The sequence below is a fragment of the Stylophora pistillata genome, chromosome 2, assembly GCF_964205215.1.
Source record: "Stylophora pistillata chromosome 2, jaStyPist1.2, whole genome shotgun sequence".
In the NCBI taxonomy this organism is placed as follows: Eukaryota; Metazoa; Cnidaria; class Anthozoa; order Scleractinia; family Pocilloporidae; genus Stylophora; species Stylophora pistillata.
The window spans coordinates 11,912,000-11,967,200 of NC_142520.1; the positions used below are offsets into that span (position 1 = coordinate 11,912,000).

Genomic DNA, 55,201 nt, shown 5'->3' on the forward strand with positions numbered 1-55,201 from the left:
TATATTGACACGGGTAAATTAACTTTAATCTCTTGTATCTGTGTGGTATGTACTTAAACATTTATTCACCTCATTGTCGCTCAAAGGGGTGGGTATTTAGGGCTCAGATTAAAACTTACATTTATATATGATGTCTATAAGAAACATGAGCAAGCAATTGTAGACCTTGAAAAAACTCTTGAATTAAAACGCGATTAAGTAAAAATATCAACAAGGCAAGGTAATTTCAATTTGGCCCCACGATCTCTACAATATTTTAAATTTTATAAGGTCATTGGGTGGCGAACACTTGCACTGTCTTGTTATCTCAAAAATTGACCAAAATTTTTAGGAAAAAACTAAAAAAGAATTTAAATGCAGCCTCATTAACCCTTACCCTAGCCTTAAGAAAATTCAATAGATTAAAATGAGATAAATTGTCATAGGGCTCCATTCTTTCTTTACTGGTGCGCGCTCTCATTGGTTAGTTTTGAGGTCACATGACATCTAATATGAAATGGTTTCCGTCAAAAGTTTTCGAGCGGGCATTATTGTGAAAATCTATGACGATTTAAGACTAACAGTCCAATTTTATCCGTGAATGTTGACCTAAACCTACCTTTGCACGTGAACAGATCGTGATTTCGGGTGACATAAGAATAGCACGAGATTATTCTGACAGTATTTTGCTCTCTTATAAGGTTACATATAAATCAACCTCGAGTTTCAATTGTTTGTTTGTTTGTTATTTTTTTGTTTTTTACGATATAACCTTGCCTTTCCTGGTTGTGCTATACAGCAAATTACTCAACGGCTCTTTATTCAAGAAACAGTTGAATATTCCCCTTGGGTCCAACCTGGGAAAAAGACAGTTTCCCTCGGGATCAACCTTTTAAAGACATCAAAGTGCGTATGCTCAAAATACACTAACACTAATTTTTACATTCAAAACCGCGTTATGACAGTATGTCCAATATTATTATTGGATTCGATAATAATAGCAAACTCTACTGTTCGACCTATTTAATCAGTCAGCGCTGAGAGTTTTTCGATCTCCGTAAAAGTTTTTTTTGTTTGTTTTTAAATTTGGTTATGATCACCTGACCATGGTCAAATGATCGATAGCAACATTCATTATGTTGATTTTTACCAGCATTGTAAGATCCTCCGTCGCCTCCACAGGAATCAGCTATATTATCTCCACTGCCTCCTCCAGAGTACCCCCCCTCCTCCTCCACCGCCTGCCCCTTTCCAAAAACTCCTCCACCTCCGCCAAATCCACCCACAATATTTTTAAACAGAGCTCTACCTCCCACTCCTCCCTGAAGAAATCCTTTACCACCCTCACCACTACTTCCTATGGTACTACCAAACTTCACTGAGCTTCTGCCGCTGGAGTAGAAACCTCCTCCGCCGCCACCTATCGGTGATAATGACAATAAGTAGTTGTATGCAGTTGATTCGTAATCTTTAAATTTAGGTTTAGCAATAAGTGAAATACTTCATTCTACTACTGATGAGACTAGAAGTTCCTTTCGTGCGATAGAGATTAACGGAGATTGATGATACGGTAGTTACTCATTTATTAAAGAAAGGTCAATTTCAGACTAATGTCGTAACAACTGAATCAGTGTTTATTTAAAGGAAAAATGGGGTAAGAATTTGAAAAATAGCGATGCCTACGGGCCAAAATTAAAAGATGAAATTAAAATGTAAATGGTTTTAAGATAAAACACATCTTCAAGGAGAGCAAGAAGAATCCAAGAAATCGTCCTGTTTTAGTTTCCTTTTAGAAGAGTTCAATTCTCAAGGTACAAAAAAAAAAACAAAACAAAACAAAACAAACAAAAGCAAAACGAAAACGTTTTTAAGCATTTAGCGATGATAAATACCTAACCTTTCTGCCTTTCAGTCCCACGTCAAATTCATTCATTTTGATTTCAATAATTTGTACCTTTTACGTTTTTCCTGACAATTGGTTGATATGTGGATAGGAGACATGGGGTTTTTGTTTCGAAAACAGACGGTGACATATCAAAACAACCGACTTACCGGAACCGACAGTGTCAGCGATCTGTGCACCATATCCATTGCTCCCCGCTGACCATGATTTGTACCCAGGATTTCCCGATGAATTAGAACTAGCATCACATCCTGAATGCCTTGACTTTAATTTCTGTATACCTCCTGCGCGCCCGGCTATGATCAAAGATTTGTTGGCTCCTCTCACTACAAATGTACCTCCACCACCGCCAGAAGAATAATTAACCTTGTTAATTCCTCCTTCTTGACCGATAAGTATCTGAATGACTTCACTCTTGTTTAAACTGAATGTTCCAATCATTCGTGCTCCTCTTCTTCGATACAGAGCACTGTTGTTGAGTTTATCGTATCCTCCTGCTGCTCCTATTGCTTCTATTCTGTATTCGCCAGAGTACGGCACAGTCCACTGTTCAATACCGCTGGACAGTGTAACTTGCCCGTCATAATCCTGACCTGTGTAGTGACTGCTTAGCGTTGTCGGACCAAATCTTCCACTGGCGTTGAGATTTGTAAAAACGGCATTGAATACTGAAAGGGAATAGTTAAGCTATCTCTATCAATATAAACATAAACGTTTTCCTTTTATTGGCGGTACATTGCATTTACAAAAAGAGATGTTGAAAATTGGTTAACAAGTAAATTGATCCTTAAAGTTACTTATGCACTAATTTGAGCATTAAATTATTTATTTAACAAATGGTGAACGCCATAGCGTGTACTGTTGAGTTATGGATGCACGCGGGAGGTTGCTAAGCACGAAACAAGCGTAAGAGTCGCACTCGGCTGTCGCCTCGTGCGACTCTATCTTCTTGAGTGCTTAGCAAACATCCCAAGTGTATCCATAACTCAATAGCGCACGCTATGGCGTTCACCATTTGTTTTATAACATAACATTGAGACATTGGAAGAACAGAATTTCTTTTATTGAGAAATATCAACAAAGTTGAAATGGTAAATTAGCCACCGTAATGATTACAAAAGCTGACGTTTCGAGCGTTAGCCCTTCGTCGGAGCTAATAGAGGAATTGTGGGTTGTGTGAACTTTTAAAGGCAGAAAATGGAGCTACGTTATTGGTGGGAGGCATGGCAATCTGCGGTCTTTCCTTGCACTTAGGTGGCACGGAAAGCCGTAAAAATCTTGAACAAAAGCTCATCTTTCAAACGGTAGTCTAAATCCCACAGGGATCAACAACGCTTTTCATTCCACGAATTTATTTATGTTTTTCTCGTTGCCATCCTCCCACCAATAACGTAGCTCCATTTGCTGCCTTTAAAAGCACACACAACCCACAATTCCTCTATTCGCTCCGACGAAGGGCTAACGCTCGAAACGTCAGCTTTTGTAATCATTACGGTGGCTAATTTACCATTTCAACTTTGTTGATATATCCAAATTAATTCGTTACTCCCACCGACGCAGCCCCAAACAGTTTCTTTCGAAACTATCAGCCTTTATTCTTTAATTGAGCTACATCGCAAAAAAAATGTTCGTGTAGTCTTACATGACAAGAGAAAACAAGCGCGCGAAAATTCATTCATAACAACCGACTGCACACCAGCAACTCGATAAAGCTTAATCACCCTTCCTGAAATACCGACCAAAATCCTCTTTATAAGTTCTTTATTTCTTCAATAAATGATGAAATTCCAATGTCGTCTAACTGTTTTTCTTCCTTTGCTTTATTTAATAAGATTGGATCAATATTGGACATCAATTCCAACTCTTTATCGTTAGAAGGATAATTTGAATTTTTCACCATATTTGTTTGTAACCTCAATCCAAGTAGTCGCTTGCGAAATGCAAGAAAACCTGTCTTGAGCGTTATTTGTATTCTAAGAAGCACAGTTGGATAATAAATGACTCGTAAGTAATCAGAACACATGTCGAAGCATACGAGACCATGGTAAAATGGATGCAAAAAAGAAGCATAATTGTAGTAGCTAACATGATTATTAGAACGCACGTGCAAAGTAACTCTTGCCTTTTTCACAGTGGTCTCCCGTGTAACCAGGTGGACACACACACTTGTATCCCTTGTCAGTAAATCCAACTAAGCAAGTTGCATTGTTGTAGCACATGTTGAAACTACACTTGTTCTAATGGGGAAAAATATTGAGCCTTATTTTTTCATAAAATAACGGAGATGCTATTCATGCGAGCGATTTATACTTTCTATCCATAAGGGGCATGCCTGGAGTTTTTCACTTTTTGTGTAACAAATAAAAAAAGCCTCGACTTTGCTCTGTTCTGTTGTAAAGGACGACGTAAGCGGCTAGAGAACAAAAGAAGTGAAGGGGGAGAAACTTCTTGATACTCTGATAAGACATGCTGTCTCAACCAATCAGAACGCGGGTTATACAGGAACTTTATTCTTAAAATGCATTCATCTTTTTTTTTTTATTTTTAGCCGGTTTAGGTGTTCTCAGGCTTCACTCAAAAAGGTTTTGAGATAAAATTTCCTCATCTGAGTTGCTGAAGACTCACGGAAGACCAAGGAAACTCTATTAAACGGTACACGAGACTTACGAAGAGCAGCAAACTCATAAACAAAAAAAAAAACAAAACAAAACAAAAACAAAAGTCTTACCTCCATGCCCCTATACACAAAATCTGCCATCGGTTTCAAATCATTTGGGTGTTGTAAGTGGTCCGAGTCACTTAGTTGACACAAAAATTTATCTTTTTCTCCTGCGGGTCCCATGTTGATCGATTTACATCTTTCTTCCATAGTACACCAATTTCTGCAGTGACTATACATATGCATTCCGACTGGTAATAAAATGTTTTTAAAGACGTGGCCCACTTATCCATATCCATCTTTCTGTTGTTAGGCCTCAAAAACGTCTCGCGTAGGTTGGCGAAAAACAAAAGTCTCAAAAAGGCACAGGAGTAGAATAGAATATAATTGAGTAATGTTCAATAAAACCAGTATTTAGAGAAAACCGTGTGGTCTTAGGGATTTGACAATTTTCATGGATATCAATTCATGAGCTAAAACTTCTATCCACTCGGATTTTGAAATCCATCTGCTCAAGAAATTGGATAGCTTATCGTATCCTCTTCCTGTGGTTAGCTTTCGGTCGAAATATACTAAACCACTTAGGGGCCAGACTATTTATTTTGTAACCCTTCTGTAATATTCTTTTTCCTTTAACACCAGCCAAATAGAATTGTGACAATTCCGCAATGTGCCGGCACAAGAGGTTATATATATATATATATATTTTTTTTTTTTTGGGGGGGGGGGATTTAAAGAAACGTTTGCAATTTTTTATTTCATTTCCGTTTTCATATGCGCTTTCATGCTTTCTTTTAGCGGATTAAAAGTTTCAAAACGTAAAACGTTTTCAAGCAAAAACGAATTTGAGTTGATGTGATTCAGGAAAAAGAAGATAAAAAAAAGACCTTGCAGAGGCTAAACAATCATTTATCTTTCTAATTTAAAACTTTTATAATTGCTATTGTTTTCACCGCAAATTATAAAAGTAGAATGTTTCGAAAACGAATCTGGGTGGTAGGGCACAGATAAAATAGTGGAGAAGAAAAAGCTTTCGACAAGCTAAGCTGAGGGAGCTTTTTAAAATTTTGCTAGTACCCCGAAATGGTATCTTAATTTCTGTGAATATTTCACCATGTACTTTAATTAATTTTGAAATGGTCAAAATCTGAATTTTGCTACAAAGATAGTGAATAATGTATGATGTTATGCCCCAAAATATGCTTACTTTGATGGTCTCTGAAACTGTATTCCAAGTTGAAAACCAAAACAATAAATGTAAACAATAATGTCAAGGTACATGGAAGTTTAGAAAATCATCTCTTTTTGCGCTACTTATGACCACATACCCCATTCATTGTAACCTTCCTCAACTAGATTTGAACAAAGGAAAAATGTGTGAGAAATTCTTTCCCAATTTGAATCTTTCTTTACAATTTTTTTTTCTTGCAAACGAAAGTTAAACAGCCACAGAAAACAGCCTGTATTTGCTGAATAAAACCATTTGTGACAAACGTAACCCTAGTCATTTTACTGACTTGAGCTAAAGTGCTGGTGACAAGCTTATTGAAAGATAAAAAACAAGCAATATTAATTCCCATTTTCTTGATATTGAACGATTTTTCCAACTTCAAACAGACCCAGGTCGAAAGATGTTAGCTCTTGGAGAGAAAGATAAGTTCATAGGAATATTAGGTACTGAGCTTTACTTAAACTGGCGGCAATTTCGCAATCTAATTGACCACTTTGTCGTTGTTGATAAGCGGTACAGACAACGCTGCTCTCGTCAACGGGTCAAGGAAAGTTTCGGTCATCGAACGAATCCACGACATTTTTGGCACTGTGATGACGACTATCGTTGTCACGGTAAGAGAAGAGACCACGTTAAACTACTGTCGATTTGTTAATTTTATTCTAATGGATCATTTATCGCTCACTTTTCGGCTTACTAAACAAAACTGCTTCTGTGGTACCCGCACTGAGTAAATCATTCATGACCCATTGTTCAAAACTTCTTTATTTTATTTGTTATATACAGATATTTAAAGCATAACAAAGAATAATTCCAGATCGACTATAAATCCTTTGTTTCCCTGCTTAGTCTCCCTTACAGGCTAATTCAGTTCAAGAAATGTTGGAATGTTCTGTTCGTAAGGTATTGCATAGATTCCACGTAAGGGTCCTCTGCTCCATGAGAACTTATCGAACAGAGGACGAAAAGGCAATTTTTCTATTATTTTCTTGATATTCCGAGGGTATAAACATTATTCAGATGGCATTAACTGAGGAAGAAAGAAATATTAGAAATTTCCACCCATTTTTACTAGGTGTCTGCTTAAAACTAGTCAAAAAATCATAAATAATCGATGGGTTTTTCCATCGACGTTATTAGGAAATGTTGGGTTTTTTCTCTATGAAAAACATATGTCTCTGAAAAAAAGAATTGAGTGGATGAGATTCTTGCAATTATTGTAATGGAATCACGTGGACGTACAAGAAATACAGACGTAAAACTCTTGCTGCTAAAAGTGTTTTCGTTACAAGGAAGAAACTATGTTTTGGTTGAAATTAATTATAACCTTCCTTTAACGACTTTTTTCTTTTTCCCTTTTTATTTCAAATTCCGCACATCTTATGTTCTTGACTTCCTATCTAAATGTGGTGAATTACTTTCAAATGAGTCACTGTATGCTGAGTTAGTTTAGGCATTTTTTTTTTCTTTTTTTTTCGACCGCTCACGGGCTTACCTAACCCTGCAGGAGTTCTTTTGTTTCCGTAGGCACGCTAAGTAGTTAATAGCATATCAACATGGTGCGTCTAAGTTTTCGCAATACCACCCAGGGGGCATAATACGGGGACAAACGTCTCTACAATACAACTGATTAAGTTTCTGTTTGCAATATAATTTTTCGCTGTGGACTAAATCCCATTTTAAAATTTTCAATGTATAGTCTGTTCGAAACAGGTGCCTGAAGTTTCAGCAAGCAAAGATATTGCTTAGATATAGGGTATTTCTCAAATGAAGGGAACGATAACGGAGAAAAAAGAAGTTTTATACTCGCTTGATGATGACCTCGTTTTCTCGAAAGTTGAAGATCCAAGCGTAAATGAAGGAAGATATTACTAGTGGTTTTGCTCATTGATCAAAAATCATGCGAGGTTGTTTCTATTAAAAACCATGAGAATCGAGACGTGTTTCCTTATTTTCCGCATTTTTAGATATATCTTTGTTTCTTCTTCACAAAATGATTTGAATGAATGCTCTGTTATTTTGATGCATAGAGAAAGAGCTGAATTCAAACGCTCTCAAACCATCTATAGTAAGTTAAAAGCTACGACGATATGAAGGGCTTCTCAAAGTTTTCATACTCATTACGTTTGCTATAGCTAACACCTTGATTCATTTTTACTAATCTAATGGGTTTAGAGACTTTAATAGAAATTGCAAAATATAACTATTGAGCAACAAAAACCTTTTAAACAAAATTCCTCCATTTGATTTTCTCTCATCAAGTTACAAAGGTCTGAGTTTCTCCTATTCATTGCCATCCATTATTGCAAAAGTATTTCTTTCCCTTCCAAAAGATAGCTTTTACTACGTATTTATGATTGTTTAACGATGAAATTGATCTGAATAAATTCTTGTAAAAATTTGAAACTTAGGAAACGCCGCCGAAACGTTAGAACCAAAATGCCCCGAATGAAGTTCACACACACACCATCGATTATGTTACAACTGGTCAAAAAAGTTTTTAAACTTTTAAGCACTTTGTGAAATCGTCACCGTAGTTTCCTTCTTCCTCATTTTGAATTAGCTGCTCTTGTTGACAAAATACTAAATTTTTTTACCCTGAAGCTTTTCCGAGATGGTCATGTCAGTTTTTACTTCAGAGCCCTCTCGATGTGGTAAATTAGGATTTTCAAACCCTCGAAAAGTGCATAATTTTCGGTCCTTATTCTTCGGGCCCTTGCTTTCCTGTAACTCCAGGTTAGTATTACTTCAGGAGTTGCCACAGTCTACATTTTCATCCAACCCACACAAAAGAATTTAAAGTTAACTTACCATGGTTTGCAACTGTTAAGGTATAGCACCAGCCTCCAACCAAAAAAAAAGGAATAAATATGAAAGAGAGCATCGGGCAGCGACGGCGGGCCATCTTCAGATTCTTGACAAAAAATAAAGCGTTTTCAACCCACCATCAGAGTGGTTCGCTTTACAAAAATATTTTCAGTAAAGTGAGATAAATACACCAACCATCAGTTGCCCATCTCTGACAGTGCTAGGTTCTTGTAGAGCCAAAACGTCTAAGTTTTATTTCTACCGTCATTTATTATTAATTAAAATTGGACGGGATAATAAGTTCCTTAACTGCTCCTGTTTACTACTTTCTTCAAACGTCATTTGTGCATGAAAAATGTCCATTAAAAGCCTCTTGTTTTGTAGATTTTTGAAAGAGAAATTTCTCTGAAACAATAATCGAAACGAAATGAAAGAACGACGAAAACAGAGCAGAAGAAAATCTAGAGATACTTATTGTTATGATGATTATTTGTGCTATCACTCATTAACTTCCCTCGGGGAAGTAAAGTCCTAACCATAGGAGATTTTGACTAAAGTAAACCTTTTGTATTCTATGTCAAAACAATTCCATCATTTTACAAACTCCTTAAATAAAAACACATTAAATGACTACCGGGTTTTTTGTTTTCCCTTTCACTTGGCATTTGGGGGTGAAGACTGTTATTTCAGAATGATTATTTAAACATTCAATAAAGAAAAAGTTCTGAAACGTCACACAATGTGAACTAGGTGCCAAAAATGTTTTTTTTGGAACTTTTCCGAACTTTTTTTTATCGCCAATAAAGAAAAAAATTATATATTGATTTTAGAATATTCGGCTTTTAGAATATTCGTCACGAACGTTATAATAATGAAGTGTACACGAATTCATCAAAAGAAGCGTTTTCTTTTTTTTTGCTTCTTGAAACGACTCTTTCGCACGAAGTTACCACTTGCCATAGGCTGTTGCCTTTTAATTCACAGTTTTCTATTAAGTTCTTACGCAAGTTTGCAAGTTTTGTGGACAAATAAATCATTGGCTATGTGAAATAAGAACAACCTTGCATGCCAGAAGGCCATCAACTTAAGTTCACAAACGTTTCTTTCTAAATTACTTCATCTCGAATCACGGTTTGGATCAATATCCGTATCTGGGGATGGAAAACGATAAAAAAATAATAATAATGTATTAGAAGAGAAGAATTTCACAGCTGTATGATTCCGTTTAACGCCACTAGTGTTATAAAATACGATCCCATCCCGGTTGTATTATTTTTTCAAAGACAGTTTGAGGCACTTCTTGTAAATAATCAATGTAATCTCGCGACAATTTTCATCTTTCAACGCATGGCAAAAGTAATCACATTTTAATCCAACATCAGATGTTTTTAATGCAGTCAATAATAAACTAAAATTTAGCCCATTTTTTTGCGACGCAATATCCCAAGTCTGATTCAAGCTCGTGATAAGAACTTGTAGAAATAAGCGTAACGACATAGGTAATAAAAGGTGAGAAAAACTCCGTGACACACTATCCTCGGGAATTGATGGTATGCCCAACTTGGATTTAATGCTTCCGATAAATGAGTCAGCCATAGGCTTTGAAATCTTACCGTCATGGTAACTTACTTTTCCTCATTTGGAACTCCATACTAAGATTTCAATGTTTGAAATTTATTCCTGATACAACATTTGTGAAGCATTACAGTTCTTAGTTATTTTGTAATGGGCTTAGATTTCCACAGGGTAAAGTGTCTGTCTCGCTCATGTGCAAGTCATTTTCCACATCGTTGTTGTCATCACAAATGTATGTTTTAATTCTATAAACCCTCCCCCTACCGCCTCCCCCAACCTTTTCTCACAGACAAGGTTGGGTGGTAGGAGGGAAGAGATGAGTTGTAACTTAGCGAGGTGTCTCCAAATATAGGGAACCCCCTTCGCCCCCACCCTCCCATCTCCATGCAATTAAGTCTGTCATTTCGTCAAGGTTTGCTTCTTTGTTTGTCCCTTTGCTATTTTTCTTCCCTTACCGTGTTTTTAAATCTAAAACGCCACATTATTTGCCCGCATTTGTAAGGAAATTTGAGATATTCCATTACAAGATCATGAAATTCACAAACAATATGCTGGAGAACTTTTTTATTGATAACTTTGCACTAAGTTTCCAGTATTAACTACTACTAGCAACAGCTTTGAATGAAAGTTTACTTGGTAATATGGCGTAGTAACCTCATGTTTGTGTATTTAACAACATATTTCTTAATAGTGAATGCAAGTGATGTCAAACCATAGATAGACATGGCTGCCACTTCATGAAACCCTTGTTATACTTATAGTCCATTTCAAGATCTTTATAAGAAAAAGTTTCTTTTCCAAATGTTATTAGCTCACTGTAAGAGCCCGTGGTCTTTTTAAAATTACTTGATCGGCGACTAAAACAATTTAGAATTAAACGGAAAGATCATAGGTGGAACAGATACCTTTTTCGCCGATGGCAACGACATATTTCTGTTTATCACACGTACTTCTACCAAATACATAGCGTGTTTTTCTTAAATTAGAAATAAAGGGAATATATATATGTATATATATATATATATATATATATATATATATATATATATATATATATATATATATGTATATCTTATTAACCAAGCGCGGGGGCCGTACCGGGAGAATATCGGCCCGAGGTCTTGACAGTACGGACCGAGCTGCGCTCGGTCCGTATAAAAAAAGACCGAGGGCCGATATTCTTCCAATACGGTCCAGAACAAGCTTGGTTAATAAGAGATTTATTATACGACTGAAATTCAAAGGGACACAAGTGTGGTATCATTCGGGACCATTCGGAACAGTGCCCGGTCCAATACTGAGAGAATATTGACCGGCAATAGAGCATCTTGATTGGTTGATTTTAGTTATTGGCCCTCTGAATGCCCAAGTCGTGTAATAATGTTTTGTTATTCAAATGCTTAAGCAATATGTATTACTTATAGATGAAGAGGGACCAATTTTTGCAAGACTAGAAATACTTTTTACCAACTTTCGTTAAATGAAGTACTCGTGAATACTTCCTATTTAATCTGGTCCATAGTTTACAATTTCACACGTAAATTTACAAAGCTGCCGTGACAACTTCACTTGGTTATCCGGTTGTTATAACAATTTGTAAATGACTTCCTTTGCCAAAGGGCCCAGGAGGAATCTTAACTTTGACAAAACCGTGCGTGTCATTATCCCCTCGTGTTAGTCTTCATCATTTAACAACACATTCTCAATGTTAAGATTAGTGCTACGTTGGAAAAGCCATACTGATTCCAGAAGGTTACAGTGTAACAGGCGTCTTTACTGTTTGATCTCAAAATCTTCACTGATCTCACTGAACATCGGTAAAAGAAGGTCAGCGAAGATTCGTATCAAAGGATTGATATCAAAGAACGGGCAAAACTCAATCCTAAGCTTCCAGAAGATATAATCATATGGAATTGTCTCTCATCGTTTTAGGTTGCACAGTGTGTTGATTGGTCTGTGCGATATTGTGATCTTTCCTTAAGACCCTGGTGAAAAAGTATAACGAGTGAGACTCGATTTCTGAAAAAAAAGTTTCTTCATTATCTCAAGTTTTAGAACCCTACTTGACTTTTCAACTAAAAAAAAGCGCCGAGCCCAGTTAATGTAATAGATGACCAAAAGAAATGATGGCTTAACGTAAACCAAATGAAGAATAAAATGGGTAACTTATGTGTTACAGAGAAAGTTAAAAAACTAAATAGTTACATGTTATTTGGCATTTTAACTGAGTGCTGTCAGTCAATTAGAATGCCCATCAATGAAAGCTGAATTCTAAGTGCCATTATCGTATTAGATAAACGTCTTTTTACTTCAGGAACGTAATAGTCACTTGACCATGACCAGCGTTGTTGTAACAACATTCATTGTCCTGGTTGTTTCCATTGTTGTAAGAGCCTCCCCCACCCCCACAGCTATCAAGAATATCATTTCCGCTGCTTCCCCCGGAGTATCCTCCTCCTCCTCCTCCTCCTCCCTGCGGTCCATAAACTCCAGCGCCTCCACCGCCTCCACCAAACCCACCATCGACATCGTCAAACCTGGCTCTTCCACCCACCCCTCCCTGAATAAATCCCTTACCACCTTCTCCACCCTGTCCTTTGGTTCCATTAAATTTAGTTCCACTTCTTCCACTGGAGTAAAACCCGCCACCACCACCACCTGAAATACAATAAATATATTTTAAGATTTTCGTAAACAGAAGCGAAACTATATTTCAATGGGATGCTAACCCATTCGATTTTTAGATTTTTTTTGCGAGCATTGTAAAACGCTTGGGTAAACCAATATCAGTTCGGTCAAACCTTAGGTAATGCATTTTAATTGAGCCGCTATCCATGAGGTCTAATATTTGTATATAGCATCTGTAATACCTAGTTGTATAAACTGTTTTGTCTTACTTCCTCTGTCCAAGATACTATCAGTTGATTTAACGCGTTACCTAATGCTAAATTGCAGGTTTATGCCTGATGATAATTTGACCCGTACGGCCCCACGCGCGTAATCCTATTAAAAATCGTCAAAGTGAAAGCTGACGTGTGTAAGGTCGGACGAGTTAATGAACGGTGAGTTTCTTGTTCTGACACGAAAAAACAAAGGAAATTTTTTTCCTCTAGGATCTTTATTGTGATTGTTCAGCGTGCGCTCTTGCACCGCGTCCTACTTAGTTTGAAACCAAATTTTCGAAGTGGTCATATGATAAGATGCTTGTTAATCAAGGTTGGTCGGGCTGGACGGGAAAATATTTGGCTCTCGGTCACGAGGCACGGAACGAATAAAATCTGTGATAATCCCAAAAATACTTTTATGTAAGTCCTTTAACTTCTATCCGCAAGTAACACTGGTTAGCGACAGAGCTGACTTCCGGTTTGGAAACACTTCCGGTGTCGTAAAACGTTGGTAAGTTATCAATAAAAGGTGTCATAAATGAACAGTTCTTTACAAACGCGTCATCATGAAAATCTACAGCCAAATTCGCGTTTAGTTCTTTTTCTAAACGACACTCCAAAAAGTGTTATGCTCACAGTTGCTGAAGTGATGGAGGCTTTGTCGAATATTGATCCAAGTAAGGCCGGTGGACCAGATGACATCCCCGGTTCACTCCTAAAACATACTGCTGCTGAAATTGCCCCTTCATTCTACAGGCTCTTTAATATGTCGCTGTCTCCGGGGTCTTTTCCAGCAAATTGGAAGCGCACGAACATTGCACTCGTCTTTAAAAAGGGCGATCCTACCCTAACGGAGAATTACACGCCAATTTCTCTTTTATGCATTGTCTCCAGAGCTATGGAACGATGCGTGTTTAATCACTGCTACACTCATTTATCGTCTTTTGTTCACCAACTCCAGCATGGCTTCCAGCCAGGAAAATCCACAGAAACGCAACTACTTGAGGTGTATCACGATATTTTAGACGAACTAGCCAATGGCCATTAAGTGGACGTAACCCATTTTGACCTGTCAAAGGCAATTGATAAGGTTCCACACAGGCTACTCCTCTGGAAGCATCAGCTCCTTGGTATATCCGGTCCAGTTTTGTTGTGGTTCTCAAGCTATCCTTCTGACAGATACCAACGAGTTGTTGTTGACGGCATATCCTCAGACTGGCTCCCAGTCACATCAGGAGTACCCCAGGGCTCTATCCTGGGTCCGCTTTTATTTCTGGTCACGACATGTCGCGCTCCATTACCCACGGAAGTAAACTTGGCATCTTTGCGGACGATAGCAAGCTATATCGCCCCATTGTTTCCAATGGATGTCTCCCTGCTGCAAGCTGACTTGGACAACTCCAAAACTTGGTGTGACGACAACGGTATGTCTTTTAGCACAAACAAATGTAACGTTCTACACATGTCAAAGAGAACCTCGTGCCAAAGAGAGAAGTATACATAACATTTAGACGGCAGACCTTGGACTCGCCTCCTGATACCAAGGATTAAGGCGTGACTGTAACTACTCCATTACCATGGACGACGCACATCGAAGAGATATGTGCCAAGTGTAACAAAGTTCTTGGTTTTGTAAAGCAAGTATGCGGTAGAGACATCGTTAACGTATCAACTAGGAATATGATGTACACTGCGTTAGTTCGCCCAATCGTCGAGTACGTATCCTCTGTATGGTCTCCTTACACAGCAAAGCATCGTAGGCCAATCGAAAATATACAACGACGGGCTACTAAATACTAAACCATCCAGATAGGAAAACCAGCTACACTGCGAGACTGAAAACTCTTAGTCTACTGCCACTTGAATTTAGAAGAGAAGTCCATGATCTTGTCATTTTATACAAAATTAGTTCAGGTCTAATCAACGCTAGTTTTGACCATCTTCTGCTTCCTGCTAACCATACTTACGCAACCCGACGTCATCATCCTGCAAACATCCGCCCTTTATTTACTCATATTCAGCGGTATTTTACAAACTCTTTCTTTCCTCGCACAATTAAATTATGGAGCGGTTTACCGAGCAAAATTAAGCAAGCTAGCTATTTACATAACTTTAAAGCCTTGGTTAAGCGGTTTTATACAGAAAAGCTCGCGCTTTATACTCCTCCCTAACTAAGTGTCGCAGTTGGTCGGCAAATTATTTTATTCTATAGATAAAGTACATAAGTGCATATGTAACCCATATTTTTATATTCTTTGTATTTTGTAAGGGGACAAATGTCAATTCTGGCTCGCCCTGTAGTCCTGCTATTATATTTTTGTTTATTTATTGCGTGTCCCTGTTCATGTATCACTTGTAAATTGTATTTTTCAGTGGCAAATCTCAATAAACTAAACTAAACTAATTAACCACCAACCGTCAAATACTTATAGATCAGAGTGAATAGAGGGTACTGGTTATGAAAGTCGGCAGACTTCAAACGATGGAACTCTCGTTGGTTTATGGCATATCACGTGACCGCGAAGGTGCACAAAATATGAAGATGGCGACCAGTGTGCAGGCTTGCTTCGAGTTTATTGTTTTTTTACGGATGATCTAGAAATAATCTAACTGAAATATTATCTTAAGAGGATTTATAAGTGATGCCAGGGGTCAACTGCTCCGTCCTTGTCTGCGGATCGTGCAGACGATCGAGGAGAATAGGAATTTTAAGCTCCCTGTCGTGAAAGACGAGGCTCATAGAAAATGGCGCAACAACTGGCTCGGAGAAGTAATAAAAGCACTCAAAATCGACCAGGATTTCGGGGAGCAGATAAAAAACGACAAAGTACACGCTTGCGAGAAACACTTCAAACCCGAGGATATTGAAATATGTAAGTATCGCTTTATTTTCAGTCCGACATGTTAAAAGAAAGCTATTTCCAATTATTATTGATGCTTTTTTATTTGTTGACAGGTTTAGAAATAATAAAATGTGGCTGACAGGATCAGTGCACAGGCAGCTGGATTTTTTTTTTAAATGATAATCTATTACAAATATCTCCTTACTCAAATTATTCCAAGTCATATGTTATTAAGTCATCCATATTAATCATCAACATTTTGTTACAGGTTTCAGTTCTTCATCAGTTTGGTTACAATAGTAACACTATTAGAGTAGAGAGATCCATTTCATGTCAGAGTGGCAATACCAAAGGAAGGAAAGATAGGAAGAAATCTTGGGAACAGGTTACCAATGCCAAGTTGCCATGCCGAAAAAAAGTCAAACTGTAAAAAATGCTGTGTACTAGCATGATGGCCACAGAATTTTTAAATATCCTGGCTGTACTACTGTATTTAAGCGAAAAAGAATTTCAGATTGCTTGTTAGAAATTTCATTGCAATTCTAGGTTTGTCAGGGTCAACAAAAAAGTCAAGTTTGTGTGACTAAAACTAGAAACCTCGTTTGGGAGGTTTGAATTTTTTTTTTGCCCTATGTACTTCTATAAATATTATCCATACCTCCCCCACAGACGGGATTTTTCTTAAGACCCCCTCCCAACACTCTGGAAATTGCAATTAAGGTTTATACATTTCCTTGAAGTTTTTGGCCTTTGAGATCCCCCCATTCCCAAAAAAGTTCAACCCTTTCTTTAAGCGGAGTATAGACATTTTCTGGAACTACACAATGCCAATTAGGTTGTAGCCTTGCTTCTGCAGTCCTACAAATGTAAGATGACAGAAAGCATAGGGAGTGTTTTTTAATGTCAAATTGAGAAGAACATTGGCACGCCATCCACAAATGCCAGTATTAAATAACAGACCACTTTTTCACAATCAAACAGTGATTACCAGGATAACAGGTTTTTATAATTAAATAATTCATAAGTAGTTTTCCATAGTCCTCCCAATTCCATTCAAACAAGCTATGATTGTATTTACAAGAAGTTCCACATTCACATGGGAAAGTTTTAATTTGGCATTGTCACATTATTTGGAACTAAACATTAGAAACTAGGTTCTTTTAATAATGGTGTAAACAACTTTGCTATTTGTTGTTCACAAAAGTAAATTAAATATAAATGGAGAGCTTTAACTTTGCTTCCCTTGTTCATTTTATTAGCAACTCTGACTAATTTCCTTGGGAAGAGACTTCCCCTTAGTTTGCTTCATTTTGATCTTGTTTTTCTCACTCACATCCTTTGTGAAGGAGAATGAGCATATCCCTACATACAAAGTAATAATGCCATGCAATACATCCTTGATCAGTTATGATCAATCCATAGTTAGAAAGAACATCACTATCACTAGTAGCTCTGAGAGTTATTGTAACAATTTCAATTCCCAGTGAAACCAATTTTAGAGCTGGCTGGCGGAAGTAGTGTTCTGCTACTACAAAAATCTTCTGAGCTGGCTCTGTAATTGACCATAGCCCACCACGGTTTAAACTTGAAATCAGATTTTGCATGTTTTGAATCATTGATACAGTCAAGTTTGCCAGCCTTTAGTATTGCCATAACTTGCTGGCTCTCCACAGTAACGGTTCTTGCATGTTTCTTACACAAATTGTGCAGCACATAACCTTGGTATTGCAAGCCAGCCCTTTCCCTCTCAGATAATACTGTAGTGATGGGATAATTGTCACCAGAGTTCTTGCTTCTCTTACAGTATGCAATGAGGCAGTCGGCAACTTTAGTTGACAATAATGTGGCAGCATTCCTTGACAGTCCAGTGAAGAACTGTGTAGACTTCACAGGGATTGTTGCATAATATTTCTGAAAAACTTCACTAAGTCTCAACTCTTTAAAAACCCATCATACATTGATTTTATACTAGCGAATTCGAAACTTCTTTCTTCTGGCTGTTGAAAAGAATCCTTGCGTAGTTCATCCCTCTAGCTTTTGTAACAATTCAGTTTCATTTATTTTCCTGATTGCGTAAGCCACAACTTCAGCAAGTATGCTGACACTCAAAGGCTGAATAGATCCCTCGTGAGGACTGCTGTGTTTCAAACTTCTGTGTCGTTCATAACCTCCTTTGAATTATACTTTTTCCCACAGTCTTTGCAGATAGTTTCATGTTGCTGGACCTACAACGACCAACGAAAAATTACGATTCGTGCAACATATTCCTCAGCCAGCTAAAGTTCGATGTAATACTCTGAACTCAGAGCTGTTTCCAGCAAGTACTTCTCATATTAAACGAGACACTCAGTGTAAAACATATTCTTAGCTTCTACAGAAACACCGATCAGTCATTGCAGGTAGGACATGTATATCTAAGTAAAATTTTTGGGTGTAAATTTTTTTTCGGGTGACTCGAGTAACTTGCCATGCCACAAATATATAACCGAGCGAACGTTTTGGGTCGGTAGAAAGAAATTAGACACGTAAATTAGCACAATTGTAACCTACATTGTTAACTGTTGCTACAAACTGCTAATTGACTGTTTCATCACCTTCTAAAATGTCTAAAATAACTTCGAAATCGTCTCCCCATAGCAAGACATCGTCTACTCCATCCGCCATCTTGTTTTGAATGTGTGCACCTTCGCGATCACGGGACTTGTACCTTCAACCTCAGAGGGCTCCCATTGTTCTTATCATTTGAAGTTCTCCGGCTTTCATAACCAGTTCCCTCTTTTAACTCTGTTATAGATTGGATACTATGCCAGTGGTCATCACTCAGAGAGACACTCCTGCCAAACACCACGGCTAAGCCTATACAACGAGACCGCTGCTTGATTTTGAACACCAGACAATCGACCTCATCTACACCAAGTCAGTAAAGCCAGAAATGCGAGTTTGTTGTTCCAAAATTTTTATTTTACAAACAATTGAGCCCAACTAAAACAAAGAACCAGTTTAGAGCGGCTGTACACTCGAAGATCATTTAAATAAGAACGATATTGATGTTTGCGTCGCCTCCTAAACACACCTTGAGCCAGATAAACCTGAATCAATTGTCAACGTACCGATCTAAAACATATTCACACAGGACAGGAACTGGTCAAGAGTGGTTTTGAGGGAAAAAGGCGGAATTGCTGTTTATGTGAGAAGTAACCTAGATGCTTTTGATGTTTATAGATTACAACTACATAGTTTAATTTTTAGATATGATCTTTGATAAACATGCAGCAAGTTCTTTTTTTTTCACATATGTGTCATGGCGCGCGTATCCCCATTTAAAATCATAGTGAAAGCTGACGTGTGTAGGGTCGGACGGGTTAATGAACTGTGGGTTTCTTGTTCTGACACGAAAAAACAAAGAAAAAAGTTTTTCCTGCAGGATCTTTATAGTGATTGTTCAGTGTGCGCTCGTGCATCGCCTCCTTTTATTGTGAAACCAAAATTTTGAGCTGGTTAATCATGTTTGATCAGGCTAGAAGGGAAGATATTTGGCTTACGGTCACGAATCGTAGCACGGACCGCGGGGCATTCGGCCCGTGCGTCATGACCTCGACCCAAAAACGCAATATTTTTACCGTCAGCTACCAAATAAGCAAACCAATGTTGGCCGTCAAATATCTCAGATATCCTTAATTAAGAACTATGCGACTGCCTTAATTAGGGTCAAGTTATATCTTTTATAATAAAATTTTTGATATATCAAAAAAATACATTTATGGAAGTCCTTTAACTTCTATTCGCAAGTAAAACTGGTTAGCGACAGAACTGGTTTCCGGTTTGGAAACACTTCCGGTGTCGTAAAACGTTAGTCATTTATCAATAAAAGGTGTCATGAATTAACAGTTCTTTACAAACGCGTCATTATGAAAATTTACAGCCAAATACGTGCGTTTAGTTCGTTTGATAAAAAAATATTCCAAAAAATTAATCATCATCCGTCAAATGACTTAAAATTTAACCGTCAACCGTAAACATCACCTTTTCCGCCCCTACTGAGACCCTCCCAGACGACCCTCGATCACGAGCTCGAGCTTGCCGACCAAACTACGACACATTATATTTTCTGAAATCGCATGGCATTCTGAAAATCTCGAGAAACTGAGGAGGATAAAGACGCATTAATTCTAAAAGCACGAAAGCTCATGGGATACCAGTTGTAATCACTCAGAGACATCCAAACACCCCGGCTAAGCGTATACAGCGAGACTGCTGCCTTATTTTAAACACCAGACAATCGACCTCATCGACAAGTCAGCAAAGCCCGAAATGCGAGTTTGCTATTTCAAAAATGTTATTTACGAACATTTGTAGCACAACTAAAAAAGAGAACCGCTTTAGAGCGGCTGTACACTCAAGATCATTTAAAGAAGAACGATATTGATGTTTGGGTCGCCTCCGAAATACACCTTGAGCCAGATAAACCTGAATCTATTGTCAGCATACCTATCTAAAACATATTCAGACGAACAGGAACTGGTCAAGAGGGGTTTTAAAGGAAAAAGGCGGAATTGCTGTTTATATGTGAGAAGTAACCTAGATGTTGTTGATTGTTTATAGATTAAAACTACATAGTCTAATTTTTAGACATGATCTTTTATAAGTACGCAGCAAGTTCTATTTTTCACATATGCATATTTCAGGGCACCGCACATGTTTTTATTTATCTCGGGATATTCATATTTTATCCGAGATTTATTAAAGATTTATGTGCCTCCGATGCATATTTCGAGTTATGGTGCACGCGGAAAGTTTGGAGAGCACAAGAGAGGTTAGCTCAATGGATAGAGCGCTGGACTGTTGTGCGGGAGGTCGAGGGTTCGAGCCCCGGCCGGACCAACACTCAGGGTCTTAAAATAATTGAGAAGAATTTGCTGCCTTTCTATAACATTAAGAAATGGTTAGATATTCTAGTCTTCTCGGATAGGGACGAATAAATGGAGGTCCCGTCTCCTACAGGGTTGGGGTAAGAGACGTTAATTTCCCACACACGAGATAACTGTGTGATGGATGTCCTCCCCTGGGGTGGGATGGGTGGGATATTGGGCGTACTCAATTTGGAGCCTCGCTCTGTTGTGCGACCCTCACCTCACTCTGGTGAAAGTGATTAAATAAGAGGAGTTGCTCGAAGTGCAGCCGGAAGCGTTCGGAGTTATTAATGCAACACTAAAACTAATACCGGCCGTTCAGAAAACTAAGAGGAAATTTCCTAAATTTACGAGTCCCATGTGATAGATTTACCTCCTTGAATTGTTGGTTACTAGAATTGACGATCAGAAATTGCGGCGCTTTGTGTTGAACATCTCAAAAATTGTACGATTTCAAAGGAAAATCATCTATTGAACAACACTTTTGGTACATACATGCAGCAGCTCTTCAGAATAGCATTGACCCCAACCTCGCGAAGCCTCAGTCGAAGCAAAAAATGCTCAGTTTTGCGTTCACCCACATTCACGCATCGCGTTTGCCATATAAAGTATCGTCGACTCCAAAACTAAGAAGAGTTACCTGATGCTCATTGTTCTTAGAAACAATTACCATTTTAGCACATCTTCTTTTAAAATAGAGCTCCAAAAGGTTAAAGGGAAAACAATCTTGAAAGTTTTGAAACTTCGCGGGTAAACTCGATGGGAAATCTTCGCTAACAATGACGTCAGTCTGAGCCATCTCCATTTCTTTTTGATAAATTATATGCTAATTAGAGCGCACGTTATCATATGATTATGATATAACATTAAATGAAAAGCTGAGATGAAAGGAATCATCACGATATACCCTAACCTGACCATCCATCATCAGCAGTCTGTGCACCATGTCCATTGCTCCCCCCTGACCATGATTTGTATCCAGGATTCCCTGTTGTGTTTGTGCTGGCGTCACATCCTTCATGTCTTGACCAAGCATAATCTGTCCCTCCTCCGCCTCCAGCTATTATCAAAGGTGTCTTGGCTCCTCTCACCACAAACGTTCCTCCACCACCTCCAGAAGAGTAGTCGTGCGTGTTTATTCCTCCTTCTTGACCAACAAGTATCTGAATGACTTCACCCTTGTTTAAGCGGAACGTTCCAATCATTCTTGCTCCTCTTCCTCGGTAGTGAATACTGTTAGTGTGTCTATCGTAGCCTCCTGCAGCTGCTATTGCTTCTATTCTGTAGTCACCAGTGTACGGCAGAGTCCACTGTTGAACTCCGCTGGACAGTGTGACTTGCCCGTCATGATCATGTCCTGTGTAGTGACTGCCTAGCGTTGTTGGACCAATTCTTCCACTGGTGTTGAGGTTTGTAAAAACGGCCTTGAAAGCTGAAAGGGAAGAGCTAAGTTATCTACATCGTTATAACCATAATTGTTTTAGCTTTTTTCTTTTATTAGAGGAAAATTTGCATCTACAAAAAGGACATGGAACAGTTAAAATCTTGTAGATTGATCCTTAAAACTACTCACCATTATTGCAATTATTAAGTTATATTTAATATACAACTTTTTTTTTTTGATCAGTTATTCAATTCTTTGTCTCTCAATGGACTTGTACCCGCTAGTCACGAAAATATTTTTCCCCGAACGTTTATCAAGCATCGCATCTGATTTTGATTGAAATTTTGTGTCGATCTTCTTTGTTAAAACAGATCGCTTTTGAAATAGGCCTTCAACTAAAACTGTCCTTTCTTTTCCTCGTTTCAGAGGTGACTAATATACTTCTTTAAACTTTCCCTTCTTAAGTTTGAATTATAGATAAACCCATCCTCTAAAAAAGCCACTCTTGGATTTCTAAGTTATTTCTTCTTTAAAACGAGAAAGCGAGATATATCAATGCTACTGGGCTATTTTAAGCCCTTTCTCCCCTTCCTTTGGGCTTTTCCAGGCGCTATTGCATTAATTTACATTTTCCGCTTCAGTGCTGACGAGTAACTGATGATATCCAGCCATTCTGCGTGAAAAAACTCGAAAGTTGAGCAGACCGTAAAATTTTGATTTAGCGTCCGGGGCTATTGAACCAGGGGATTTAATTCTTGCTTTTCACGTGACGTCATCCAATTTAGAAATTAGGAGTTATCGATCTCTACGAGAATTCGGTTTGGTAAGTTAATAGAACAGTTGAATTCTTATCTTTTGAAAAATTTTCCGTTCGATCAGGTTTTTCTTTTAGTGATAAAGCAAGGTTAAATTTATAAGCTATTGCTTGACGTGATATTAACATACTGGTACGTAGGTTAAAGAAAATACTTGTAATATTGCCGTTCTGTTGTTGAGGCTGGGCACCCTGTGCCCTGCCCGCATTTTGCATGACCAGCGGTTTCACTTTATGGCTATTTATTATCGTGACCGCCATTTTTTATTTAGTCTTTAGTTAGGTTATAAGCGAGGTAAGGCCTATTAAAGGTTCGAACCCAACATCAAGGACGAGACAATCTTTTGGTTCAACAGTAACCTTTTATTCTGGGTCAGATGAACAACTTACATGACCTCTAGCGTACTCAAGTTGGTAATCAACGATGTAAACGACGATACATACATACATACAGACATACAGACAGACAGACAGACATACATACATACATACATACATACATACATACATACATACATACATAAACTTTATTTCCATTCGGATAAATGCTTAGCACCAGATGTGCTAGTATCTCCGAACATATAACTACAAAACAAATGACAATAAGTTTAAAATCGAAAGACTCATATAAAACCTCATATAAAAATGCTACTAATTATATACTAATCCCCACTACATATATAACTCCTAATGGTACGTCTAAAAGCGGCTAGAGTGTCCGACATTCTTAGTTCATCTGATAAGCTATTCCATGCAGAGGCAGCGAGATACCTGAAAGAGTGAAGTCCAAAAGTTGTGGTCTTCACCGCTGGTATCTGTAATTTCCTTTTACCCCTTAAATCATACGCACTTTGACTGCGCTCTTTGAGAAGTGATGTGATATACCCAGGAGCCATGTTGTAAAGGCCTTTGTAAACCATAGTCAATATGTCCTGGACTCTTTTATCTTTTAGTGATACCATACCAAGCCTGTTAAGTAAAGCTGAATACGAACTTTATCTGTCTCCGAGGACTATGCGAAGCACTCACTATAAACGTAACCATGTGGATCCAGAGATTCCAAAACGCCCAATGACCCTAGACTGGTTATTGACCCTATCGCATATATGGGATACATGCTTCCAAAAACTAAGTTTTGAATCAATGTTAATTCCTAGAAGATCTATATCATCATGCTGCTCGATTCTCATCCCATCAACTATAATTATGAATGAAAAATTACGATCAGTTTCTCCGAGTATGAGAAAATAGAAATTAATTGGATTGGCCATAAGACCGTTATTCCTAAACCAATCGACAACAATCGATAGTTCACTATTCATCCTATCATGCAGGGCAAGGTGATCCGTATCCTAGCTATATAATTGCTGATCATCAGCGTATGCATTAAGCTTAACCTTTGTAATACAATAGAAAATATCATTTAAGAATATGTTAAAAAGTAAGGGTCCTGGGACACTTCCCTGTGGTGCACCTCTGTAATTATGCTCCCACGTGGAAAACTCATCGCCAATTTTTACCCTCTGTTGCCTATGCTGAAAGTAGTCATTAAATAAAGCACAACCATGTGTATCTAAGCCGTACGCTCGCAATTTAGTAATGAGAAGATCGTGGGGGAGGCTATCAAAAGCCTTTGATAAGTCCATTATTACAACAGCTATAAGCTGCCCGCGATCTAGACATTCCTTCCAGTCTTCAACAAGGCGAAACAGCGTCGTATTGCAGCTATAAAACTCTCTGTAGGCTGCGAGAAAATCAGAGAGAAGGCCCTGGAAATGATGGAGTAACTGCGACGAAAGGAGCCTCTGATAGATGTTGCTTAAGGCTGGGAGAAAAGTGACAGGTCGAAAACACTGCTTATTCATATTCTCCTCAGTATTTTTTGGTGGCGGAGTGACTTGTCGCATTTTCCATACTGACGGACACTTACCCTAAAATTGTTTTGCAACAGACTGCAAAATGTCCGATCTCGCCGCATGCATTACATTTCTTGCCACGGACAGGACAAATCGGGTCGCGTGCCATATGGTCAGTGTAATTACAGCTAAAACAGCCTCTCACTTTTGTCTCCTGAGAGCCACCGGACGGTTTATCGGGCCTATATCCTCTGCCCCTACCTTGTGCTGCCCCTTTTCCTTTTCCTTTGCAATGAGATCGGCCGGAAACAGCATTTACCTGACCGGATGACTGATCCATAGCCTTCACCTGCATGTTCACCGCTTCCTGTACATGAGCCAAATCTTTTAAATCTTTCAGAGTAACATCTGCTTTCTCAAGGAACTTACGGCGAAGACTTGGATCCTTGCATTTCTCAATAAGCTGATCTCTTATCGCCTCGTCGACATTTTCAAACTCGCAGGAGATCTCTTTCTGCCTCAACCGACAAACAAACTGATCCACCGACTCTCCTGACGCCTGCTCCATTTGCCTAAACTGATGCCTTTTGAATGGAACATTCAACTGTGGTGCAAAATAGTTATCCAATAACTCCATACTCTCAGCGAACGGCTTGATATCCGCACCGGTCAATAACATGTAATAAAGCTCCTGTAAATTCAACCCTCCAGTATGCAACAGCAATGCAGTTTTCTGTTCGTCCTTCGTAATACTTTTTGCCACCAAATACAGATTAAACGAGCGTTTCTACAACTTCCAGCGAACTTCAAGTGTTTTCGGAACTTCCTTTGGATTGAATGGAGGAAGGCTGGCCACATCAAGAAGAGGAACAAACGCTGCAGCTGTCTAAGCCTGTAAACTTGAAGTTGCACTCGAACTGGTTCCACTGTCCATCATCTTCTGAGAAAATGGCAAGGCTTTCCACACAAATGACTTCGAAAAATATCCCCTACCTCACAAAACGAACCTACCTCACAAAACGAATTGAATCATCGTCGCCAATGTAACGATGTCACTTGGATGGCCGCACAGTAACCCAGATTAAACTATAAAACGAAACCAGTCTTTTTTCATCCACCATGACAACCGGAAAGCATGGCCCATACAAATATCCATAATCCCTTGCAATGTCTCAGAACTTCGGCTAGGACAACTTTCGGTAGGATTACAATCAGAACATTACACTGCTCACAGTCTGTGTTCTGTTTAACCATTTCATAGGAGTGGCGCAAGTCTCTTGAATTGAGTGAAAAAGTCACAAAGCCACTCTTTACCTCACAAGCGTAACCACTGACCACTCACGCATTGCTCCCTTGGCGCGGAAATTGAAATCGTATCGAGTATACAAAGTTAAAGTGAGTTCCTTTAGATCTCCCGAACTTGTACGTATCGCGTTTAAAATCAATTACAAGTAAAAGAAGAGGTCTTGAAATCTGCTAGATAAATTTTTGTTATGCTTTCTGGTCAGTTAAAGAATTTCGGTAGGTTTCCTACAAATGAATAGAAATGGTAGGTCACAGACTTAGATTTTCAGATAATTTACAATAACTGAAAATTTGAGTCTGTTTGTAGACCTTACGTCCTGCCATGGTAACCGATATGACATCACCACTACCCTTAAAGTATTGCCCAACAATATAGTTGCAAAGATGTTTATAATTTTCCCTCAAGATTAAAGCTCTTTTCTTGTAACCTTTCATGGTTTCACAAACACTACGACAACGAAACCATGGAGAAAATGTCCTAAGGAAAATTCCAGCCACTGATGGCCCCGTATCAAAACGTTGAGAAGTTGCAACGTCTAATGAAAAAGAAAAATGTCCCAAAACAGCCGAGATGTCTTATCGGTTGGCATGTGGTGTAATCGCTCCAAATGATCCGGACAAGCTGTACGAGGCACTGGTAACGGCAGCAGAGCAACGGAGTTCACACGACATACTTAAATTAACAACTGCATACAAAGAATATACCGACAAAGAATCTAAAACTTCAAATTATTAGCCTGTATGTTCTGAACTTGAAGAGCTAAGGAATCATCAAGAGCCTTTCGAGAAGCTAAGTTAACGGTAAATAAAGAAAGTGAGACATCACTATTTCACTGTTCACTGTTCACTTAAGGAAATCTGTAATTTCTACAAGCTCCCATTTGAATCTAGAGATTCGAAAGCTATTCTAATATCAAAACTTAAGGACTGAAATGACCCATGAATGCCAGTGCTCAGTGGAAGGATGGTTACACCATCAAGCAGTGTTGCAATAGACTTTGTTGCTGGCTATAATAGCCACCATTTTGCTAGAAGGAAGTATATGTATATATATATATATATAGCGTAGAATACACACACACACACACACACACACACAAAACAAAACAGTTTAGTTGTAAAAACCTTTGTGCTTTTTACATTTTTACATACTTATATATAATTGTGCAGGGTAACTGAAATGAAAAAGAAAAGGTGTCCTTCATAGCAGTCTTTCAAATTTCTCTCTTTAATTTAGCCAACAGGGAGTCATGCAGAGGCGTGTGGTGAAAGCAACAAACAAATTAGAAGCAGAGAGGAGATTATTTAGCCGGCCTTTTTCATGTCTTTGTATGAAAAAAAAATGTACAGTAAACTGAAAATGAAAAGAAAAGGGTTTAGTGATAATAGGTCAGAGCTGAAACTAACATGGCTCACTTGACAATTGTATGTAGAGCTTATAAGTGGAAAACACTAAAAATTGCACATGGCTTGTCTTGTTAACACCATACATAAATGACATTGGTTACTGTTTCGGAAAATCATATGTTAGAGTCAGCAAAGCGATGATTTTGCATACATTCTTAGGAACAGCAAAAATGATATAGAACAAACATTCTAAGTACAGTGTTCATTGCGTGAAATGGAACATAAATAAAAGGTTGTGGTAAAAAAGTCGCCTTATCTTATTCCACTGAAGACAAGCAAAAGGTAATGTGGGTACCCTGCTTAAAAATACATCAATAACTACTAATTAATACCAGTTCTAATTTAAAGGAAAGAGTTATGAGAATAAAATAAAGGTAGTCTGTACCACGAAGCATGCTTTCACTGTTTAGGCGGAGAGTCCTAAAGTTCTTAAAGCATGTATTCGAATAACTTATGACGATAGCCCCGCCCACCCCACCCCGCGCCGTTCTGTTTTTACTCAGCGGCTGGTCAGCGGTCCGTTTAGATAAAATCAATGGATTGTACCAATCATCATTGTTGTCTCTAGGAAGGAGGGAAGGGGAACGAGGAGCTGTGCAATGCAAAACCAGATCCACGGCTTGTTAATCAAGTCGTGTTAGTGGAAACGTTTGTGTCTTAAATGTGATAGCCGGAGTACGTTATAATTAGGATTATAAAACTTGTGTTTCTACAATGTTCATTACCAGTGCAGTTATGTATATCCCCGGTGAATCCACGTTTACAAATGCACTTGAATGATCCCTCGGTGTTTTGGCAAACGACGTTTTCATTGCTGCAGTTGTGGGTATCTGTAGCACACTCGTCGATGTCTAAAATAAAGTCAATAGACCTTTGGTCAAAATACTGAATTACAGAGGTCGCAGGAACTAGGGTGGGGGGGGGGGTGGGGGGAGAGGATGTATGACGTGCAATGCTATTTGTCGCCAGTGGTGTGTGAAGAAGCAAGTTAGAACAAAAACTGCGAGGCTTTGGAGAGGAACATTCTTCGCTCCACTTTTCCCAGCACGGAATGCCTCTAATAGGCTGGGGTGACACTACAGCTTGAAAACACATAATGGGGCTGGCTTGAGATCCTTTCTAAAGAAAGAGCAAGAAAATTGAAATTACGCGTCATAAGTAGAGCCGATTTTGAATCATAAACCATCCGAGGGAATAGGCCCCCATGTTGCAATGAAATACAAAATTAATTTTTATTCTTTGAAGTCTTGCCTTTTTTACAATCGTGGCCAGTGAACCCAGACGCACATAAGCATCGATATCGTTTTCTTGTGAATCCCGACTGGCAGGTGCCGTGGTTTCCGCATGGAGATTTAGCACAAAAATTCTTTAAAAGAAAAAGAAAAAAAAAAAAAAAAGGAAATGGGATGTCACAAGTAATTATTCAATACCTTAACAACATTCTCCGACATCTCCCCGAGAACTTGAATACAAAAAGAAAAAGAGAATCGGGAAGGGATGCCTGTAGATAGGATTTAAAGAGTATAGTGACGTCCCTAAGAACAACATCTAGGAACCCCGGTCATAGCTCAATTACATCTTTCTACCTGTTCTAAGCATCTCCCGGGCTATGAAATTGATCTAATTATTGCGACTGTTTTTAAGCTTCGAACCAATGGAATAAAACTGCCTTTTGCAGAAATGCCTTAATGAGACCATTCCAGTTATCTTTTCTCCCGAGAATTTTCTTATTAGAAGCGTGGTTGTGCTTTCTCTAATAGAACAGCGATCAAATTTTTACTCAAGGCAGGTGAGCATGGCTCTAAAATGAATACGACAAAGTACTCGCTTCTGTTAACGGTGTTGGGTGTCCGTCCTCAAGGCGCTCAAAGGATTTTTGTTTTTGGTAATTTCTTATATACAAAAAATCCGTAACGACGCTAGCAGGTGGTTAAAATTATGTAAAAATAACAAATAATGGATGAAAGTATCCCTCAGCTCTCATGAATGGCTTAAAGAGAGAGAGGTGCAATTGACATTTAATTAACAGCTCGTCTATGTACCTTAGTTCCATGGTACACATAATTCGATGCTTGTACCAGATCCTCGTCATACTCTTTAGCAGTTGAGTTATTCAGTTCACAGTTGTGTGCTTCTGCCCCATTTTCTCCAAAATAAAAGTTAACACTGACGCAGTTATAGTTCAGGTAGCAACGGTATTCACAGGTGTCCCTGTCAATCACACTGATATTTGCTATGGTGTGGTTAATAAGACGTTCTCCCACGAAGAACAGGGTCGATGGAAAGGCTAATATACGGCATTGATCTAAAAATTCAAATCATTAAAAGTCAAATAGCGTCATGGGTTCTAAAGGTCTAGGTTGCTGTTAAACTCGTTTTCCGAGCGCTTGGGTCTTGCCTTGATAATTATGACATATTCAGTAAGATACCAAGATCAAATTATATATATATATATATCCTTTAGTTTTTTTCGAGGGAAAAGATCTTTAGAAAAGGATTGTATGGACAGAAGACATGTTATTTGGCACGTTTGTCGATTATCCTTTGATTTCCAGAACATTCTTGACTAGTCCTTTAGGAAAGTTCTAGTGGTTTCGACATGAGCACGTGACTTCTATTTGTAGAAACTTAGGTTGTTTACCGTAAATTACATAATATTCTATGATGTAATTTTACTAAAAATAGTCGTGTTGTGGACCTGTAGAATCTTCTAGAAAGATTGTAAGCAACTATATAAGAAGGTGCTGTAGGTTGTTGTGTTTTGGAGGAAAAAAAAGAAAAAGAAGAGAAAAAGATGAAGGAAATAAAGGAGTTAGCGAAGACAATTCATTTCAACGTTTATCCCGAAACCATTGTATGATCTCCAAGAGCCAAAAAAGCTTTTTATTCTTTCCTTTATATATATGCAAACAATTTTCACGATGACCTCTGCTGAACCAGCTTACATTAAACAAAGTACATATCTTTTTTTTTCTTTTTTTGTTTTTGTTTTTCTCATCTCGGTCACTTTCTGCGGGACACCTCACAAATAGCTTCACATTCGTAAAAAATGATATCGACAAAGTGTAGTTTTAACGAACCCAAACTCCGAAGAAAATTTGATCCAGATATCTTTGATAACTTCCATCAATGCTAAATAATAAAAGAGGCAAGAAGTTTCAGTCTTGAACTCCCAACTTGTATACATTATGACAAATCATATTATTTTCCTCGCTCATCTTAAAAGTTATTATGCGCGCGGTAATTGCAAGTCCTGCCTAACTCCTAATGGGCCACCATTGTCTACATCTCTACGTATGCATGGCCGGAACACGACGTGTGCACTTCTCTTCAGCTGGCAAGTTCCTGTTTGGCTTAGCCGAGTGGTTTCAAATCTCTCAAGAATTTTTTCTCTGTTTCATCCCGATTGAGATACATCCTTTTGAAGCTCAATTTCAAAAGTAAATATTTGCTTAAAAAAAAAGAAACGATGACATGTTAGCTCTGTAAACGGACGAAAATAAGTTTGGAGTTACCAATATTTTATTCCTAAACGCGGGACGAGTTAAGGCCGCAACGAGGAAACTAAACTTTCTTTACTCTTCCCTGAAAAAGTAAGAATTATTGAGTGTTGTTGAATTGATTATTTTGTCATAAAACCTTATAATAAGAGGTGCATCCATTGAACGATATACACGTGCCAAGCACGATCAAATTCTCAATTTTACGTTAAGATCTTCATTCCATTTTAGTTCTGTTTTGTTTTTCTCATTGTCCATATCAATTAAGCCTCATTTCGATAAAACTTGTCCACGGTGGATTAATATCCGAAAAAACCCTTGGAAACCACTATTGAAGTAAAAATCTTCCCGTTGCTTCATTGTGCATCAATTTTAGTTCAATTATGAAAATGCACTAATAAAGAGTTGTGAAATATAACCAATTTCAATGTGTTCATGGTTAGACATCCACGTCGTTCATCTCTTGGTATAGCCACCTGTCAGGTGAGGATCCGGAGTTCTCATACTTCCGCCCATTCGCACTTACTTCCGTTTGCATTATTGGAAACATAATTGCTCTGTCTGTGTTTAACAATTTTCTCTCTGTTTTTATTACCTTTGAAAAAAAACCTTACTCATTAGGCTTCCAAAGACTGCGTAATACATAACGCAGGAAGGTTCCTGCGACGATTGAAAACAATATGCCTCGAATGCCGATTGGTATATGTTTAACACATGTCGGAAATATGTTTATGAAGTGTATAAATTTTACTACAAAAGCTTTCTTCAAATAAAAACAAATGATGTCAACTAAATATGACACCAGCGACTAATTATGTACCAAAGAGAGGTCGTTATTCCACAGGAGTTTGTCAAAAGAAGGGAGGCAATTTTTCGAATTGAAAACATTTCCTTTCCAACTAGTTAATATAACAATTTCTATTTCCCTGAGTGCGAGGCTAACTATAGGCTCTTCCTTGGGTTCGTGCGAGCACCAAACAAATATATGGAATTTGCGAAAATATGTTCATTAGTTTTGGATAGCCTTGATAAAACTTAAATGGACCTTAGAGTGTCTCAAAAGAATTCGAGGGCATAAGCTGTAAAAAAGATAACCAATTTGGTAACTGCAGACATTGTTCGGTCATAACTAAAAACTTTGCTGAATCACGCTCGCATATTGTAAAAAAAAAAAAAATCTAGAATATTTTTAAGTGAACAGAAGATGACAGCGCATTAAAACGGAAGATGAGTTTCAGTAGCCATCTTATACAATTTATAAATGAAGTTCATATACTTTGAACTGCGGTTATAGATACGTATGATGCGCGATCCTCGCAGTAGAGAGCGCTATTTATGCAATAGCGAAAATCAGACCTGAAAAAAATCAGGTATGTACGGGATTCGAACCACTGACCTCTGCGATACTAGTGCAGCGCTCTACCAATTGAGCTAACAAGTCAAGTGGGAGCAGGTCGTTAAGTTGATTCGTAATAAACCCGTGATAATAAATCAGATGCAATGTATATATGAAGTTCATATACTTTGAACTGCGGTATTAGATACGTATGATGCACGATCCTAGCAGTAGAGAGCGCTATTTATGCAATAGCGCACTCTACTCCGATAGAGTACTAATGTGCTCTCTACTGCGAGAGTGTACATTGTACATTATGCAATGTGCTCTCTACTGCGAGAGAGTACATTGCATAAGTAGTACTCTCTACTACTTATGCAATGTAGCCATCTTGGTAGTTAAGCTTCTATAAACGAGAATTTTAGTCCTGGAAAATAAGCCTTTCCATTTTCTTTTTTTTTTTTTTTTTTTTTTTTTTTTTTAATTAAGTTGCATAGCTGAAGAATTAAGAGCAGAAAAACAAACGTTTCTTGTAAAAAAAATGCAAGTTTTAAAACATACCATCTGGGCAGAACTGAAATTGTCCGAAGGGAAGCACCACAGAGATAAGGAACAAGTGGGGAGAAACTCTCATGTCTGCCAAAAAACCGCAGAAGAGAAATCCTTTCGATGTTTTGTAGCTGTTAAGCAAACTGAGGAGCTTAACAGCAGTTTGTTGACAGAGATGTACCACCAATTTAAGGCTACGCTACCCTAGAAACGTGTTAACCAATAACATTTGGCCGTGATATATAAAAGATGTTTCACCGCCCGTCACAGAGAGGCTGTGAGATTAATTGTTAATGTCTACTGAAACAGTTAATTTGGTTAGTTTTCTCCTCAGGCAGCTATTTATATCTTTCACTCACTATCTCTAGGGAGGCTTCTTATCTTCTTCTAACTGTTTTAATAACAATAAGCAGCATCAATCGACAAAACTTTGTGAAAATGCAAGCGCATGAAAAGGTTTTTTTTTTTTTTTTTTTTTTTTTTTTAAGATTCAAATTGATACCTCTGTGGTATTTTGACCAGAGAGGGATTTTAAAAGACAATTTTAGAGATCATGGCTTCAATGAGGTAGACCCTTTTGTTAAGTGTCATTCGCACTGAGTTATTTTTAGCCTGATTTGCACCTGCATTTTAATACCCTGGTCCCAGAGGCTTTACTTACTCTTTCGTCTCTGTGGTTTTACGAGCCGCGAAGCGGCGAGAAAATTTGACGAGCCGCGAAGCGGTGAGAAGTAAGCGAAAGCCTCTGGTTGGAGACGGTTAGAAACTCACTTCCATGCAAAATAACCTGTCAATCAAACAGAATTAATCCCGTTAGCAAATAGCCAATCAAAACAGAGTTTCCCCGGTGACTTTCTTTATGCTTAGGGAGGGGAGGTCTAAACATTAAGACTACTTTAGGGGGGATAGCACAGTTTTGTTATTACACACACACCTGCTGCATAGGAATGTGACAGATCAGTGTTTACATCCTCGGACGAATGTCAAATACGATTCAAAATAATACTACTCCTTCAAAAAGTGCTAGGTCTCATCCATCGAAAATATGCCGTCATTGCAGAAGTAATATCGCTTGCGGAAGACCAAGAATCCATCTTTTTGGACCGAAATCGCGTAACGAAAATCTGCTCAAACGACTGTCTGACGTTCTTGATGCGGAGGTTCAGCCTCACGACAGCCTTTCAGAATATTTTTGTCAAAGTTGCTATCGAGAATTCTTGAAGGTTGAGAAAGTACTGCTTCAGAGCAAACAGATTGAAGCTTTTAGAGGCAAACATAAAACTTCCATCGAAGAACAACTTACTAAAGGTGTTCAAGGTGGCGAAGGCCGACAAAAGCGATGTAACCGAAATTCTCCTGCTTCAGTAGAACGTCAGAAGAGGCCAAAACCGCTCGGTCCTGCAAATGAGTCCAAGAAGAATTGTATACCGAGTGCTCGAAGAATATTACTTCCAAAAACGGATGACTTTGCCAGTAATAGTCATGAAACGATAGAAGGAGTAACGCGAATTGAAGAGGGACCAATTCTTGACACTTGCAAAACAGAGGTGAGAAATATTCTCGTTGTCGAGTTAAGTCAGGAGCCATTAGTAATGGGCTCCTGGTTAGGTGTAGTATTCTTTAAAATTTTCCTTCTTCTTGGTAAACGCAATGGAATTTTTTAATTGGGATAGCTTAAATTTAAAAGACCAAATTACTATTCACGGAGGCCAAAATAGATTTTTTTAGTGTCTTTAATTTCTGCCTTTTTAAGTATGAGCTATTCCATTTTTTTTTTTCAGGTCCATTTAAGCTACCCTTCAAAGAAAGTAATCAAAGTTATCAAAGATGCTACAGATGCTAAAATTATTCGACAACTGGCTGACAGCTCATACAATTATGCAGCAAATGCTATTTGGAGCAAAATCCAGCTAAAAAATGAACTGGCCAAGAAAATTGAAAAGGAAATTGACCAAGAATGCCAGAATATCTGCAGTACAAAACAACCCTCCATGCTGAGAAAATGTGATCCCAATAGTTTGATGAAGTTTTCAGATAAGGAATTTGAAGAGGAGCTTCAACTTCGTACACCGGTGTTCCACACATTTCTTAAGTCAGCTATGGGTGTTGAAAAACAGAAAAAAGTTAAGTCCTCTGCACCTGCAATGACAATGGCTGCTTCAGTCCTTTTGAAGCACAGGTGCCAAAGCATGTCAGCTCATGCTTACAGATATTCAGTTGGGGTCCTCTGGCACAGTGGTGCTAAAAAGCAGGTGCAACATAAATTACAAAGTCACATATAGTGTTAGCTCAGCCTAGTCCTAGGGCATTCCTATCTGAGAAGCACGTGAAGCACTGGGACTGTGAAAGAATAAAATATTGAGGAACAGGATAAACCTGGGGACTAGGCTGGTTTTTAGCTGATGAGATTAATTTTGCATTTGTTGTTGTTGTTGTTTTCATTATTTTCTCTCTTAGAGCACAAGCACTTAAAAAGTGTGCAACATAGTACTAAATAATTGATAAAGTATTTTTCATCAGCATGATTTTCTACAATATAGTGCAAATTGTTGAACAGTTTTAGTGTTTGCACTCTAGTGTTACTGATGAGTATTATTATTAATACAATTTTATTATTAATTTCAAATGAAAGTAAATTTGGACTTGAATTATCCAAAAAACTTCATGAAGCAAGGTTTTACTTAAGTTGGACTTAAGTAAGACTGCAATTAATTAGTATCGTATTAATAATTATGACTTCTTTTGAACAGGGTTTCCTCAGAAGCAACAGGTGGGATGTCTCTGCTAGCCATTCTAGCACTTTAAGCAAACTGGATGAAATGGGTCTGTTATCTGGGAGAGAATTGAAAGACTGGAAAGAAAATCTAGAGAGACATGCTTACATAAAAAAGGCATTATTAGAGGCAAGAAAGCACTGCCACAAGCCAGAGGAATGTATACCACAGGGATTTGTTACCACTGATGTCAGTGACCTCAATTTGTGCTTTCCAGCCCTTTCAATGTCTATGGACATTGACTTACCAAGCAGTGTCAATAATAATCCTCTTCATCACAATAACATGCATGTGGAACTTGAAATCGATATGGTAAATGATGGCAAGGACAATATGAAAGAAATCTTAATGAGGCAAGGCTGTGTTGAAACCTCAATATATAACATGTTTGAACTTATTGAGAAGGAGTTCCCTGACCTGAACTATGGTGATATTGATACATCTATGATTGATAAAGTACTAAAGATCCATGAAAGTCAGAAGCCAAAGAGTTATCAGATCATAGGTGACAATATTGACTTGTATGCAAAGGTAAAACACATGAGCTCTGAAAACAAGAACAAAAGCATTCATTGGTTTGCAATGAATGCTGTTCAAGATCGTATCACTAGGTTGGACCTACCGGATGATATGCCCATTAAAGATATCCTCGAAATGGAAAATATTGAGTTTTTACCATCATCAATTGATAATGAGAAATTTCTGCATGACTTAATTCCCTTATGTGCACGAATTGGCATTGAAAAGTTACCTGCACTGAAATGTTTCAAAGATGTCCAGATCAACCACATTCCTCACCAGTACTCAAAAGAAGCAAAAACAAAGTCAACTCAGGTACATAATGTAATATTTAGCTCTTGTAAGTTTGTCAGGGAGAGGTGATAGACAGATGTGGGAATTAATGTTCAATAAAATAAGACCAAAAAATAAATGGATAAACTAAGTAAAAAGGAAATAAAACAACCATTCAATAAAATAGCTGTAATTCTTTCAAGGTAGTGCTTTGGGATCAAAAAGACTGGAAACTTGATATGATAAATGCAGTATCTGCTGCAGATACTGCATTTATCATGTCAAGGTAACATGCTACTGTGATATCACCGTTTGCTCTTGTCTAATCAGAAGTTAATAGTAAAATGTATAGTAAATTTTGTTAAATATGATATTAAATCTACTGTAATGCAATCTTTTTTCAAAAGTCCCTTCCGATATTCTTATAAATACACCCAAAGTCCCTCAACTGTGTATAGCAAAATTGTTGATTGATTTGATTGAATTTCAGGAACCTCTTGGTATTGTTTTCAAGAAGGAAAACTTGAATGATGAAATGATTGACATCATCCAAACCATCCATGAAAAATTCCTTCCTGTAACATTACAAGAAAAACTCACAGAAGATGGGGATACCATCCTAGCAACTGAGGTCGCAGAGAAAATTTTCTTCGGTGGTGACCAGCTCACAGATGAAAGAGCCCGAAATTCTGTGTATGCCAGAAGTGACGGTGATTCAGAGTTTGAAAGACTGGAGGGCCTTATCCCTAAAGTAGAAGACTGGCATGCCATCAGACTTGTGTATCAGGTACATAGAAATCAAACTCTGCCATGAAAGTTATGGCCTTCAAGGCTTCTGGAGTACTCATGCTCTAATAGTATTTATCAAATTCCCTCGAATGTTTGCCGGTTAAATATTAACCAAAAACTTGCTTCTATTAAAATTTACATTTCGAAAAAGTAAAATTTATTTTTTTCCATAATTTTGTAAAAGTATTGTATTCATTTCGTAGTTATATTTAAGTTATATTTAATTTCAAGTAGACAAATGAAGGTTTCATTTTACTGCTAAAGGCAATGTTTATTAATTTTATGTTCCAGATAATGTATGATATACTATATCATCCAGGCTCTGCCAACGATGTGGGCAGCATGTGCTCGAACATGAATGTCACCAATAACATCAATGCAAAAACAACAAATGTCCTTGACAATTTTAACTACTGTAAAGATTATGTTAAAGTTGAGACAGAAGCATTTGTTGTGGCTGGTATCATGTCTCATTTCAACATGGAATCCTTAAATTGCAACATAACCATCCCCAATTATGTTGAAAATGCGACAAAGGAAGTTCGAATTATATGGCTGCACAAGCAAATGAAAGAAATGCTGGAAAGATTCATTATGACAAAGCAAAAAGAGGAGCTGGACCAACTACTTCAAGAAGTCCATCAAGCCAATCAACCTCGTCAGAAAAAAGTGTATTTGTGTCGATGCTGCAACAAGTCATACGTGTACAAGAAGTGCCTTGATCGCCATGAAAAAAAAGAGCATCCTGAATTTGAACAGCCAACAGAATTAAAGACAACAGAAATACACGATTCCAAGTCAATAAGAGAGAAAGACGACTGCATCTACAACTATGCTTGTGCACGATTGGGTTTGGGATTACTGCTTCACAATTTTGATGATTCGGTTAGGGAAGGAGATGGTGAGAGAACATTACGGTGCTGGAAGTTTTTAATGTTGATATACAAGTGCTACAACCATACAAAGTATGCAGTGGCTGCTTTACAGCTATTGGCAAATGTCAATGCCATGCTGTCTCCAAGAAAGGCTCACTCCCTTGTGTGGAACAGGACCATAAATAATAAAGGAGGAAAAGGAAAGAACATATCCTTGGATTTACGAATGGAACATATTGTTCACCTGCACAAAGAGATGCTTGCCAACCTTGGAGTTAACCTCACCCCTGAATGTGCTGCTAGAAGTAGTAATGCTGTAAAACCTGTGGAAGAACTATTGAGAACAGTTGATAATGAACTTTTGTGCAAGAGACCATCTGGAAAGCACACAGTCACTCGATCTCAAAATGATTTTGAGCTCATTGTTAATGAGCTCCACAGTAAAGGAAGGGTGTTCCAGTGGAGGCCTGAGGAACACAGGCATTATCAATGTTTTCCCGAATTTAAGAAAACGCTGGTGAACAACCTTAATTACAAAACACTTAACAAATGGATTAATGAGCACAAGAAGCAGTGGTCCAAAAGAGGAAATTGAAGAGCAAGCTGAACAGATTAAAGATTTTTGATGATTTTTCCTCAGTATTGTTTTCAAAAGCTGTAGATTTTCTTCAACGTTTAACAAAGGAATTATTTAAATAATTTAATGAAGACCTTGTATTTTTATACCAAAGGCATAGACATTCATTGAATTGCACTTGTTTATGGTGAGGTTACTTCAGCAAGACCAGTATAACTTTAACAGCTAAAACACCAAAAACTTCCAAATGCATTAAATTAAATGAATAGCGTGAGTTTTGCATTAATGTTCTGGTTGCTTGTGAATGTTTTTATGGTTGAACATTATTTGTTATTGCATAATTCTATATAGGTAGGTTTACAGAAAAGATTTATTGCCACATGTGAATGCATTACAACCTGCATAGTTACTGTGTAATAGTTTATAAGCCCCTTTTGTCTGTACAACAAGAATAATATTCTAACAGTTAAAAAGGTTTTGTTATATTGTCAAGACACTCTCATGTTGACAAAAAATACGTGGGTAGTTGAGTACCCCCAAGTTCAAAGAAGTAAAACTGTAACTCTTGAATCAGTCTAGTTAAATAACAAAACTTAAACATCATGGGTCTATAGAGACAAAACTAGCTATACTTAATGTTTTAACAGAACTTTATCCTAAAGTCTAATGGTCAGTATGTCATGTGTTTTAAACATGGCTTAAAATAAAAAACAACAACTTCAAACTAATTGTTGTTGTTATTGTTTTGCTGTTTTGTTTTTGTCTTGTTTTGTTTTTTTAATTTAATTGCTATTTGGTTGGAATCTTTTTGTCCTCATGAGACAAGACCATATCACCGACAATTTTGAATCACATCAACAATAGTTGTTTTGCATCATACTCTTCTCTCTATACAGTTAAATTCCATCTGAAAAATATATTCTACCGCGTGGAAAGCATAATAGAAATGAGATATATGCAAAATACTTGTAGTTATGTCATGCCTGTGAAAAACAGCAATAGAGTGGTAAAGTGTGACGTCACAAAAAGATTTTTGTCCGAAATTCTTGAATTGTTTCAGGACATCGAACATGATGCCCTTTCAGAATATGCAAGCAGATTTTGAAAATTCTCAAAGTTTTATTTTATGATTTCATCACTTTACTACTCTATACAATATGATAAACTAAGTTGAAAGTAGAGCTTTTGTCTAGTTTGGCTAATTATAATATTGTTCATAGTAGATGCAATGTACTATCTTCAATTTGAGTTCTCCTCTCCTGCGGATGTACCACTAGACTGGGATTCATCAAAGGTTTTTCCATATGTAAGGTCATACCTTTCCTGAGGCACGTCTGGCTCCACTTGCTGTACTAAGTCAATTTCTTGAAAGCTTACATCCTCAAAGATTTCTGCAAACATTTGTAGGATAACAACTGCATGGGACTTCTTTAGCACAGGTAGATAAGTTACAATGTCATCGAGAGTAAAGATGTATTTACAGTGTTCAAGGACAGCTTTCACCAGAGACTTGCTAAAACCAGCTGTACATTCTGGGTTAAGGTAGGTACAGAGCCCTTTTTGCTCAGCTTGCATTTCTTCTATGAGGAGATCTTGCAAGAGCTTCCTGTCCTCTTTTGAGACAGTCCTCTTCTTTCTATCTTGCCTTGCAGTGCCATTTGTTTTGACAAATGATGGAATTGGTATTGGGCATTTCTCTTCGCAGTTGCAATCACTGTGACAGTTAACACAACACTTATGAGACCCACATTCAAATGTCAATTCATTAATTTGTTGAAATTCTGATGCAATTTGTTTTCTCAAACAAGTTTTAGTATTGTCACAATAACTCAAAATGGCATCCTCGCATTTCTTTAAATGGTGTCCATTATAAAGTAGGACAGCAAGAGCAGGTTGGCCATCTCGTCCTGCTCTTCCAATTTGCTGAACAAATTCTTCTACTTCTCTTGGAGGTCCATAATTGATCACCGTCCTTACATTGGGGAAGTTGACGCCCATACCCAATGCATTTGTGGCAAAAACAACTCTGCACACTCCATCTTTTTCATATAAAGAGTTCACAATTCTCTCCTTTTGTTTAGCCAGTGTATTGTGGTGAAACATTCCAAATAATAAATTTGTGGACTCTTTTTCACAACCAGGAGGGAAATAACTTTCATCACCAAGCTCTGATTTAAACAACTGAAATAACTGCCCACAATCCTTGATGGACTTGCAATAGATAATTGTCCTCTCTAGTGCATTTTTTTGATCTCTTAGCCTTTCAATCAGCCATGCAAAGGTTTTCCAAATCTTAGTAGAAACAATCAACTTTGTAAGGTATATGTTTGCCCTGTATGGACTTACATAGATCAGTTCAAAGTCATCTCTCAAGGCAAGTGCATTTATAACAGCAGTTTGAGTTTCTAGCTTTGCTGTCGCAGTCAAAGATAGCATTGGAGTACCATTAGGTCCAAGGGATCGCAATTCGCCAATTCTTGAAAAGCATTTCCTAAAGGCAGCTTTCTGTGCTTTGTCAAATCCCCTGAAACAAGTTAAATGTTATAGGAAGTTTTAGAGAATTTTGTGAAATGAAGCAAGGCAGCACTATGATGGATTTGCATTTGCGCATTCGTGAATGTAATCATAATTATTAATAGTTCAGGTATTCATTCAAACACTCGTTGTATACAAAAATAACACAAATATCTCATGAAATATTCACCCGTGTTCCATCAACATATATACCAGAAATGACAAGACTAAGTTTTATAGTGTACCTACCATTTCGGTACGACGTGGGCTTCGTCTGTAACAAACGTTAACAGTCTGCTTTGGTAGTCTTTGCTAAGCAGCATCTGCCTCCACTTCTCATTTTGAAGAAAGCTTTCGGGACTGCCAAACACAAACGAATACTCTCCTCGAAGAATGGCATCATCATTGACTTCGTCGCCGCTCACAGCCGCCGCTGTTAGACCATAGCTTTGTAGTTCGCGAATGTGCGATTCTATCAATGATTTAAGAGGACAAATGACCATAATTATTGGATTCGTTGGATAAGAATATCCTCTTACTGACAACTGACGGCAAAGATCAGGCAGAAGCTGAAAAATCAATGACTTTCCATGTCCTGTTGGCAATATGGCGAAGACGTCTTTCCTGTTAATGAGGCCGTGAAGTGCTTTCTTTTGCTCTTCTGACAGGGCTTGGATGTTCTGAAAGCGGTATTCGAGAGCTATAGACACTATCTCTCCGAAAACAGCCTCCGAAACGAATTGATTCATGAAGAAATTTTAGAAAATGCAGAATACTTGAAAATACAACAAATGTTGGCTCAGAGTGACAAACTTGAAAAAAAAACACCCATCCCTACCCTGGTCAAAAGTCAAATGGAAGTAAAAACTCCCTAACCCCTCACCCCTATGACAAACTCTTTTAAACCAATCACAGGCGAGGTGAAAAATTGACCAATCAATGAGCCAGAACAAATTTGTGAAATCTTTAATTTGATTGGCGCGGTGAGATCAGTAAATTAACCGTCTCCAACCAGAGGCTTTCGCTTACTTCTCACCGCTTCGCGGCTCGTCAAATTTTCTCGCCGCTTCGCGGCTCGTAAAACCACAGAGACGAAAGAGTAAGTAAAGCCTCTGGGACCAGGGTAGCATTTTAAGTATTCTTTCGTACAATTAAGTGAGTTTTTGATATGCAAATTAATTTCGAAGAGAAGGTTTTCCCCTGATTCCAAGTGAAGTTTCCATATTTTGTTTGTGAAATGACTAAGTGCATCTTTTAACTTGTAGCAAGAGAGAATTTCACGAGCGCGCTCGACACTAGATCGCTGTCCACACGGGTGGTCTTGCCAGAAATCAATTTTAGCTTGCAGAGACACGAAAAAGTAGGATTGGAGAACAACCAAACTAAAAAGGAAAACTTTCTTTCGACGGGAATTCGAGAGGATCGTCCATAGAAAGAGTGGCATACATTGCCAAACCGAAATCTGGTTTATAAAATAATATCTACCACAAAAACTCAACTTGTTTAAAAGGTAAAAGGTTTAGATATTGCATAAATAATTTTGAAAAGACCTTTGAAACAGCTATAGATATTCTTCGCTTCATTGTGCATTGACAATTATTTAATAATGAAACTCTACGTGGAGGATTGTTTTATATCACTACGTGATGATGGTAAACAACTTTTTTTTTAACTCGTACTCATCTTATCAGATTGGCAAACTCTACAGTTAAAACTTGCTTTATTCATTTTGTGTGTGTGTGTGTTTTTTTTTTTGTTAATTTTATTATTTGGTCCACATCCCAATTTCTTAATGTCTTTTAATGTTGCTGGAACATGTCAGCTGATCTGTCAGGTTGCCAAGCAACAGTGAGATTGGGAGACTCAAGCCCATATGAAGACAATTTTCGAAACAATAGGCTACTTTTTGAGATCTCATAATTTAATATACTTTTTGCCGGATGATGCATCCTTCACTTTGTAAGTTTGCTAAACATTGCTTATGTTTTTCTATGCAAATCATCTACGTCTTGAGTTTTATTTCTCCAAATTTTGCAACCGACAAAGTTTTTATCAGCAGATCGTTAATGAATCAGTCTTGTGAAAGACATAAAACGAAACTTATAATTTCACCGCAGAAAACACTTTTTTTATCATATTACAGTTGTGATAAGAACTTCGAAAAACCTACGTACAGACCTAATCGAGTGTTGTTGCTCAGAAAACCTCATAACTGAAGTTTATCTTGTTTTTTTTAATAATGTAGTCTTTAAGTCCCGACTTTTTCACATTAATTTTTAAAATAGAAATTTCCATAAGTATTCTCAAAGTTGCTTTGTATAACAATATTACCCATTCTTATTATTCATGTCAGTTAACCTTGTTCAAGATAAAACGTCTACACATGGAATAAACATTAGAAGTCCTTTGACTAAATTCGAAATCTTCTCTTAGCCTCACTGGATATGGGCGATAATCGAAATATGAGAAAGTCATAGCATCTACAACGTTTATTGGCGGTCAGTATCAAAGTTATTCCAGGTAAAACACAAGATAGACTTAATTATTTATGCAATCGTTTCACAGTGCATCGATGATAGTTAAAATATTTCTCATGATTACTGTAACGAATGAAAAGGAAGAACCACAAGGATCTAGAATTAAAGGTGAAAAATCTCCTCAAAGTGATAGCAGACAGTGTACAGCAATTATTCTGACAGCCTCTAGCTTGCTAGCAGGCGATAGTTTGCGTCTACAAGCGCGAGACTCAGCGCGGCGAATATCCGGTCGCCATTTGAAAGCGTGGGGAAGGGAGGAAGTGGAAAAAAACGCCTGCCCGAAACCCATCATTTCTCACCAACCGCTCCCTATACACTGCATGGTATCCCCGACATGTCACGCATTCTTGAAGGAAGAATCAGATGGAATGAAATGGAACCTCGTGTCTAAAACTTACGAACGTGTCATACTGCCAAAATAAAGTATTCACGTGTCAGGGGTGATCGCAAACGGTGCGGCGCAGTGACACCAAATTAAGCGGTAAAAAATTTAAAATCGACAAATAAAATATTGAACGAGGAGTGTATAACCAGGCTAGTCTTCCGATAGGGAAACACCAACATCTCAACGAAAATTAATTTTTGATCCCCATAAGAAAGGAGTACAGAGGCCTTGAGTTTCACGACATACAGAACAAAACTTTGTACGAGTTATGTAGTGAACTTGGTTTTCGGTTGACGCATTTATCTAAGTTATCCTACAGAAATTTGCAGGCCATGAGGTCGCAAGTTAAGAAGCAATAATCGCTTTTTCAAAGATTGGAAGTCTGTAGCAAACGCAGCACTCAAGCTTCACCAGTGCTGTACAAACACCTACTTGTGCAAGTTGGTTGGCAATAATACAATTTAAGAGAAAATCCGGGCAAAAATCAAACATTACATTGCAAAGTTAAAAAACTAAAATTCGCTGTTCTTTTGCATACAAGTATCCTTTAGAAAGCATGCAATTGCTTAAGTTTTTTCCTTGAAAACATTATTTGTTTCAGAAAAAACGAAAACGTTTCGTTTTCAGTCCCAGGATCGATTTGGTGACACCGAACAGGTTTAAAAAGGTCATGATTCGCTCGACTCGCGTATTAAAACAATTGTGCTATAAAAAGCTATCATAGTTCCAAGTGGTTGTACAACTTGTCACAGTCTAAACACCGCGATTTCATAAAGATTGGATCAATCCCACTATTCAAGAGAAGTCAAAAGCTTATGGCTCTTCCGTGTTGCGTAAAAGGGTACACGAAAAACAATGACAATTTTGAGCATGTGCCTTTGTTCAGAATTTCGTAAGATTGCAATATGTAGAGTTGAGTTTGGGGAAATAAGTTTGGGATTTTTAAAATTTGTTTGAATATCGTGAAGAAAGACATAAAATCACGCCATGCTCTTGTGTACATGTGATCATCAAGACATTGATAGAGTAAAAATTACCACGACTTCGATGCATATAGCAAAGTAAATATAATAACCTTAGCTCAAATATTATATTCTTAGCTGTTCGCAACAGTCCAAAGTTTTTTTTTTCCGTTTTGTCGCTTTTTTCTCCCTTCTGGGATCTCTGTAAGTTTGACATCGGCACCGTCGCTTTATGTCGCGCCTCGATCAAAACAGCTGCTCCGGAAAACGTCTAAACTTTGCAATTTGTGTTCCATGTGCGCTTGATACGACGTGTCGGTGTTCTTAGCGACAACATTCATTAAAGCACTGATCGAGCCGACTATTTAATTAAAGCTTACGTACAGAGTTTTCTATTTTCGACCCTGCGATCTCTCCCTATAATTCGTTACTTTGAGGCAGCAGATTTCTCTTTAGATCGCTAATAACTATTATAACATAACCAAAGTAAAGCGCGCGCTCTGATTGGTCAATTTAGCGTCCCCCCTTTGCCCATGGGTGTACGCTGCTGACGTGAGCAAATGCAAAGACTATTTTTCCGCGCGCGCTTGTTTTTTTCTGGTCACGTAAGATTTGTTAAATAAAAGGGAACTCTTTAGCTACAATGTGTTAATGTTATGTTATAAAGCAAATGGTAAACACCACAGCGTACACTATTGAGTTATGGATGCACTTGGGAGGTTTGCTAAGCACTCAAGAAGCTACAGTCGCTCTCGGCTATCGTCTCGAGCGACTCTTACGCTTCTTTCGTGCTTAGCAACCTCCTGCGTGCATCCATAACTCAATAGTGTACGCTGTGGTGTTTACCATTTGTTAATTTTACCACGAATTTATCGTTCTCGTTACTTACTTCTGAAGAATCGAACACGTCAATTTTATGTAATTGAATTAACCTTACTAGTGCTTGTTTATTTCCAACGAGGACTGAATAAAGATTATAAATTTAAGATAGACAATACTTTCGGTGTTCCTGCCCTTGAGGAAATGATGGAAGTTTTTTGCTCTTTCGGGAGTATAGTCGGCAGTCCATGTTCGTAGATTTATCATATTATATTGTCGCGCTATTCAAATTACGTAGGGTAGTTCTGTCAATTAAAACCATCGTGACCTCTTTCCTGTTTTGAACTCATTGATTGAAAACTTCTGGAAAACGATCGTCAAAAACAAAAGAGAAGAGACATATAGCAAAAAAACCCACTCTTTTCAATCGAGGACTCAGGGACTCGGGGACTCGGTGACTCAGAGACTCGGGGACTCGGGGACTCGGGGACTCGGGGACTCGAGGACGCGCAGGGACTCAGTGACGTGATAAGCAAACAACTCCTGATTCTGTAAAGTATAATTTTCGGTGGCCTCGAGAAAGTTATTACACTTCCGAAACAGGTAGACTGCTTTTCCAGAGACGTGAGTAATGTTAACGACAAAAGTGATCCTTTTTGGTTAAGTGACTCAATATTCTTTCGCATTTGTTTGCCCGCGCTTTTGTTGGCTGTTGTAATTTATCCGCTTTCGTTTAGTAATACAACATGTTTCGTAATAACTCTTTTCCGGAAAGTCAATGTGAACTAATTACAACAGATGAAATTAAGGTGTCTACCTTCCATGATCCGATGCAAATCGTAAGGAATAATTATAAGTGAGAGTGTTTACAATTCATTCCTGAGGAAGAATTGCGGATCCAGTACAAGGACGATGAGGATACTTCCGTAACGAAGTAATCGCAACTTGCGTCCGTTGTTATACTTGACCACACTGTTGAATAACAGAAAATTTTGCTGAATACCAGAGATAAAATAACAAGCATTAGTGTTTCCTTGTCGAAACTGTTTTTAACTCTGTTGATCTGGACTAGTTTTGATAAACAAGAAGAGACGAAGTAAGGAATGTGACTATCATAGGTGAGGTGTGAGTCAGTGATCACACTCAAGTCTCTTGCTGAGTCAACAGGGGTAAGAGACTTCCCCAGGAATAACATTTCGAGTGTTAGCCCTTCGTCAGAGCGAATGGACGAATTGTGGGTTGTGTGTGGATTCATGTTCAGAAAGTGGAGCTACGCCATTGGTGGGAACATGGCGACGAGAAAAACACGAATAAATTAGTAGAATGAAAAGCGTTCGCTGATACCTGTGGGATTAAGAGTGTGGATTTGAAAGATAAACTTTTGTTCAAGAGTTTTGCGGCTATCCGAGCTACCTAAATGCAAGGAAAGACCGCAGATTTCCATATGTTGCTTAGAATGATTAGGTAGGTTTAAGTGTCTAGCCACTGGTTTTGATGCGTCCTTGTCATTCCTTTCTACATCGCGGAGGTGTTCTCAGAATCGGTCACCTAGTTGTCTTCCAGTTTCGCCGATCTATATCTCTTTGCAATACAGAGAATCTGTTCAAGAAAACCAAATTCAATGATCAAATAATGTTTTGAAATAAGCCCAGTCATTCATAAATTGGTACAGGGCCATCTTCATATGAGTTGCCACGAGTCAAACCGGAACAGCCTTCCCCATTGCAATACGAGCCTCCTCCCCCTCCAGCTTGATTTCCATAGGTACCACTACCTCCCCCAGAGTATCCAGCACCTCCACCTGATACGCAATTATCCTCTGATCCCCCTTCACCATCACCAAACCCTCCAATTGCTTCTGGTGCAGGGCTCCCGTTATTACCGCTATTCATTTTTCCGGCTTTACCTCCGACCCAGGCTTCGGCACGTGACTTACCTCTTTCCCCATGGGAGGGGACAAGTCAGGCACAATCCTTACCAAACCAACCCGCACCTATTCCTCCATGGTAGCTAGCTCCCTCACCGTTGCATTCATCTGGCTGCGCTTCGGATGAGTTCCATCTCGAGCTTGTGTCAATACTTTCCCCACACTACTGGTGCTATTTGATCCTGCCTGACCATCCATAGCATTGTATCCACCGGATGCACCTCCTCCAGCTCTGGCAGCCAATAATAGCACATCATCGGTAGTATAAACAAAACCTCCTCCCCCTCCTCCCGTGCGAGCATTGTCCTTTCCAGATTTTCCAAGCTGAGCTGCGGTTTGGCTAGTGTTTTTTCCGCCCTCGACCTCCACCTAATCTCCTCCTCTTTGTCCCACCACAATATTTAGCACAGTTGCATTACTTAGTCTGAACTTCTTTTCTTTAAACACCCCTTTTCCACCATAATATGTCCCTGGAAAGTATCCATAAGCGTACAAATGGGTTCCTCCCCGAGCGCCCCAAGCTTTGATGAGATAGCGGGCGCTCCGCGGAACAGTAAACTTTTGTATAGTACAAAGCGTCCTCTATATGCACCAACCCCAAATCCAGCTATAAAAATAAATAAAAGGGACTTAAATTTGCTAATGTAAGTGACAAATGCCAATGGAAATGTGGATTAACTTCAGTCTGTGGCTTAGTCCTTTTGCCTATCTACCTGTCTGTCTGGACCTCTTTTAGTTTTTCTTTTCCTCCGGAGAGATGTGGTCTCCCTTAGAATCCAAAGACTCTTACGTTCATAAGTTTTTCCATTCCCGAAAAATCCAGTTTTGCAGGCACAGCGATAAGATCCTACGGTGTTCTGGTAATGAGCGTTAATGTCACATACGGATGGATAAGCGGTGCACTCGTCGATATCGGTGAAAAAGAAATATTTTTTTCCCGATTTTTTCTCAGACTCTTCTAAGAACTTCTGACCAGGACTCATTCCTCAAAGAAAAGCGATTTTTCTTGCTTCCTTCCAAACTAATTTTATAACTTCAAAGGGACATCTCTCCTACGCGACCTTCTATGACCTTAAAATAACACTTAGAATAGCAAAGACGTGCGTAACAATGTATTGTGGAGTACCCTTCCTCTCCCTTCTCCCTCCTTTATCTCTGCCATCTAAGCGCATATTTTTCTCTTTTTCCAAAAGCATCATCCCGACATTAAATCGACCACGCAAGGGCCATCCATGCCCTAAAGACGTTTTGAGAGTATCGACGCAGGAGGCTGAATTGTGAAAGAGATGATCATGAATACCACTGGCGTACTCTTCAATATCTGTCCGTTCAAATGGGTAGGTTGTTGAAAATTATGATAAACAGTGACACAGGGTATTTCGTCATCGAAATTTCTGGTGTAATAGGACGCCTGACACAATTTGAGATATGCCGATTCTTTTTATCGCCCCGTCCAGTGCTCCAGGTGTAATGTTTGTTGAAAGAAAAGATATGACATGTTAAGTGAAGTGAAAGTGAAAGTGAAAGTGAAAGTGAATGATTCGATACCTTAATAGCAGCATAGGGTGAATTGCTAAGGTCTCCAGTGTTACTAAGGTTAAATACTCGGTCCTCGTCAATATTTCTTGGATACGAGTCTAGCTATTTTTCCATCAGGATTTTATTCTGTAGTTTCAGAATCACGATAAGAAATCGTGTGCATTTGTAAAAGAAATAAAGTGTGCCAGTTCTGTCGTGAGATGCAAATCCAGTCTACGATAACAACAGGGTTCATATGATTTTTAATTGTGCATGTGTTTCCATTTCCAATAAAACCAGTTTTACAGGAACAGCGACGAGAGCGGCATTCGGCATTGATATTGCTGCACATGCCAATAGAAGCTCGGCACTCGTCAAAATCTTAGAGGATAAGAAAATAAATTCAATAATAATGATAATAATAATAATAATAATCATCATCATCATCACCATAATGAGAAACGAAAAAAGAAATTAGACAGGAAGAATATGAAATATCTCATTTGCTCCTTTACCTTGTGACACCATCGCCCTTTTAACGGCTTAAATGGCAAAACGTTCACGATACTGATAATGATAGCAGTACTAATGATGCCTGCTACAAAATGGGAGTTTCTGGATCATGTACTCCTACAACGATGCAGTTAACCGGAACAGGAACCGGGAGAGGAGCAGGAAAAGGAGAGGCAGAGAAGAAGGGAAATTGACGAAAAAGTGAAAAGCTATGAAGACATGTCCGAGGGGGAATTTGAAGCGTACGTCTACAAGGTGTTGACGGAAGCAGCCAAACGACCAGCGGAAGAGGAAGAAGCCAAGATTCGCATCGTCAAGTTTTGGTCGAAAAACTTCGAGAAACCGAGGCGACACTGGAAGCTATCAAAATGTCCGTGGCGATACTTGTAAAAAAACAAGAGATGGGCAGGTTTTAAAATAAAAGTTGCTTAATATGTATGGTTTACACGTTTCTTTCGTATCCGCATGGCAATTTCCGCTCTAATATATCTACAAACGGTTTACACTATTCTTTGGTATCCGTAAGGAAAACTCGCGTCACTTTCCGCTCTAATATATCTACAAATAATTTACACTATTCTTTGGTATCCGTAAGGAAGACTCGCGTCACTTTCCGCTCTAATATATCTACAAATGGTTTACACTATTCTTTGGTATCCGTAAGGAAAACTCGCGTCACTCTCCGCTCTAACATATCTACAAATGGTTTACATTATTCTTTGGTATGCGTAAGGAAAACTCACGTAACTTCCAGGCTCTATCACCCTTTTATCGAATACTAGTTGGTAAGTTTTTATTTTCGGTTCCGTGCGAATTTTCTTTTCTACGAGATCTCTTACGAAATGCACCGGGTTGTACTCGTGGGTGACTGCGTGATAATGATCTATGAGCTCTTGCAACACATTGTCTTTTAGAACTTGAAAATTAAGTTGTTGCTTACCCCTCACATTATCGAAAACCCTTTCACTTTGGTACACACATGTCCGAGTCGCGTGCGATACCCGTAATTTTTCGCGCCTGTACTCACAAATTCCTTGATCCAGTCCCCCTCGTCCAATTCATTTGTCATATTGCCTAAATGATCGCCTAGCGGAATTTCGGCCAAACCGGGTTTCCAACGGTACACGACAGAATCTGTGTCGTAGCACAACACCTGCTGTTGTACTCTTTCTAGCAATTGGTATAGTTTTAAACCCGCTAACGCCGTGGTAAACGCTGCGATGAAAATGTTTGTGGTCATACCTTTGAGAGGATCCTTTGAATCTGGCTGATGCATGACTTCCACAATTTCAGGCGATAAAATTCTTACTTCTTGTACGTGCACTAACGGGTCGTCCAACATGTCCAGCAGTCCGCAGGCCTCGATCATATGACAGGTTTGCGACTTGTTGGTCTGCTCTCAGAATTTTCCCCACAACGAATTTAACATCAGTTTGGCGACTGCTTTACGCCCGGGGTTTCTCGTGATCTCGGCGGCGTCTAAACGAATTCCCTCTTTTCTCTCGTATTCACTCACATATCGCATGCGATCTGTTTCTTCTCGACACTAGGTAGGGTAACCGGCGCTCTCTTGTTTTATTTTGAGCCAAGTGTCGACGTACGGCGCAAACAATCCTGCTTGAGATTCTTAAAAGTGCCACACTTCGTGAATGCGAAGCACGCAATACCCCAGAGACACAGCTTTTTCCAGTTCTGACGAACACCAAGTACCTCGCAAGGTGCGTTCGGCGTCCGTGTGAGCGCACTCGTAAGATTTTTCCAGCAGCGGTTTACCACTTTCTTCTTCAACACACTTGGTGCATAAGAGAAACGTCAGCTTGTACGAACCAGAGCCCATCTTGTGTCTGTACAGTAACAAGGGGTGAAACAACTGAGCGGGAGGTAACACGTCCACTTTCAATAGACCAAAATAGGCTGAGGGATCTTGATTTTCGGGCTCGTACAAGATGACGGGGTGCCCGACAGGGTACACACCATTCTTGTTTACCCACGGGTATTCGCTTGTCACGTCGACGTAACGTATCTGTTTATCGCCTGTGACCCGATGATAGAGCGAAACGGCACCAGTACGCCCACCAAAAAATGCCTCGCCCAGTTCTAACGGTTCCACCTGATGTAAATCTGCGACAAAGTCACGGCACTCCCCAACTTGCTTTTCCAGATCGGAAAACTCGCATTCCCACATTTCCACGACCGTGTACCCGGCGTCACGAAACGCTTTGAGTTTTTGAACCGTCTGACGCCTTAACGCTTCCTCGTTTAAATCCATGGTACAGTGAGGGACTTGTTTTCTATCGGGAAAGCAGGTACGGCATCCGTGGCACAAACACCCATGAAACTCGAAACAGGTGCGCGATTCTTGGTGATATCCGTCCACGAGATACCAGTAGCGATTGCACGCTTGGCTGATGGTGACGCATTTTTCGAGCGGGTCAAAGCCAGCGACCGCGCGAAATTCGGCCACAAATTTTTGACATCCGGCTTTCAATAATTTAACATCCGAACCGCAATATTCGATCAACTCACGTTTTAGATCGTACACGGCAGGCGGTTGACAACGGGCAGATTCTTCTCTGTACCACTCCTCAAACTCGGTCATTTTTTTTCTCTGACATGGACACTGGTCGGAATAAATGCGATCCGGTAAGGCACCCACATATTCCGCATTGTCGGGAGTGTGAAAAGCGTGTGGGAAAAACCCTTTCTTCAGTTCTTCGATTCCAAAAGTGCTGGTAAATTGGGCGAGCGAAGATGGAATGAAACAGAAGAAATCTTTAAATTACACTCTTCCATATGATAGAGACAACTGTTTTGTTCCGTTAGGGATCATGAATTCAAATCTCCGGTGTTCTTTTAAGAGTTGTGCTCGTAAAAAAACACTGTCGTATCCTTTGAGGTTGTGAAATATGCATATGACGTCACGGCTCTCTTCTTTAGGAATGGGGTGAGTGTCCGTGCCGTAGATCAGGGTATCTAACAATTCCAAAAATTCCCCAGGGCATTCTGGACCGTAAAAGGTGTGGCACTCGTCCGAGTCCACCGTTTCGGCGCGCACTAAGAAGGGGACATGGATAACGTCAGACTCGATCATCGCTTCAAAATCGGCGTAGACAAAAATGGGTGGGTCTATGTAAGGGCTGACATCGGGATTTTGTCGTTTCTCCTTTTTGTACAGGTCTTTGGGTTTTTTCACGGGCTCGTCTTCCTCTTCTTCCACGCGTTGGATGTAACACTGATGCGATGTCAAATCTACATCTTCCCTGCATGCGCGACATTGCCCGGTATAACATTCATGCGGGTCGTCCGAAGGCGTGTATTCTTTGCAACAGCTCGCAACGCACCCAGGTAGCGCAAAAACCTTCGGTAAGATGGTAGGCCATACATCTCTCATCGTAAAAATGGCGATGTGGAAACGTGGGATTTCGTCCTGTGTGAGTTAGTTCAGGCAACTTTTTGCTTCTAAAGGTGCTCTCACGGACCTACCTTACCCTGCAGGAGTTCTTTTATTTCCTTACACAGGCTGAGTATATAATGGCATATCAATAAATTGCGTCTAAGATTTCACAATACTGCCTAGGGGGCATGATACTGAGACAAACGTCTCTACAATATAACTGATGAAGTTTTTGTTTGCTTTTTAATTTTTCGCCGTACTGGACTGAATCCCATTTTCAACATTTTCAAAGTAGTCTGTTTGAAAAAACTTCCTGGAGTTTGGACAAGCAAAGATATTGTTTAGGTATAGGGTATTTCTCAAATGAAGGAAACGATAACGGAAATAAATAATTCTCATACTAGCTTGATGATGTTCGTCTGTATGGCACTTTTGTGGTGCGCGTAGTACTGATAAGATAGATACTTTAAACAACCGAATTCTTAGAGTTATCTTGCAGGATTATAATTCTCCCTATGACTGTCTACTTAGCAAAGTTAACTCCAAATCTCTGTATAAAAGACGCCTTCAGACTTTCTTAATTATATTTTACAAGAGCTTGTTTTTTAACTGCTATCCAGGCTATCTAAGGAATATGTTTAGTTTCCGGTCAGTATCCTATAATCTACGCGGAAATTATAATTTGTCTCTACCGTCTACAAAAACTACTACTTATGGTCTTCACTCCTTTTCATATATGGCTTCAAAATTAAGGAACTCTCTTCCCGACTCTTTTAAGACGTCTGACTTTTCTGATTTCAAGCGGAAGATTCTACACTATGGCTCTTTCTCATAGTTAAATTTTAGACTGTTACAATTTTACATTTTACATTTTAGTAGTATTTAGAATTATAATTGTAACTGGAAGATACTAGCTTATCCTTTAGCTATTCCAAATCGAGATTAAATAAAGTATATGTAGGTATGTATGTATGGCTTAGTTCTCTTGAAAGTTGAAGACTTTAGCGTAAATAAAGGAAAATATTACTGGTGGTTTTCCTCATTGATCAAAAACATGTGAAGGTGTTTCCATGTAAAAATCATAATAATCGAGACGTTTATCCTTGTGTTCCGCATTCTTAGAGATACCTTTGTTTCTTCCGTTCATGAAACGATTCGAATGAATACTCTGTTATTTTAAGACATGGAGATAGAACTGAAGTCAAACACTTTTGAACCACCTGCTGTTAAAAGCTACGATGATATGAAGTGCTACTCAGAGTTTTCGTACTCATTCCATTTGCTATAGCTAACGCAATGAGTATTTTTACGAATCTAATGGTTTTAGAGACTCAAATAAAAACTGCAACAGATAAATCTTGAGCATCAAAAACCTTTAGATATAACTACATTATTTGATTTTCTCTCCTGAAGTTACAAAAGTCTGAGTGTCTCTTATTCATTGCCATCCGAATAATTCATCAGTGTTTCTCTGCAAACTTGATTTGAATTGCTGGTTAATAACAACCAGGTAAAATATTTCTTTTCCTCCAAAAGACAGTGTTTATTGCGTATTTCTGATTGTTTAATGATGAAATTGATCTGAATAAATATTGTAAAAATTCAAAAGTTAGGAAACGTCGCGGAAAATTTTCAACCAAAATACCCCAAGTAAAGTTCCCGCACACGATCGAGTTTGTTCGGACTCGTTTTGAAAGTTTCTAAATTTTTCAGCGCTTTGTAAAATCGTGGTTTCCTTCTTCATCATTTCTAATTAGTTACTCTTATTGACAGTAGCAAACTTTTTCCACTTAAATTTCGGGCCCTTGCTTTCCTGCAACTCCAGATTTGCAGGCTTCGGAGTTGCCAAAGTCTACATTTTACATCTAACCCACACAAAAG

The 55,201-nt window shown here is 38.6% G+C and overlaps 4 protein-coding genes, 1 long non-coding RNA gene and 2 pseudogenes across 5 annotated transcripts; 3 read left to right on the forward strand and 4 right to left on the reverse strand.

Moving 5' to 3' along the window:
* Positions 1-1,010: 1,010 nt before the first annotated feature.
* On the reverse strand, positions 1,011-4,751 carry LOC148737146 (uncharacterized). The gene is made up of 4 exons (XM_088749270.1): positions 4,611-4,751; positions 3,987-4,119; positions 2,032-2,550; positions 1,011-1,399 (listed from the first exon to the last, which is right to left on the reverse strand). The coding sequence occupies exons 1-4, from the start codon at positions 4,749-4,751 to the stop codon at positions 1,011-1,013; spliced, it is 1,182 nt and encodes a 393-aa protein (XP_088605396.1).
* Positions 4,752-11,300: 6,549 nt separating this feature from the next.
* On the reverse strand, positions 11,301-21,814 carry LOC148737147 (uncharacterized; annotated as a pseudogene).
* On the forward strand, positions 15,567-17,115 carry LOC148737148 (uncharacterized). The gene is made up of 2 exons (XR_015996134.1): positions 15,567-15,913; positions 16,152-17,115. It is a non-coding gene; the product is annotated as an uncharacterized LOC148737148 (long non-coding RNA).
* Positions 17,112-18,564, reverse strand: LOC148737149 (uncharacterized; annotated as a pseudogene).
* Positions 21,815-33,728: 11,914 nt separating the features above from the next.
* LOC148737150 (uncharacterized) lies at positions 33,729-37,018 on the forward strand. The gene is made up of 3 exons (XM_088747278.1): positions 33,729-34,491; positions 34,726-35,196; positions 35,695-37,018. Exons 1-3 carry the CDS (start codon positions 33,925-33,927, stop codon positions 36,598-36,600), a joined length of 1,944 nt encoding a protein of 647 aa, XP_088603404.1. The 5' UTR covers positions 33,729-33,924; the 3' UTR covers positions 36,601-37,018.
* Positions 37,019-37,033: 15 nt separating this feature from the next.
* LOC148737151 (uncharacterized) lies at positions 37,034-39,505 on the forward strand. The gene is made up of 2 exons (XM_088747286.1): positions 37,034-37,297; positions 37,591-39,505. Exons 1-2 carry the CDS (start codon positions 37,046-37,048, stop codon positions 38,767-38,769), a joined length of 1,431 nt encoding a protein of 476 aa, XP_088603412.1. The 5' UTR covers positions 37,034-37,045; the 3' UTR covers positions 38,770-39,505.
* LOC148737152 (uncharacterized) lies at positions 39,104-42,394 on the reverse strand. The gene is made up of 2 exons (XM_088747282.1): positions 41,515-42,394; positions 39,104-41,275 (listed from the first exon to the last, which is right to left on the reverse strand). The coding sequence occupies exons 1-2, from the start codon at positions 42,012-42,014 to the stop codon at positions 39,991-39,993; spliced, it is 1,785 nt and encodes a 594-aa protein (XP_088603408.1). The 5' UTR covers positions 42,015-42,394; the 3' UTR covers positions 39,104-39,990.
* Positions 42,395-55,201: the final 12,807 nt, after the last annotated feature.

Bases quoted from the DNA above. Each gene is read 5' to 3' on its own strand.
- LOC148737151 (XM_088747286.1), top strand. From the start codon at position 37,046: ATGATTGACATCATCCAAACCATCCATGAAAAATTCCTTCCTGTAACA. The intron at 37,298-37,590 runs GTACATAGAAAT...TTTATGTTCCAG, and splicing joins CCATCAGACTTGTGTATCAG to ATAATGTATGATATACTATA.
- LOC148737152 (XM_088747282.1), bottom strand. From the start codon at position 42,014: ATGAATCAATTCGTTTCGGAGGCTGTTTTCGGAGAGATAGTGTCTATA. The intron at 41,276-41,514 runs GTAGGTACACTA...AACTTGTTTCAG, and splicing joins GCCCACGTCGTACCGAAATG to GGGATTTGACAAAGCACAGA.
- LOC148737150 (XM_088747278.1), top strand. From the start codon at position 33,925: ATGTCAAATACGATTCAAAATAATACTACTCCTTCAAAAAGTGCTAGG. The intron at 34,492-34,725 runs GTGAGAAATATT...TTTTTTTTTCAG, and splicing joins TTGACACTTGCAAAACAGAG to GTCCATTTAAGCTACCCTTC. The intron at 35,197-35,694 runs GTGCAACATAAA...TCTTTTGAACAG, and splicing joins ACAGTGGTGCTAAAAAGCAG to GGTTTCCTCAGAAGCAACAG.
- LOC148737146 (XM_088749270.1), bottom strand. From the start codon at position 4,751: ATGGAAGAAAGATGTAAATCGATCAACATGGGACCCGCAGGAGAAAAA. The intron at 4,120-4,610 runs GTAAGACTTTTG...TTTCCCCATTAG, and splicing joins TTGTGTATAGGGGCATGGAG to AACAAGTGTAGTTTCAACAT. The intron at 1,400-2,031 runs GTAAGTCGGTTG...TATCACCGATAG, and splicing joins CGCTGACACTGTCGGTTCCG to GTGGCGGCGGAGGAGGTTTC.